At 54.7% G+C, this 57,405-nt stretch overlaps 2 protein-coding genes across 8 annotated transcripts; one reads left to right on the forward strand and one right to left on the reverse strand.

The window, feature by feature from the left end:
- Positions 1 to 2,777: 2,777 nt before the first annotated feature.
- Positions 2,778 to 3,658, reverse strand: LOC121274322 (ubiquitin carboxyl-terminal hydrolase MINDY-1-like). Its single transcript, XM_041181564.1, has one exon. It carries the CDS (start codon positions 3,288 to 3,290, stop codon positions 2,778 to 2,780), a length of 513 nt encoding a protein of 170 aa, XP_041037498.1. The 5' UTR covers positions 3,291 to 3,658.
- A 1,213-nt stretch (positions 3,659 to 4,871) lies between these two features.
- Positions 4,872 to 23,015, forward strand: them4 (thioesterase superfamily member 4). Of its 7 annotated transcripts, XM_041181625.1 has the most exons (8): positions 6,680 to 7,131; positions 9,767 to 9,795; positions 11,617 to 11,777; positions 13,584 to 13,728; positions 15,960 to 16,107; positions 16,699 to 16,809; positions 16,921 to 17,045; positions 22,737 to 23,015. In XM_041181625.1, the coding sequence occupies exons 3-8, from the start codon at positions 11,664 to 11,666 to the stop codon at positions 22,781 to 22,783; spliced, it is 690 nt and encodes a 229-aa protein (XP_041037559.1). In that variant the 5' UTR covers positions 6,680 to 7,131; positions 9,767 to 9,795; positions 11,617 to 11,663; the 3' UTR covers positions 22,784 to 23,015. The 7 variants fall into 7 exon arrangements, with proteins under 7 accessions (XP_041037558.1, XP_041037562.1, XP_041037559.1 ...); XM_041181624.1 differs by lacking the exons at positions 6,680 to 7,131; positions 9,767 to 9,795 and adding an exon at positions 4,872 to 5,044; XM_041181623.1 differs by lacking the exon at positions 9,767 to 9,795.
- The last annotated feature ends 34,390 nt before the right edge of the window (positions 23,016 to 57,405 follow it).

Raw genomic sequence — 57,405 nt, forward strand, 5'->3', positions numbered from 1 at the left:
GGGCAAGAGGCCGGAATTGGAGGAGCGCAGAGAACTCGGAGGGTTGTGTGGCTAGAGGGGGTTACAGAGATAGGGAGGTGTGGAGGGGCTGGAGGAGGTTACAGAGATAGGGAGGGGTGTAGGGGCTGGAGGAGGTTACAGAGATAGGGAGGGGGGTGTAGGGGCTGGAGGGGGTTACAAAGATAGGGAGGGGTGTAGGGACTGGAGGAGGTTACAGAGATAGGGAGGGGCGTAGGGGCTGGAGGAGGTTACAGAGATAGGTAGGGGCATAGGGGCTGGAGGAGGTTACAGAGATAGGGAGGAGTGTAGGGGCTGGAGGAGGTTACAGAGATAGGGAGGGGTGTAGGAGCTGGAGGAGGTTACAGAGATAGGGAGGGGTGTAGGGGCTGGAGGAGGTTACAGGGATAGGGATGGGTGCAGGGGCTGGAGGAGGTTACAGGGATAGGGATGGGTGCAGGGGCTGGAGGAGGTTACAGAGATAGGGAGGAGTGTAGGGGCTGGAGGAGGGTACAGAGATAGGGAGGGGTGTAGGCGCTGGAGGAGGTTACAGAGATAGGGAGGGGTGTAGGGGCTGGAGGAGGTTACAGGGATAGGGATGGGTGCAGGGGCTGGAGGAGGTTACAGAGATAGGGAGGGGTGTAGGGGCTGGAGGAGGTTACAGAGATAGGGAGGGGTGTAGGGGCTGGAGGAGGTTACAGGGATAGGGAGGGGTGTAGGGGCTGGAGGCGGTTACAGAGATAGGGAGGGGTGTAGGGGCTGGAGGAGGTTACAGATATAGGGAGGGGTGTAAGGGCTGGAGGAGGTAACAGAGATAGGGAGGGGTGTAGGGGCTGGAGGAGGTTACAGAGATAGGGAGGGGTGTAGGGGCTGGAGCAGGTTACAGGGATAGGGAGGGGTGTAGGGGGCTGGAGGAGGTTACAGAGATCAGGAGGGGTGTAGGGGATGGAGGAGACGGGGTCGGTGGTGGGGGGACATGGGGCACAGATGGATTTGAAAAGCAGGATAAGACTTTATAAATCAGTGTGAATATGTTGTGCACCAGTCACATGACCATCGTCTGCAGCAAACCCCTGGTTATACAACTTGGAATTGGCCCCTTTACAGAAAGGGCTGTGGGCAGGAGAGGAATAAAGCCCCAGCCCACCCTCAAACCACCCCCACCCACCTCCACCCCACCAAAGCCACCCCCACCCCAGGAAATAGTTTCTCTCCATCGAGCCGACCAAATCCTTCATTCATCTCAAACCCCTCGATTCGATCACCCCTTCACCTCCCAGCCTCGAGGGGAAACAAGCCGAGTGCGTGAGTGACCCGCCCTCGGCACCTACACCGAGTACGGGGCCTCACACCGGCTGCCAAACAACGGTCCCGAAAGCTCCTGCATTTATCTAGCGCCTTTCACAGCCTCAGGCCGCAAAGTGTTCCACTGCCAACGGAACACTGTCTCGATGCGCACTCCCCGTTGTGATGCAGGAAACGCGGCAGCCAATCTGTGCACAGCAAGATCCCACAAACAGCGATGTGAAAACAACCCGGGTCATCGGGAATTGGTTGAGGGATAAGTATTGGGCCCCAGCACACGGAGGGAGAACTCCCGACCCCCACCCCCTTCCAACAGGGGCCATGGGATCTTCTACATGCTCGGTTTAACTTCTCATCCTGAAAGACAGCACCTCAGACACTGTGCCACTCCCTCAGTACTGACCCTCCGACAGTGCCGCACTCCCACAGTACTGACCCTCCGACAGTGCCGCACTCCCACAGTACTGACCCTCCGACAGTGCCGCACTCCCACAGTACTGACCCTCCGACAGTGCCGCACTCCCACAGTACTGACCCTCCGACAGTGCCGCACTCCCACAGTACTGACCCTCCGACAGTGCCGCACTCCCACAGTACTGACCCTCCGACAGTGCCGCACTCCCACAGTACTGACCCTCCGACAGTGCCGCACTCCCACAGTACTGACCCTCCGACAGTGCCGCACTCCCACAGTACTGACCCTCCGACAGTGCCGCACTCCCACAGTACTGACCCTCGACAGTGCCGCACTCCCACAGTACTGACCCTCCGACAGTGCCGCACTCCCACAGTACTGACCCTCCGACAGTGCCGCACTCCCACAGTACTGACCCTCCGACAGTGCCGCACTCCCACAGTACTGACCCTCCGACAGTGCCGCACTCCCACAGTACTGACCCTCCGACAGTGCCGCACTCCCACAGTACTGACCCTCCGACAGTGCCGCCACTCCCACAGTACTGACCCTCCGACAGTGCCGCACTCCCACAGTACTGACCCTCCGACAGTGCCGCACTCCCACAGTACTGACCCTCCGACAGTGCCGCACTCCCACAGTACTGACCCTCCGACAGTGCCGCACTCCCACAGTACTGACCCTCCGACAGTGCCGCACTCCCACAGTACTGACCCTCCGACAGTGCCGCACTCCCACAGTACTGACCCTCCGACAGTGCCGCACTCCCACAGTACTGACCCTCCGACAGTGCCGCACTCCCACAGTACTGACCCTCCGACAGTGCCGCACTCCCACAGTACTGACCCTCCGACAGTGCCGCACTCCCACAGTACTGACCCTCCGACAGTGCCGCACTCCCACAGTACTGACCCTCCGACAGTGCCGCACTCCCACAGTACTGACCCTCCGACAGTGCCGCACTCCCTCAGTACTGGGACCGCGAGTGTTGGGCCGGGAATACAAGGAGGCTGAAGATGGCCGATGACTGGAGGGGCCGGCGTTAATCTTCCCTCCCCACTCAGGGTGTGACAGGAGCTGAGGGGGGAGCATCACCTACCTTCCATCGGAGGAGGAGGATGTTGACGATGGCGATGAGGGGACAGGGCCCGTTCTCGCTCTGGGTTATCAATGGCGTCTTCTCCCCTTTCCAACTGATCCACTTGACCAGGTAGAAGGTGCTGGCCGGGTCGCTCCGGGAGGCTTCCGGCCTGCATGGTGACCCCGAAGGTGGAGGAGGGGTGTCCGAATCGGCCGCCCCCTCCCCTCCGCTGGCCAGGCCCGCCCCGGGCTCTGCCGAGGCCAGCGGCTCGGGGCCTCCGCCTCCCGACCCCTGACCCTCGCCCTCCTCGCTCGTAGCGGAGGCCGGAGGGCTCTCGGGCCGCCCTGCCTCCCCCTCCGGCCCCTTCCCATCGCCCGTGGGGTGCCCGGCGGCCGCGGGGTCTGGCTTCCCGCCGATTGGCTGTCCGGAGGCGGTGGTCACGCCCCCCTCCACATCAACGCTGCCCCCATGTCGGATGTGGTCTTCCTCCATGACAGACGCCCCCCCTCGCCCTCTTGGGCCGTGGCCAAGTCTTGGAGGCCTGCCGATTCCCTCGCTTCCCCCAGCCCGCTCCTGGGGTCGGCCTCGGGGTTGTCTCGACCCACTGGCCAACTTGGGATTCCACCCCCGCCCCCTTCAGTTCCCTGGCCGGCGACGCCAAATCGGTGGTCGGCCCGGCAAAGTTTGGCGTTCGGTCTCCCAGCCGCTAGCTCCTCCTTAACCTCTTGGCTCCTTTAACCTGGCGATTCGAGTCCCCGCTCAGCCTCGCCGGGGCTAATTTCCGAGACGGGGGGCGCCGGGGGATCTGCTGCCCTCCCAAACGTTGTCACTTTATCTGCCCTTCCTCATCTCTCATTCCCCCCCCCCCCCGCCCACCTCCCTCCCTCCCAACACTTCCTTCCTCCCTCCCTCCCTTCGATCTCTAGGCTTTGCTTAACCCACTCCCCTCCCCTCCCCACCGGACCCGATCCCAGTGACGAGACCCCACCCCACCCCACCCCACAATCCGTTCGAACGCAGCTCCGCCTCCCAGACGCTTAAGTCCCGCTCTTTTCTCTGCCTGGGTCTACGACCGAGAACGTTGGCGGCGGTGAGCGGGCGTGTCGGGGGCGCTTTTATCCGCCAACCCTCCCTTCCCTCCCCCACGAAGACGAGGAGGAGGACGTGCCAAGGATGTGGGTCTCCCTCCGCCTCTTGCCCAGTTATGGCTCAAAGTATTTCATTCGCATATAGCCTACCGGCCCAAACCATCCTTTCCGCTTGACACCCAACCCCGCCCCTCCCCCACCCCCACCCCCTGACACCCAACCCCTCCCCTCCCCCACTTTATCCCTCCCCAATGGACCCCTCCCCCCTCCACTTGGAGCTGCTGACGTCAGGAGAGCCCTGATACACCCCAAAGTTCACACACGGGATGGGGGGGGGGGGGGGAAATTGGTCTGAAATCGGCCAATGACCCCCCAGGTGGGTGGACACTCGGTGGGAATGGCGGATCCTGAGGTAAACCCTGTGCCTTTCCCCCGCCCAGTTCCCGTTTAAATCAAAGAACCGAATAAATTTGCACAGCGGCCGTCAAACCGGAAATGAAAACCCCCGCCCCGGAAGACGAGGAGGGTGCGGCTGGCGCCAAGAGAACACTTCCTGCTCCTCCCTTCGTCCCCCCCCCCCCCCCCTCCCGCCGAGGAGCGCTTAGCGCCCCCACCGCCCACCGGCGGTCTGGAGGACCTCATTGCAGCTCAATGCCCCATTGGCCACTTCAACGATTCCAGAGCCATAAAAATTGGGGAGAGGGAGGGAGAGAGAGAGAGAGAGAGAGAAACAAATCAGCCTCACAAACCATGAAATGATTTGGAATTCCCAGGACGGAGAGCGGGCCATTCGGCCCCTCTGCTCCGTGCTGGTGTTTCCGCCCCACACGAGGCTCCTCCCACCCCCATCACCATATCCTTCTATTCCTGTCTCCCTCGTGAGTTTATCCAGCTTCCCCCCCTCCCCCCCCCCCACTTCAATCCATCTCTGCGATTCACCTCGACCACTCCTACGGATTTACCAGGGACTGTCTTATATTGATGACCCCCCCCCCCCCTCTAGTTGTGGTCTCTCCCTCCCCACGAGTGGAAACATCTTCTCTACGTCGACCCTATCGAAACCCCTTTCCAGAATTTTAAAGACCTCGATCAGGTCACCCCCTCGGCCTCCTCCTTTCTAGAGAGAAGAGCCCCCGGCCTGTTCAGCCTCTCCTGATGGTTATAACCTCTTCGTTCTTGTATCCTCCATCTGAATGGTTTATTCGCACCTCCTCCAGTGTCTCAATATTGTTTTTATAATACAGAGACCAGCACTGTGGAGGGGGGGGGGGGATGGGGGTGGGGGTGGTGGGGGATGGGGGGGGTGGGGTAGAATGTGGGGGGATGCAGGGAGGTGGGGGGTTGCTGGGGGAGATGGGTAGGGTGTAGGAGGGATGTGGGGGGTTGGGGGGATGGGGTTGTAGGGGGTGGGGGGGGGTGTGGGTGGGATGGGGGTGGGGGGGATGGGGTGGGGGTGGGGGGGTATGGGGCTGTGGGGGAGGTTATGGGGGTGGGGTGGGGGGGGTATGGGGCTGTGGGGGAGGTTGTGGGGGATGGGGGTGGGGTGGGGGGGTATGGGGCTGTGGGGGAGGTGGGGGATGGGGGTGGGGTGGGGGGGTATGGGGCTGTGGGGGAGGTTATGGGGGTGGGGTGGGGGGGTATGGGGCTGTGGGGGAGGTTATGGGGGTGGGGTGGGGGGGTATGGGGCTGTGGGGGAGGTTGTGGGGGATGGGGGTGGGGTGGGGGGTATGGGGCTGTGGGGGAGGTTGTGGGGGATGGGGGTGGGGTGGGGGGGTATGGGGCTGTGGGGGAGGTTGTGGGGGATGGGGGTGGGGTGGGGGGTATGGGGCTGTGGGGGAGGTTGTGGGGGATGGGGGTGGGGTGGGGGGTATGGGGCTGTGGGGGAGGTTGTGGGGGATGGGGGTGGGGTGGGGGGGTATGGGGCTGTGGGGGAGGTTATGGGGGTGGGGTGGGGGGGTATGGGGCTGTGGGGGAGGTTATGGGGGTGGGGTGGGGGGGTATGGGGCTGTGGGGGAGGTTGGGAGGGATGGGGGTGGGGGTTGCGGGGGTATGGGGGATGAGGGATGTGGGGGGGGGGTGGCGGGGATGGGACTGTAGGGGGTGGGGGGGATGGGGTTGTAGGGGGTGTGGGTGGGATGGGGGTGGGGGGGATGGGGGTGGGGTGTATGGGGCTGTGGGGGGGTTGGGGGTGGGGTGGGGGGGTATGGGGCTGTGGAGGGGGTTGGGGGGATGGAGGGGGGGTGGGGGGTGGAGTGTGGGGGCTGGTGGGGGGGTTGGGGGTGGGGTGGGGGTTGGGGGGGATGAGGGTGTGGGGGGGGATGGGTGGGGGGTGGAGTGTGTGGGCTGGTGGTGGGGGGTGGTGGGGGGTTGGGGGGGGTGGGGGGTATGGGGGGATGAGGGTGTGGGGGGGGATGAGGGTGTGGGGGGGGGATGGGTGGGGGGTGGAGTGTGGGGGCTGGAGGGCTGGTGGGGGGTTGGGGGTGGGGTAGGGGTTGGGGGGGATGGGGGTGGGGTGGGGGGGGTATGAGGGTGTGGGGGGGGGTGGGGGATGGGTGGGGGGTGGAGTGTGGGGGCTGGTGGCGGGGGGGGGGGGGCCGTGAGTTCTCCCCCGTTGTCCTGGGGCCAATAATTACCGCGTGACCCGCCTCAGCCCATTCGGCCCGTCCTCACTTTGCTGTTTGTGGGAGCTTGCTGTGCGCTCCTTGGCGGCTCCGGCCTTTCCAGCAGCGCCTGCGCTCAGTCCAGAGGTCAGACCGGGGTCAGGGGTCGGGGGGGGGGGTGGGAGGGGGGTGAACCTGTGGCATCTAAACCCCTGCCGGAAACCCCCCCCCCCCCACCAACTCTCCGCTGCTGTGTCCCCCTCTGAGTGACGCAGATGCCTGAGCAGCGGGCACTACCACACCCAGTTGAATAGCGCTGGGGCGGGGTCAAGGCTGGAAACCAAGCGGCTTCGACTGGGAGCTGAGAATTTGTCCCAGGCAGCCAGGAGCCGCTGTTCGAGAGCTCGGTGCCCGGTCCCCTGCAGAGTAGACGACAGCTCACAGAACCGTCTCCGTCTGCTGCACATTCCAAAGTCACTCGTTGGAATTTGAAAGATTCAACGACCTTGAGGCACGCGCGTGACCCTTGGGCAGCCTTCAACGCGGGACCGGCACTCCCTCTCCTTACACAAGCCTCTCCGGGAGGCCCTGCTTTAACCCGGCTCCCGGGTCTGTCCGAAACAGGCTGTAGACCCGAAGGAAAAGGTGTCAGTTTGTTTGGGTCAGGGGTTTGGATTGTGTGTGTTTCGCACATTGTGAGGCAGAAGGAGTGAGACAGAGAGAAGAGAGAGAGAGAGGGTGGGGGGAGAGATAGAGATGGCAGAGAGGGAAAGGGAGAGAACGAGAGGGGAGAGAGAGAGTGGGGGAGAGAGAGAGAGAGGGGGAGAGAGAGAGAGGGGGGGAGAGAGAGAGAGAGGGAGAGAGGAAGAGAGAGAGGGAGAGAACGAGAGGGGAGAGAGAGAGTGGAGGAGAGAGAGAGAGAGGGAGAGAGAGAACAAGAGGGGAGATAGAGAGAGAGAGAGAGAGAGGGGGAGAGAGAGAGAGGGAGGGAGAGAGAGAGACAGGGAGAATGAGAGACAGAGAGAAGGAGAACGTGAGAGGGAGAGGGAGAGAAACAGACTGGCTGAGAGGGAGAGGGAGAGAGAGGGGGGAGGGAGAGAGAGGGGGGGAGAGAGATGGAGAATGACAGAGAGAGAGGGAGAGAGACAGAGTGGCAGAGACGGAGAGAGAGGGAGATAGAGAGAGAGATAGAGAGAGGGAGAGAGACAGAGACAGGTAGAATGAGAGAGAGAGAGGGAGAGATAGAGAGGGAGAGATAGAGAGGGAGGGAGAGAGAGTGGGGAAAGAGAGGGGGAGGGAGAGAGAGGGGGAGGGAGAGAGACAGGGAGAATGACAGAGAGAGAGCGGGAGAGAGATAGAGATGGCAGAGAGGGAAAAAGAGAAAGGGAGAGAGAGAACAAGAGGGGAGAGAGAGTCAGGGGAAATGAGAGAGAGAGAGCAAGAGAAACAGAATGGCAGAGAGAGAGAGAGAGGGAGAGAGAGAGGAAACGAAAGAGAGAGGGGGTGGGGGGAGAGAGAGGGACAGGGAGAATGACAGGGAGAGAGGCAGAGATGGAGAGAGAGGGAGATAGAGAGACATAGAGAGAGAGAGAGAGACAGGTAGAATGAGAGAGAGAGTGGCAGAGAGAGAGAGAGTGGCAGAGAGAGAGAGAATGGGAGAGAGAGATAGGGAGACTGAGGGAGAGAGAGGCAGGAGAGTGATTGAGGGACAGAGAGAGAGAAAGAAAAACAGAGGCAGAGAAAGAAAGAAAAACAGAGGCAGAGAGAGTTAAAGGCACAAGGAGGAAGAAGGACAGAGAGAGAACAAAACAGAGAGAAACAGGGAGAAAGAGAGAATGAGAGGCAAAAATAGATAGAATGAGACAGAGAATGAGAAAGGGTGAGAGACAGAGAGATGGAAAAAGAGACAGTGAGACAAAGACTGAGGGAAAGAGGGATAGGTGGAGAGAGAGACAATGAGAAAGACTGATAGAAGAGACACAGAGACAGAAAGAGAGAGAGAGATAGAAACAGAGAAAACAATGGAAGAGAGAGTGACAGAGAGAATGAGGGAGAGACAGGCAGAGAGAGATGGAGAGAGACAGAGAGAGATGGAGGGAAAGAGAGAGAGTCAGAGTGGCGAGAGACAGAGAGAAAGAGATAGCGAACGGCAGGGAGGGCGAGAGAGACTCAGAGACAGACAGCGACAGAGATACTGACAGAGGGGACATGCAATGGAGAGAGAGTGACATAGAGAGATGGACAGAGAGGCAGACAGAGAGAGAGAGAGAGACAGATGGAGACAATTTACCGTTAAAGTTACATTTTGCCAACTCCAGCATGATGCCACCACCAAACACATCTTCCCTTCACCCCCCTGGCGGCATTCCATAGGGATCGTTCCCTCTGGGACACCCTGGTCCACTCCTCCATCACCCCCTACACCTCAACCCCCTCCCATGGCACCTTCCCATGCAACCGCAGAAGGTGCAACACCTGCCCCTTTACTTCCCCCCTCCTCACCATCCAAGGGTCCAAACACTCCTTTCAAGTGAAGCAGCATTTCACTTGCACTTCCCTCAATTTAGTCTACTGCATTCGCCACTCCCAATGCGGTTTCCTCTACATTGGAGAGACCAAACGCAGACTGGGTGACCGCTTTGCAGAACACCTTCGGACTGTCCACAAGCACGACCCAGACCTCCCTGTCGCTTGCCATTTTAACACTCCACCCTGCTCTCATGCCCACACGTCCGTCCTTGGCCTGCTGCATTGTTCCAGTGAAGCTCAACACAAACTGGAGGAACAGAACCTCATCTTCCAACTAGGCACTTTACAGCCTTCCAGACTGAATATTGAGTTCAACAACTTTAGATCATGAACTCTCTCCTCCATCCCCACCCCCTTTCCGATCCCCTTTTTTTCCAATAATTTATGTAGATTTTTCTTTTCCCACCTATTTCAATTATTTTTAAATGTATTTCCATCCATTGTTTTATCTCTACCTTTTAGCCTATTTCGATTCCTTCACCCCAACTGCACTAGGACTATCTGTACCTTGCTCGTTCTGCTTTCTACCCTTAATTAGCACATTCCTTAGATAATATCACCACCTTCAACACCTCTTTGTCCTTCTGTCTGTGACAGCTTTTGGTTATCTCCACCTATCACTGGCCCTCTATCCAGCTCTACTTGTCCCACCCCCCCTTAAACCAGCTTGTATTTCACCCCTTCCTATTTCTCCTTAGTTCTGTTGAAGGGTCATGAGGACTCGAAACGTTAACTGTGTCCCTCTCCGCAGATGCTGCCAGACCTGCTGAGTTTTTCCAGGTATTTCTGTTTCTGTTTTTGTTTAACATTTCTGTCAAGCAGCTCCAGTTAATTAATGAGGTAACTAGTAAGAACCGGGTTGTCTAACCAGCGGTGCTAACTCTTATTGGGAGAGTCTTGGCTCATACAAATACAGGTGGTCTGGCTAAGTGCACCATGTTAACATGCTCGAGCATAATGGCTCATTACTGCTTGAGACGGGTGTGTGATCTTGGGAATTTGGTGAGTGAGGGAATTCGGCACAGTGAGGGAGGAGGTCCTGTTCTGACCTTTTAGATGAAAGGTAATAAATTATTTCATAAATTTCAGCGGGATCATGGGGAGACTCAAATAATTCAATGGAGTGTACTCCCAGGATCAAGCATGAAAGATTACACACCAAATCCATCATGGGGTTCAAAACTCTCCGCGGGCTTGTGCCCTCCCTGTCTCTGTAACCTCCTCCAGCCCCTACAACCCCTCCCTATCTCTGTAACCTCCTCCAGCCCCTACACCCCTCCCTATCTCTGTAACCTCCTCCAGCCCCTACACCCATCCCTATCTCTGTAACCTCCTCCAGCCCCTACAACCCCTCCCTATCTCTGTAACCTCCTCCAGCCCCTACAACCCCTCCCTATCTCTGTAACCTCCTCCAGCCCCTACACCCCTCCCTATCTCTGTAACCTCCTCCAGCCCCTACACCCCTCCCTATCTCTGTAACCTCCTCCAGCCCTTCCAACCCCTCCCTATCTCTGTAACCTCCTCCAGCCCCTACACCCCTCCCTATCTCTGTAACCACCTCCAGCCCCTACACCCCTCCCTCTCTCTGTAACCTCCTCCAGTCCCTACACCCCTCCCTATCTCTGTAACCTCCTCCAGCCCCTACACCCCTATCTCTGTAACCTCCTCCAGCCCCTACACCCCTCCCTATCTCTGTAACCTCCTCCAGCCCCAACATCCCTCCCTATCTCTGTAACCTCCTCCAGCTCCTACACCCTTCCCTATCTCTGTAACCTTCTCCAGACTCTACACCCCTTCCTATCTCTGTAACCTCCTCCAGCCCCAACACCCCTATCTCTGTAACCTCCTCCAGCCCCTACACCCCTCCCTATCTCTGTAACCTCCCCCAACCCCTACACCCCTCCCTATCTCTGTAACCTCCCCCAGCCCCTACACCCCTCCCTATCTCTGTAACCTCCTCCAGCCCCTACACCCCTCCCTATCTCTGTAACCTCCTCCAGACCCTACACCCCTCTCTATCTCTGTAACCTCCTCCAGACCCTACACCCCTCCTTTTCTCTGCAACCTCCTCCAGCCCCAACACCCCTCCCTATCTCTGTAACCTCCTCCAGCCTCTACACTTCTCCTTATCTCTGTAACCTCCTCCAGCCCTTACACCCCTCCCTATCTCTGTAACCTCCTACAGACCCTACACCCCTCCCTATCTCTGTACCCTCCTCCAGCCCCTACATCCCTCCCTATCTCTGTAACCACCTCCAGCACCCCACACCCCTCCGCGCTCTCTGATCTCCTCCAATTCCAGACTCTTGCCCATCCCCTGATTCCCATCGCTCCACCATTGGCGGCCGTGCCTTCAGCTGCCTGGGTGGGGGGCCCTGAGCTCTGGAATTCCCTCCCTAAACCTCTCCGTGTCTCCCTCTCCTCCTTTAAGACACTCCTTAAAACCAGCCTCTCTGACCGAGATTTGGGTCACCCCATCCCTAATATCTCCTCACGCAGCTCGGGATCAGATTCTGTAGATAATACTCCTGTCAAGCACCTTAGGATGCTTAATTTTGTTGAAGGCGCTATACAAATGCAAGTTCTTGTTCTGGTTGTCAGTGGTTCAAGTCTGTGCCAAGGAGGGAGTTAGACAAAGGTCAGAGGTTATGATGCGGCTTGGGATCCTCAACAGGCTGTGCCGATCTGCGGTGTTCTGCTCTGATTGGACAGTGAGGGATGGAGTCACAACCACCATGCTGACCCTGGTCCGGAATCACCATGTGAGTCTCCCAGCAACAAGTACAGTGTAACCTCCTCCAGCCCTCCCTATCTCTGTAACCTCCTCCAGCCCTCCCTATCTCTGTAACCTCCTCCAGCCCTCCCTATCTCTGTAACCTCCTCCAGCCCTCCCTATCTCTGTAACCTCCTCCAACCCTCCCTATCTCTGTAACCTCCTCCAGCCCTCCCTATCTCTGTAACCTCCTCCAGCCCCTACACCCCTCCCTATCTCTGTAACCTCCTCCAGCCCCTACACCCCTCCCTATCTCTGTAACCTCCTCCAGCCCCTACACTCCTCCCTATCTCTGTAACCTCCTCCAGCCCCTACACCCCTCCCTGTCTGTGTAACCTCCTCCAGCCCCTACACCCCTCCCTATCTCTGTAACCTCCTCCAGCCCCTACACCCCTCCCTATCTCCGTAACCTCCTCCAGCCCCTACACCCCTCCCTATCTCTGTAACCTCCTCCAGCCCCTCCATATCTCTGTAACCTCCTCCAGCCTCTACACTCCTCCCTATCTCTGTAACCTCCTCCAGCTCCTACACCCCTCCCTATCTCTGTAACCTCCTCCAGTCCCTACACCCCCTCCCTATCTCTGTAACCTCCTCCAGCCCCTCCATATCTCTGTAACCGCCTCCAACCCCAACACCCCTCCCTATTTCTGTAACCTCCCCCAGCCCCTACACCCCTCCCTATCTCTGTAACCTCCTCCAGCCCCTACACCCCTCCCTATCTCTGTAACCTCCTCCAGCCCCTACACCTTTCCCTATCTCTGTAACCTCCTCCAGTTCCTACACCCCTCCCTATCTCTGTAACCTCCTCCAGCCCCTGCACCCCCTCCCTCACTGTAACCTCCTCCAACCCCAACACCCCTCCCTATCTCTGTAACCTCCTCCAGCCCCTACACCCTCCCTATCTCTGTAACCTCCTCCAGCCCCTACACCGCGGCCTATCTCTGTAACCTCCTCCAGCCCCTACACACCTCCATATTCCTACGTGGCTCTGGGCCAAATATTAAAGCCCCACTGGCCCTGGGATGTATTACAGCTCACAAGGTGCTATATAAATGCAGGATGTTGTCGGCAGGACAGACTGTCATGTTGTGGGGTGGGTGACCTTTCCCAAGGTCTGGGTCCAGAGATGTTTCATCAGAATCAGGAGTGGGAGTAGGCTATTCAGCCCATCGAGCCTAGCGGCTGTGGGATATTTTACATCCACCCCAGGTGGCAGACGGGGGCCTCAGTCTATTATTTCACTTCCGACAGTGCGGCGCTCCCTCAGTACTGACCCTCCGACAGTGCGGCACTCCCTCAGTACTGACACTCCGATGGTGCAGCACTCCCTCAGTACTGACCCTCCGACAGTGCGGCGCTCCCTCAGTACTGACACTCCGATGGTGCAGCACTCCCTCAGTACTGACCCACTCCATAAGATCGTGGCTGATCCGAATGTAGCCCTAACTCCAATTTCTCCCACCATCACCCTCAGCCCCCTCATCGATCAAAAATCTGTCTGACTCAGCCTCGGGCATCAGAGACCCGGCCTCCACCTCGCTCTCTGTGGGGGGAGGGGAGAGGATTTCACAGACCGACCATGCTCTTTTCCTCCTCACCTCCAACCTTAATGGAGACCCCCTTCCTCTTGAACTGTGCTCCCCTCCCTCCACCCCCGCCCCCACGAATGAGGGGGAAACATGCTCTCAGCACCCGCCCTGTCGAATCGGCCCCCTCCCACAGAATCTGACCCATTCCGACCAGGAGTCCTGAGAGATGGAAAGTTTCCTCACGGAGTTGGGTTTCCGTTTGGCAGGTGCCCAGTGACAGGTTCAAGGACTATGGCATTCCGAATGCCAGCTGGAACCCGGACATGATGGCGCTGTACCGCCGGTACATGGCATGGACCGAGGACGGCTCCTGGAAGAGGCTCCCCTCCTACAACCGGGCCCTCAGGCAGGGTAAGCAACGCCGCTCCGGTGTCAGCGCTCCCTCAGTACTGACCCTCCGACAATGTGGCACTCCCTCAGTACTGACCCTCCGACAGTGCAGCGCTCCCTCAGTACTGACTCTCCGACAGTGCGGTGCTCCCTCAGTACTGACCCTCCGACAATGTGGCACTCCCTCAGTACTGACCCTCCGACAGTGCGGCGCTCCCTCAGTACTGACCCTCCGACAGTGCAGCGCTCCCTCAGTACTGACTCTCCGACAGTGCGGTGCTCCCTCAGTACTGACCCTCCGACAGCGCGGCGCTCCCTCGGTACTGACCCTCTGACAGTGCAGCGCTCCCTCAGTACTGACCCTCCGACAGTGCGGCACTCCCTCAATACTGACCCTCCGACAGTGCGGCACTCCCTCAGTACTGACCCTCCGACAGTGCAGCGCTCCCTCAGTACTGACTCTCCGACAGTGCGGTGCTCCCTCAGTACTGACCCTCCGACAGCGCGGCGCTCCCTCGGTACTGACTCTCCGACAGTATGGCACTCACTCAGTACTGACCCTCCGACAGTGCAGTGCTCCCTCAGTACTGACCCTCCGACAGTGTGGCGCTCCCTCAGTACTGACCCTCTGACAGTGCGGCACTCCCTCAGTACTGACCCTCCGACAGTGCGGCACTCCCTCAGTACTGACCCTCCGACAGTGTGGCGCTCCCTCAGTACTGACTCTCCGACAGTGCGGCACTCCCTCAGTACTGACCCTCCGACAGTATGGCACTCACTCAGTACTGACCCTCCGACAGTGCAGTGCTCCCTCAGTACTGACCCTCCGACAGTGTGGCGCTCCCTCAGTACTGACCCTCCGACAGTGCGGCACTCCCTCAGTACTGACCCACCGACAGTGCGGCACTCCCTCAGTACTGACTCTCCGACAGTGCGGCACTCCCTCAGTACTGACCCTCCAACAGTGCAGCACTCTCTCAGTACTGACCCTCCAACAGTGCAGCACTCCCTCAGTACTGACCCTCCGACAGTGCAGCACTCCCTCAGTACTGACCCTCCGACAGTGCGGCACTCCCTCAGTACTGACCCTCCAACAGTGCGGTGCTCCCTCAGTACTGACCCTCCCACAGTGCGGTGCTCTCTCAGTACTGACCCTCCGACAGTGCGGCGCTCCCTCAGTACTGACCCTCCGACAGTGCAGCGCTCCCTCAGCACTGACCCTCCGACAGTGCAGCGCTCCCTCAGTACTGACCCTCCAACAGTGCAGCGCTCCCTCAGTACTGACCCTCCAACAGTGCAGCGCTCCCTCAGTACTGACCCTCCAACAGTGCAGCGCTCCCTCAGCGCTGGCACTGAGAGTATTCCCCTGTTATAGGGCTTGGGTCTCTCGAGTCGGGATTCGAACCTGGGACCTTCTGACTTAAGAGATGAGAGAGGTGCCCACTGAGCCATGGCTCTCACCTATAACAACAGTTAATAGAAACAGGCCATTCAGCCCTTCTCCTCCATGCTGGTGTTTCTGCCCTACACGAGCTTCCTCCCACGCCCCCCCCCCCATCTCTCCAATCCCCATATCCTTCTATTCCTTTCTCTCCCATGGGTTTATCCAGCTCCCCCCCCGGCTTCAATCCATCTCTGCGATTCACCTCGACCACTCCCCATGGGAGCGAGTCCCACATTCTCCCCACTCCCCGTGGGAGCGAGTCTCACATTCTCCTCGCGGGAGTGAGTCCCGCATTCTCCCCACTCCCCGTGGGAGTGAGTCCCACATTCTCCCCACTCCCCGTGGGAGCGAGTCCCACATTCTCCCCTCCCCATGGGAGCGAGTCTCACATTCTCCTCACGGGAGGGAGTCCCACATTCTCCCCACTCCCCACGGGAGCGAGTCCCACATTCTCCCCGCTCCCCATGGGAACGAGTCCCACATTCTCCCCGCAGGAATGAGTCCCTCATTCTCCCCACTCCCCGTGGGAGCGAGTCACACATTCTCCCCGCTCTCTGTGGGAGCGAGTCCCACATTCTCCCCACTCTCTGGGTAAAGACGTTTCTCCTGAATTCCCCATTGGATTTATCAGTGACTGTCTTATATTGATGGCACCCCCCTAGTTCTGGTCTCTCCCCCAACAAGTGGAAACATCTTCTCTATGTCGACCCTAGCATATTTCTCTAACCTGTCTCCTCCTGGCTCCAAACATCTTCTGGAGGTTGTGAAGGGCTCTATATAAAGGCAGGTTGTTTTGTAACTATTCCAGATCGAGATCCAGAGAGCCCCAATCGATTGTTCACCAGGAATACAGATGTGGAGGGATCCTGCTTTGAGTACGCCATGTTCCTGAACGCGTCGGAGAGAAGGATTCTGTGTATATTCCAGCCTGGACCATTATTGGAGGGACCCCCCTGGTGAGTATCGGATGGGGTGTGAGGGCTTTGACCAGCGTATTGCTGGATCCATCTGAAGCAAATCCCTCTACCTTTTCCAAACCTACCTCCCTGCCCTGAGATTTAAACCCTGCAGGATTGAATTTCCCACGTTGGTGTCTCACCTAGAAGACGGCACCTTCAACAGTGTGGCACTCACTCAGTACCGACCCTCTGAAAGTGCGGTGCTCTCTCAGTACTGGCCCTCCAACAGTGCAGCACTCCCTCAGTACTGACCCTCCGACAGTGCGACACTCCCTCAGTAACGAACCTCCGACAGTGCAGCGCTCCCTCAGTACTGACCCTCCGACAGTGCAGCACTCCCTCAGTACTGACCCTCCGACAGTGCGGTAATCCCACAATCCCGGTGAGATGTGCTGGTGGGGGTGGGGGCTGGGGGGGAGAGATACGGGGCCCCGGGGGAGCAGGGTTGGGCCGGTGGGTGGTCGGATGTGGCCGTGCCTGGTATCATCCCCCTCCCTCCATCCCCCCACCGGCCCCCGGGGACTGTGGGAGGGGGGGGGAACCGTGAGGCGGACGAGGCTTATTCTCTGGTTCTCTCTGTCTCCCCAGCCACACCCATGGTGGTGCCATCTTCACCCTGCTTGATGGGGTAGCGGGGACATGTGCATACGCTACCATGGGCCCTGTCCTTACAGCCAACGTCAATGTCAACTTCCAGAGGTAAGCTGCGGTGACTGTCCTGCAGGGGGTGGAGTGGGGGCAATATAGGGGGAGTGGCATAACGAGTGGGGTAATAATGATGGGCCCGCCTCACTCTGTCTGTCTGTCCAGCCCTGTGCCTTTAGGGTCTACAGTCCTGATCGAAGCTCGCATCGAGAGGGTAGTCGACAGAAAGATATTCATGTCCTGTCTCATCACCAGCGGCATCAGCCCCAAGGTTCATGTGGACGGCAGCAGTAAGCAGACTCAGACTGGTCGCGCTCTCTGATTGAAACCTATAAGGGGTCTTGACGGGGTGGATGTGGAGGGTGTTTCCCCTTGTGGGAGAATCTAGAATGAGGCGGGGGGGAGAGGGTCACTGTTTAAAAAAATAAGGGGGTCGCCCCCATTTAAGACAGACTTGAGGAGAGATTTTTTTTCTCTTGTGAGCCTTTGGAACTCTCTTCCTCGAAGGGTGGTGGAAGCCAAGGCTTTGAATATTTTTTAGGCTGAGTGAGATAGATTCTGGATAAGCGAGGTGGGGGTGGGGTGGGGGGTGAAAGGTTATCGGGGGGGTTAGGCAGGAATGTGGGGTTCAGGCCACAATCAGGTCAGCGGCGATCTTACTGAGCGGTGGAGCAGAAATTGAACTGGACCCAGTCATATAAATACTGTGGCTACAAGAGCTGGTCAGAGGCTGGGAATCCTGTGGTGAGTAACTCACCTCCTGACTCCCCAAAGCCTGTCCACCATCTACAAGGCACAAGTCAGGAGTGTGATGGAATACTCCCCACTTGCCTGGATGAGTGCAGCTCCCACAACACTCAAGAAGCTCGACACCATCCAGGACAAAGCAGCCCCGCTTGATCGGCACCCCAACCACAAACATTCACTCCCTCCACCACCGATGCACAGTAGCAGCAGTGTGTGTACCATCTACAAGATGCACTGCAGCAACTCACCAAGGCTCCTTAGACAGCACCTTCCAAACCCACGACCTCTACCATCTAGAAGGACAAGGGCAGCAGACACATGGGGAACACCACCACCTGCAAGTTCCCCTCCGAGCCACTCACCATCCTGACTTGGAAATATATCGGCCGCTTGGAAATATATCGGCCGTTCCTTCACTGTCGCTGGGTCCAAATCCTGGAACTCCCTCCCTAACAGCACGGTGGGTGTACCGACACCACAGGGACTGCAGCAGCTCAAGAAGGCGGCTCACCCACCACCTTCTCAAGGGGGCAATTAGGGATGGGTAATAAATGCTGGGCCCAGCCGGCGACACCCACATGCGGTAAATGGGTAAACAAGAAACAGGCACGAGGGGCCAAGTACCCGCATCTGCTCCTGACTCGTATGTCCGTAGGAATGTGAGCAGTTTCTGCTCCCTGTGTCTCGACTGCCAATGGGGGACTCAGTGTGAATCCAGGCAGAGTGCCTCCCCCCTCGGGTACCCTGAGTGGAATGGAGCAAAGCAGACTGGGAGCTGGCTGGTTATGGCAGACTGTGAGGATTTGGGCGTTCTGAATAAGGAGAGAGCCCCTGATTCCAGCACCCCCCCCCCCACCCCATAGAGTCTGGAGCCTCCCATACACGTCTGTACTGTCACTAAGGCCAGGCGAGCAGCTGCTGAAATGGGTCCCTTTTGAGCTGTCCTTGTTCGCCTGCAACAGGCTTTGTTCATTACAAAGGAGAGGCCTGTCAATTCAGTTAGTGCACTGCCTGTGATCAGGAAAGGACTGAGAGCACAGACTTGCTTGAGTTTAACACAGAAAGGGTTAACTTTGTTAACTTCAACCAATCAAAGTAAAACAAGGAAACATGCACCGACCTTCACACACACACAGTCGCAGTTAACACACACACACGCACACATTCACACACACTCACACGCACACACGCGCTCACACACACAATCACATACACACACACACTTGCACGCACACACACTCGAACACACTCGCACATTCACACACACACTCTTTCACTCACACATTCGTACGCGCACACACGCTCACATACACACACATTCACACACCCAATCACACACGCTCACACATCCACTTGAACACTCGCACATTCACACACACACTCGTACGCACACACATTCATACACGTACACACACACACACACTCACTGTCTTTCACTCACTTGTGCACACACATACATACGCGCACACACATACTCGCGCTCACACACTCTCGCATACACACACACACACTCGAACACACTTGCACATTCACACACACACTCTCACTCACACACTCGCACACACACATGCACACTCGTGCATACACAAACACTCGTGCACACACATGGATTACAGAGCAGGGAAAGATAGGTTGGCCAAATTAGTTTTCTGGGAAAAGTGAAATTGTGTCCACTCTGTAGCTTGGCGATCACCTGGCTTCATGGTGAATTTGACAGTCTCATTGCCCCCAATTTAAAGATGTGGACAATTGCGTTGGTTGTTCTTTGGGTTGGATTCGCTTAGAAGATCTCAGTCTGCCAGTAAACAGTGTTCATAGCTTTACCAGGGAGGCTGGAGAGAGAGAGGGAGGCAGGATAGACCCCACTTTGGTCTTCTCCCTCAGCTTGACCTCAGTTCTGCTGAGAATAACTGTGCTGAAAACATGCAAAGGGCTGGCTCGTCCTGTGATCTTCCCCACTGGAACTGCCCGAAGATTCAAAAATAAAAACTGTGTCTGTGTATTCCAAAAGTGACTCGGTTAACTCCTGTGTGGAAGGTATCTTAACCAAGGTCCCGTTGTCCAAATGATTAGTCTTAATGGCCCATCTCCAACAGTTGAATACCTCAGGTGATTCTTATAGACACCTTCAAGATGTGAGTCCATAAAACCATAAGACATAGGAGCAGAAATTAGGCCATTCGGCCCATCGAGTCTGCTCCGCCATTCAATCATGGCTGATAAGTTTCTCAACCCCATTCTCCCGCCTTCTCCCCGTAACCTTTGATCCCCTTACCAATCAAGAACCTATCTATCTCGGTCTTAAATACACCCAATGACCTGGCCTCCACAGCCTTCTGTGGCAATGAATTCCATAGATTCACCACTCTCTGGCTAAAGAAGTTTCTCCTCATCTCTGTTCTAAAAGGTCTTCCCTTTACTCTGTGGCTGTGCCCTTGGGTCCTAGTCTCTCCTACTAATGGAGACATCTTCCCCCTCCACACTCCCCTGAATCAGTGCCTTTGATGGGTTTTGACTCCACTCTAGTGAATTGAATAGTGATGTATAGTAATTGGATAGTGTATAGTAACGCAATTTTGGGTTAGCCATCTTGGGCTATGACTTTAAGACACTTTAGTCTGTGTTATTAAAAGGTCTGTTTTTAAAAGTTCAATTCAGGTTTCCGGCCGCTGGATAAAAAAAATCATTATTTGGCATAAAGCACACCCTTATGACACCACCTATCTCCGTAATGCAGATGACTTTACACCTGTCTCAGCTCATCCACTGCCGAAACCCTCGTCCACGCCTTGGTTACCGCCAGACTCGGCGGTTCCAACATGTTCCTGGCTGCTTTCCCACAATCTCCCCTCTGTAAACTTCAGCTCACCCAAAACTCCGCTGCCCCCATGTTTTGGTGCAGAATTCATCGATGTCGGTCAGGCTTTCTATGTGCAGAAGCACAGGCACCAAAGTGCCCTCGTTTGTGCTTGGGGGTCAACAGTGGGTATCAGGGGAACGTTCTACTTGGCCTGGGTTGGTATTCCCTTCCAAATCCTTCCAGGATCGCCAGCACCTCCAGTGTCCCTTAATTAATTAATTCTCCAAGAGTTGGTCACCCTGCCAGGAAGAGCTAGATTTCAAAATCCTCTCCCACTTTTTCACATCCTTCCGTGATCCTCAGCCCACTCCCTATCTCTGTAACCTCCTCCACTCCCTACACCCTCCCTATCTCTGTAACCTCCTCCACTCCCTACACCCTCCCTATCTCTGTAACCTCCTCCACTCCCTACACCCTCCCTATCTCTGTAACCTCCTCCACTCCCTACACCCTCCCTATCTCTGTAACCTCCTCCAGCCCGTACACCCCTCCCTATCTCTGTAACCTCCTCCACTCCCTACACCCTCCCTATCTCTGTAACCTCCTCCACTCCCTACACCCTCCCTATCTCTGTAACCTCCTCCACTCCCTACACCCTCCCTATCTCTGTAACCTCCTCCACTCCCTATCTCTGTAACCTCCTCCACTCCCTACACCCCTCCCTATCTCTGTAACCTCCTCCACTCCCTACACCCTCCCTATCTCTGTAACCTCCTCCACTCCCTACACCCTCCCTATCTCTGTAACCTCCTCCACTCCCTACACCCCTCCCTATCTCTGTAACCTCCTCCACTCCCTACAACGCTCCCTATCTCTGTAACCTCCTCCACTCCCTACACCCCTCCCTATCTCTGTAACCTCCTCCACTCCCTACACCCCTCCCTATCTCTGTAACCTCCTCCACTCCCTACACCCCTCCCTATCTCTGTAACCTCCTCCACTCCCTACACCCTCCCTATCTCTGTAACCTCCTCCACTCCCTACACCCCTCCCTATCTCTGTAACCTTCTCCACTCCCTACACCCCTCCCTATCTCTGTAACCTCCTCCACTCCCTACACCCCTCCCTATCTCTGTAACCTCCTCCACTCCCTACACCCCTCCCTATCTCTGTAACCTCCTCCACTCCCTACACCCCTCCCTATCTCTGTAACCTCCTCCACTCCCTACACCCTCCCTATCTCTGTAACCTCCTCCACTCCCTACACCCCTCCCTATCTCTGTAACCTCCTCCACTCCCTACACCCCTCCCTATCTCTGTAACCTCCTCCAGCCCCTACACCCCTCCCTATCTCTGTAACCTCCTCCAGCCCCTACACCCCTCCCTATCTCTGTAACCTCCTCCACTCCCTAAACCCCTCCCTATCTCTGTAACCTCCTCCACTCCCTACACCCTCCCTATCTCTGTAACCACCTCCACTCCCTACACCCCTCCCTATCTCTGTAACCTCCTCCACTCCCTACACCCTCCCTATCTCTGTAACCTCCTCCACTCCCTATACCCTCCCTACCTCTGTAACCTCCTCCAGCCCCTACACCCCTCCCTATCTCTGGAACCTCCTCCAGCCCCTACACCCCTCCCTATCTCTGTAACCTCCTCCAGCCCCTACACCCCTCCCTATCTCTGTAACCTCCTCCAGCCCCTACACCCCTCCCTATCTCTGTAACCTCCTCCAGACCCTACACCCCTCCCTATCTCTGTAACCTCCTCCAGCCCCTACACCCCTCCCTATCTCTGTAACCTCCTCCAGCCCCTACACCCCTCCCTATCTCTGTAACCTCCTCCAGCCCCTACACCCCCCCCATCTCTAACCTCCTCCAGCCCCTACACCCCTCCCTATCTCTGTAACCTCCTCCAGCCCCTACACCCCTCCCTATCTCTGTAACCTCCTCCAGCCCCTAAACCCCTCCCTATCTCTGTAACCTCCTCCAGCCCCTACACCCCTCCCTATCTCTGTAACCTCCTCCATCCCCTACACCCCTCCGAGATCTCTGTGCCCCTCCACTTCCGGCCTCTTGCCCATCCCCCCGATTCCCATCGCTCCACCATTGGCGGCCGTGCCTTCAGCTGCCTGGGGGGGCCCTGAGCTCTGGAATTCCCTCCCTCAACCTCTCCGCCCCTCTCTCTCCTCCTTTAAGACGCTCCTTAAAACCGGCCTCTCTGACTGAGCTTTGGGTCACCCCATCCCTAATATCTCCTCACGCGGCTCGGGGTCAGATTCCGTCTGATAACACTGTTGTGAATGGCCTTGGGATGTTTTACTCCATTAGAGGCGCTATGTAGATTCAGCCTGTCACTAAAAACTTCACCCCCCACCCTCCCCGTGGAATTGGAAGTTGCTCCGATTTTAATCTTGTTTTTTATTTACACCCAGTGCTGTTCATCAAATGCCTTGGTTCAGGCCCAGCGAATGGGAAATGAGGAGCCTCTCCCTTGAAGATGGGTGAAGCCTCCCTCACCTGAAGACCTCTGGAGCAGGAGGGAAACATTTGCTGCTTGTGGGGAGGATTCACCTTTCTGGGTTTGAGGGACTTCAGTCCGTGTGGGAGAGACTGGGAGGAGCTGGGATTGTTCTCCTCAGAGCGGAGAAGGTTAAGGGGGAGATTGAATCGAGGCGTTCGGAATCAGGAAGGGGGGGTTTGGACAGAGTAAATGAGGAGAAACTGTTTCCACTGGGCGGGAGGGTCGGTAACCAGAGGGGGGACACAGATTGAAGAGAATCGGGGAAAGAACCAGAGGGGCAGATGAGGAGAGTTTGTTTTTATTTACACAGCGAGTTGTTGTGATCTGGAAGGCGCTGCCTGAAAGGGCGGTGGAAGCAGATTCAATAGGAACTTTCAAAAAGGGGGGGGAAAATCGGATAAATACTTGAAATTTGCAGGGCGATTGGGGGAGGAGCTGGGGGCGGGGGTAGTGGGATTAATTGGATAGCTTGGAGCCAGATGGGCCGAATGGCCGCCTGGCCGGCTGCAAGAGCCTCTCCACCTCTGGCCTGGGAGGGTTCAGAAGTTACTGCCCGTGAACCGGTCACCGAAGGCCCTCCCTCCCTCCCTCCCTCTCTGACCTGGGGAGGGAGAGGTGACCTGAGCTGGTGGCAGTGGGGCGTGGGGCTGGGAGCCGACATGCCCCCCACCTCTCCCCCTCAGACACCATTTCAGCCCATCCGGCACGGTCACTTGTCCAGGGGAGGCCAGAATCGTCCCGAGCGAGGGGCTGCTTGAGGGCCGGAGGTGGTGGAGGTGGGGGTGGGGTGGGGGGAGGTGGAGGTGGTGTGGGGGGAGGTGGAGGTGGGGTGGGGGGGTGGGAGTGGGGGTGGAGGTGGGGGGAGGGGTGGGGGTGGAGGTGGGGGGAGGGGTGGGGGTGGGGGTGGGGGAGGGGTGGAGGTGGGGTGGGGGGAGTGGGGGTGGAGGTGGGGGGAGGGGTGGGGGTGGAGGTGGGGGGAGGGGTGGGGGTGGGGGTGGGGGAGGGGTGGGGGTGGGGGGGGTGGGAGTGGGGGTGGAGGTGGGGTGGGGGGGGTGGAGGTGGGGGGAGGGGTGGGGGTGGGGGTGGGGGTGGAGGTGGGGTGGGGGGGGTGGGAGTGGGGGTGGGGTGGGGGGGGTGGGAGTGGGGGTGGAGGTGGGGTGGGGGGGGTGGAGGTGGGGGGAGGGGTGGGGGTGGGGGGTGGGGGTGGGGGAGGGGTGGAGGTGGGGTGGGGGGGGTGGGAGTGGAGGTGGGGTGGGAGGGGTGGGGGTGGGGGTGGGGGTGGGGAGGGGTGGAGGTGGGGTGGGGGGGTGGGATGTGGCGGGGGGGGGGAGGGGTGGAGGGGGGGGTGGGGGAGGCAGGGGTTTTGGGGACAGAACAATACAGGGGCCCAGTCGTTTGATCTGGACTCTTGTGACTCGCTCCAGGAACGCGAACCCACCTTAATCAAGTGTCCCCTGAAGGGCCGGGGCCTCGGGGACAGGGAAGGTTGAGGCGGGTCGGGTATACGTGGGGAGAAAGGGGAGGCCTTCGGGTGCCAACTAGGCCTGAAACGGGGGGGGAGGGGGAGGGAGAGGGAGGGGGGGGTCAAAGGTGAGAGAGAGAGAGAGATGGAGAGATTGCGGCCTTGTCACGCGATGGTTGACGTTGCAACCCCTGTCCCGCGGGCACGAGCCCCCTGAAGCATTAAAGAGATTTTTCCCCTCCATCGTCACCGGACTGGACACCATTTCTTTATTTTTGCACTTTGCCCCTTCTCAGGAGTCGACACAGGGTTGGAGGAGGGGGGGTTGAGTCGGGGGGAGGTGGAGAACACGCCCGCTGGCCGGTCGGACAGAGGGCCCCAACCCCTCCACAGTCGTGGGGAGGGGGGAGCGGTGGTGGGGAGCGGTGGTGGGGAGGAGGTAGCGGGAGGGAAGAGCGAGGGGCTGCCAGACTCGAGGGCAGATCCTGACGTGGTGGAGCTGCAGTTCCTCGCAGTCCTGGGGAGGCGGCACCAGGGGGGCGACAGAGGCCGCAGCTTCGCGGCCCAACACCACGAAAATGGGGAATCTCCCCGGGGATAATCCATCGGGAAGGATTGGAGGCCTGGGGGTGGGGGTGGGGGTGGTGGAGGGGGTGGGGGTGGTGGAGGGGGAGGGGGAGGGGGGAACATCGAGGGGGACAGCCCCTGGCACCTTGGGGCGTGGGACTGGCGAGGCGGGTGCGGAGCCTCGAACTGCGGAACCCGGGATCACCATCGAGCTGGACAGTAGGATGGTCTCGAGGGGCTGAATGGCCCCATCCCATCGCCCAGAGAGACAGAGAGAGAGAGAGAGGGAAACACCCCCTTCCCCTGGTGTCCTTCACCAACCTCAGGACGTCCCAAAGCCCTTCACAGCCAATGAGGGACTTTCAAATCGTGCTCACTTTGTAGCGTAGGGAACGCTGCAGCCGATTGGTGCACAGCAAGATCCCACAAACAGCAATTTGATAAGGACCCAAATCATCTGTTTCCTTCAGTGACATTGGTTGAGGAATACCTATTGGGCCACAGGACACCGGAGGGAACTCATTAATGACCCACTGACAGTGCAGCGCTCCCTCAGTACTGACCCTCCGACAGTGCGGTGCGCCCTCAGTACTGACCCGCCGACAGTGCGGCACTGCCTCAGTACTGACCCTCCGACAGTGCGGCGCTCCCTCAGTACGGACTCTCCGACAGTGCGGCGCTCCCTCAGTACTGACCCTCCGACAGTGCGGCACTCCCTCAGTACTGACCCTCCGACAGTGCGGCACTCCCTCAGTACTGATCCTCCGACAGTGTGGCACTCCCTCAGTATTGACCCTCCGACAGTGTGGCACTCCCTCAGTACTGACCCTCCAACAGTGTGGCGCGCCCTCAGTACTGACCCTCCGACAGTGCGGCACTGCCTCAGTACTGACCCTCTGACAGTGCGGAGCTCCCTCAGCACTGACCCTCCGACAGTGCGGCGCTCCCTCAGTACTGACCCTCCGACACTGCGGCGCTCCCTCAGCACTGACCCTCCGACAGTGCGGTGCTGCCTCAGTACTGACCCTCTGACAGTGCGTCGCTCCCTCAGTACTGACCGACCGACAGTGCGGCGCTCCCTCAGTACTGACCCTCCGACAGTGCGGCGCGCCCTCAGTACTGACCCTCCGACAGTGCGGCACTCCCTCAGTACTGACTCTCCAACAGTGCGGCACTCCCTCAGTACTGACCCTCTGACAATGCGGCTCTCCCTCAGTACTGACACTCTGACAGTGCGGCGCGCCCTCAGTACTGACCCTCTGACAGTGCGGCGCGCCCTCAGTACTGACCCGCCGACAGTGCGGTGCTCCCTCAGTACTGACCCTCCAACAGTGTGGCGCGCCCTCAGTACTGACCCTCCGACAGTGCAGCACTGCCTCAGTACTGACCCTCCGACAGTGCGGCGCTCCCTCAGTACGGACTCTCCGACAGTGCGGCGCTCCCTCAGTACTGACCCTCCGACAGTGCGGCGCTCCCTCAGTACTGATCCTCCGACAGTGTGGCGCTCCCTCAGTATTGACCCTCCGACAGTGCGGCGCTCCCTCAGGACTGACCCTCCGACAGTGCGGCGCTCCCTCAGTACTGACCCTCCCACAGTGCAGCGCTCCCTCAGTAATCCTGCAATCCTGGCGAGATGTGCAGGCAGGTACAGCACGGGGATAGATACAGAGTAAAGCTTCCTCTCCGCTGTCCGCATCAAACACTCCCAGGACAGGTACAGCACGGGGTTAGATACAGAGTTAAGCTCCCTCTACACTGTTCCCATCAAACACTCAGAGGACAGGTACAGCACGGGGTTAGATACAGAGTAAAGCTCCCTCTACACTGTCCCCATCAAACACACCCAGGACAGATACAGCACGGGGTTAGATACAGAGTAATGCTCCCTCTACACTGTCCCGGTGAAACACTCCCAGGACAGGTACAGCACGGGGTTAGATACAGAGTAAAGCTCCCTCTACACTGTCCCCATCAAACACTCACAGGGCTGGTGCAGCACGGGGTTAGATAAAGAGTTATGCTCACTCTACATTGTCCCCATGAAACACTCACAGGACAGGTACAGCACGGGGTTAGATACAGAGTAAAGCTCCCTCTACACTGTCCCCGTCAAACATTCCCAGGACAGGAACATCATGGGGTAAGGTACAGAGAAAAGCTCCCTCTACACTGTCCCCGTCAAACACTCACAGGACAGGAACATCATGGGGTAAGGAACAGAGAAAAGCTCCCTCTACACTGTCCCCATCAAACAATCCCAGGACAGGTAGAGCACAGGGTTAGATACAGAGTAAAGGTCCCTTTACACTGTCCCCATCAAACACTCCCAGGACAGGTACAGCACGGGGTTAGATACAGAGTAAAGGCCCTCTACACTGTCCCCATCAAACATTCACAGGACAGGTACAGCATGGGGTTAGATACAGAGTAAAGCTACCTCTACACTGTCCCCATCAAACACTCCCAGGACAGGTACAGCACGGGGTTAGATACAGAGTAAATCTCCCTCTACACTGTCCCCATCAAACACTCCCAGGACAGGTACAGCATGGGGTTAGATACAGAGTAAAGCTAACTCGATACTTTCCCCATCAAACACTCACACGGCTGGTACAGCACGGGGTTAGATACAGAGTAAACTCCCTCTACACTGTCCCCATCAAACACTCACAGGGCTGGTACGGCACGGGGTTAGATACAGAGTAAAGCTCCCTCTACACCGTCCCCATCAAACACTCCCAGGACAGGTACAGCACGGGGTTAGATACAGTTTAAAGCTCCCTCTACACTGTCCCCATCAAACACTCACAGGGCTGGTACGGCACGGGGTTAGATACAGAGTAAAACTCCCTCTACACTGTCCCCATCAAACACTCCCAGGACAGGTACAGCACGGGGTTAGATACAGAGTAAAACTCCCTCTACACTGTCCCCATCAAACACTCCCAGGGCTGGTGTAGCACCGGGTTAGATACAGAGTAAAGGTCCCTCTACACTGTCCCCGTCAAACACTCCCAGGACAGGTACAGCACGGGCTTCGATACAGAGTAAAGCTCCCCCAACTCTGTCCCCATGAAACACTCCCAGGGCAGGTACAGCACGGGGTTAGATACAGAGTAAAACTCCCTCTACACTGTCCCCATGAAACACTCCCAGGACAGGTACAGCACGGGGTTAGATACAGAGTAAAGCTCCCTCTACACTGTCCCCGTCAAACACTCCCAGGACAGGTACAGCACGGGGTTAGATACAGAGTAAAGCTCCCTCTACACTGTCCCCATCAAACACTCACAGGACAGGTACAGCATGGGGTTAGATACAGAGTAAAGCTAACTCGATACTTTCCCCATCAAACACTCACACGGCTGGTACAGCACGGGGTTAGATACAGAGTAAAACTCCCTCTACACTGTCCCCATCAAACACTCCCAGGACAGGTACAGCACGGGGTTAGATACAGAGTAAAACTCCCTCTACACTGTCCCCATCAAACACTCCCAGGGCTGGTGTAGCACCGGGTTAGATACAGAGTAAAGGTCCCTCTACACTGTCCCCGTCAAACACTCCCAGGACAGGTACAGCACAGGCTTCGATACAGAGTAAAGCTCCCCCAACTCTGTCCCCATGAAACACTCCCAGGGCAGGTACAGCACGGGGTTAGATACAGAGTAAAACTCCCTCTACACTGTCCCCATGAAACACTCCCAGGACAGGTACAGCACGGGGTTAGATACAGAGTAAAACTCCCTCTACACTGTCCCCATCAAACACTCACAGGGCTGGTACAGCACGGGGTTAGATACAGAGTAAACTCCCTCTACGCTGTCACCATCAAACACTCCCAGGACGGGCACAGCACGGGGTTAGATACAGAGTAAAGCTCCCTCTATACTTTCCCCATCAAACACTCACAGGGCTGGTATAGCACGGGGTAAGATACATAGTAAAGCACCGTCTACACTGTCCCCATCAAACACTCACAGGAAAGGTACAGCACGGGGTTAGGTAGAGTGAAAAGCTACCTCTACACTGTCCCCATCAAACACTCCCAGGACAGGTACAGCACGGGGTTAGATACATAGTAAAGGTCCCTCTACACTGTCCCCATCAAACATTCCCAGGACAGGTACAGCACTGGGTTAGATACAGAGTAAAGGTCCCTCTACACCGTCCCCATCAAACACTCCCAGGGCAAGTACAGCACGGGGTTAGATACAGAGAAAAGCTCCCTCTACACTGTCCCCATCAAACACTCACAGGGCTGGTACAGCAAGGGGTTAGATACAGAGTAAAGCTCCCTCTACACTGTCCCTATCAAACACTCCCAGGACAGGTACAGCACGGAGTTAGTTACAGAGTAAAGCTCCCTCTACACTGTCCCCGTCAAACACTCCCAGGACAGGTACAGCACGGGGTTAGATACAGAGTAAAGCTCCCTCTACACTGTCCCCATCAAACACTCCCAGGACAGGTACAGCACGGGGTTAGATACAGAGTAATGCTCCCTCTACAATGTCCCGGTGAAACACTCCCACGACAGGTACAGCACGGCGTTAGATACAGAGTAAAGCTCCCTCTACACTGTCCCCATCAAACACTCCCAGGACAGGTACAGCACGGGGTTAGATACAGAGTAAAGCTCCCTCTACACTGTGCCAAACAAACACTCCACGGACAGGTACAGCACGGGGCTAGATACAGAGTAAAGCGCCCTCTACACTGTCCCCATCAAACACTTCCAGGACAGGTACAGCACGGGGTTAGATACAGAGTAAAGCTAACTCTATACTTTCCCCATCAAACACTCCCAGGGGGGGTACAGCACGGGGTTAGATACAGAGTAAAGCTCCCTCTACACTGTCCCCATCAAACACTCCCAGGACAGGTACAGCACGGGGTTAGATACAGAGAAAAGCTCCCTCTACACTGTCCCCATCAAACACTCCCAGGACAGGTACAGCACGGGGTTAGATACAGAGTAAAGCTCCCTCTACACTGTCCCCATCAAACACTCCCAGGACAGGTACAGCACGGGGTTAGATACAGAGTAAAGCTCCCTCTACACTGTCCCCAACAAACACTCCCAGGACAGGTACAGCACGGGGTTAGATACAGAGTAAAGCTCCCTCTACACTGTCCCCATCAAACACTTCCAGGACAGGTACAGCATGGGGTTAGATACAGAGTAAAGCTAACTCTATACTTTCCCCATCAAACACTCACAGGGCTGGTACAGCACGGGGTTAGATACAGAGTAAAGATCCCTCTACACTGTCCCCGTCAAACACTCACAGGGCTGGTACAGCACGGGGTTAGATACAGAGTAAAGCTCCCTCTACGTTGACCCCATCAAACACTCACAGGGCTGGTACAGCACCGGGTTAGATACAGAGTAAAGGCCCTCTACACTGTCCCCATCAAACACTCACAGGACAGGTACAGCATGGGGTTAGATACAGAGTAAACTCCCTCTACACTGTCCCCATCAAATACTCCCAGGACAGGTACATCACGGGGTTAGATACAGAGTAAAGCTCTCTCTACACTGTCCCCATCAAATACTCCCAGGACAGGTACAGCACAGTGTTAGATATAGATTAAAGCTAACTCTACACTGTCCCCATCAAATACTCCCAGGACAGGTACAGCACAGTGTTAGATATAGATTAAAGCTAACTCTACACTGTCCCCATCAAACACTCCCAGGACAGGTACAGCATGGGGTTAGATACAGAGTAAACTCCTTCTACACTGTTCCCATCAAACACTCCCAGGACAGGTACAGAACAGGGTTAGATACAGAGTAAAGCTCCCTCTACACCGTCCCCATCAAACACTTCCAGGACAGGTACAGCACGGGGTTAGATACAGAGTAAAGCTCCCTCTACACTGTCCCCATCAAACACTCCCAGGACAGGTACAGCACGGGGTTAGATACAGAGTAAAGCTCCCTCTACACTGTCCCCATCAAACACTCACATTGCTGGTACAGCACCGGGTTAGATACAGAGTAAAGCTCCCTCTACACTGTCCCCATCAAACACTGCCAGGACAGGTACATCACGGGGTTAGATACAGAGTAAAGTTCCCTCTACACTGTCCCCATCAAACACTCCCAGGACAGGTACAGCACGGGGCTAGATACAGAGTAAAGCACCCGCGACACTGGCCCATCAAACACTCACAGGACAGGTACAGCACGGGGCTAGATACAGAGTAAAGCACCCGCGACACTGGCCCATCAAACACTCACAGGACAGGTACAGCACGGGGTTAGATACAGAGTAAAGCTACCTCTACACTGTCCCCATCAAACATTCCCAGGACAGGTACAGCACTGGGTTAGATACAGAGTAAAGGCCCTCTACACTGTCCCCATCAAACATTCACAGGACAGGTACAGCATGGGGTTAGATACAGAGTAAAGCTACCTCTACACTGTCCCCGTCAAACACTCACAGGACAGGAACAGCATGGGGTAAGGTACAGAGAAAAGCTCCCTCTACACTGTCCCCATCAAACAATCCCAGGACAGGTAGAGCGCAGGGTTAGATACAGAGTTAAGTTCCCTTTACACTGTCCCCATCAAACACTCCCAGGACAGGTACAGCACGGGGTTAGATACAGAGTAAATCTCCCTCTACACTGTCCCCATCAAACACTCCCAGGACAGGTACAGCATGGGGTTAGATACAGAGTAAAGCTCCCTCTACACTGTCCCCATCAAACACTCACAGGACAGGTACAGCACGGGGTTAGATACAGAGTAAAGCTCCCTCTACACTGTCCCCATCAAACACTCACAGGGCGGGTACAGCACGGGGTTAGATACAGAGAAAAGCTCCCTCTACACTGTCCCCATCAAACACTCCCAGGACAGGTACAGCACGGGGTTAGATACAGAGTAAATCTCCCTCTACACTGTCCCCATCAAACACTCCCAGGACAGGTACAGCATGGGGTTAGATACAGAGTAAAGCTAACTCGATACTTTCCCCATCAAACACTCACACGGCTGGTACAGCACGGGGTTAGATACAGAGTAAAGCTCCCTCTACACTGTCCCCATCAAACACTCACAGGGCTGGTACGGCACGGGGTTAGATACAGAGTAAAGCTCCCTCTACACCTGTCCCCATCAAACACTCCCAGGACAGGTACAGCACGGGGTTAGATACAGTTTAAAGCTCCCTCTACACTGTCCCCATCAAACACTCCCAGGACAGGTACAGCACGGGGTTAGATACAGAGTAAAGCTCCCTCTACACTGTCCCCATCAAACACTCACAGGACAGGTACAGCATGGGGTTAGATACAGAGTAAAGCTAACTCGATACTTTCCCCATCAAACACTCACACGGCTGGTACAGCACGGGGTTAGATACAGAGTAAAACTCCCTCTACACTGTCCCCATCAAACACTCCCAGGACAGGTACAGCACGGGGTTAGATACAGAGTAAAACTCCCTCTACACTGTCCCCATCAAACACTCCCAGGGCTGGTGTAGCACCGGGTTAGATACAGAGTAAAGGTCCCTCTACACTGTCCCCGTCAAACACTCCCAGGACAGGTACAGCACGGGCTTCGATACAGAGTAAAGCTCCCCCAACTCTGTCCCCATGAAACACTCCCAGGGCAGGTACAGCACGGGGTTAGATACAGAGTAAAACTCCCTCTACACTGTCCCCATGAAACACTCCCAGGACAGGTACAGCACGGGGTTAGATACAGAGTAAAACTCCCTCTACACTGTCCCCAACAAACACTCCCAGGACAGGTACAGCATGGGGTTAGATGCAGAGTAAAGCTCCCTCTACACTGTCCCCGTCAAACACTCCCAGGACAGGTACATCACGGGGTTAGATACAGAGTAAAGCTCCCGCTACGTTGTCCCCATCAAACACTCACAGGACAGGTACAGCACGGGGTTAGATACAGAGTAAAGCTCCCTCTACACTGTCCCCATCAAACACTCCCAGGACAGTTACAGCACGGGGTTAGATACAGAGTAAAGGTCCCTCTACACTGTCCCCATCAAACACTCCCAGGACAGGTACAGCACGGGGTTAGATACAGAGTAAATCTCCCTCGACACTGTCCCCATCAAACACTCCCAGGACAGGTACAGCACGGGGTTAGATATACATTAAAGCTATCCCTACCCTGTTCCCATCAAACACTCCCAGGACTGGTATAGCACGGGGTTAGATACAGAGTAAAGCTCCCTCTACACTGTTCCCATCAAACACTCACAGGACAGGTACATCACGGGGTTAGATACAGAGTAAAGGTCCCTCTACACTGTGCCAAACAAACACTCCACGGACAGGGACAGCACGGCGTTAGATACAGAGTAAAGCTCCCTCCTCACTGTCCCCATCAAACATTCCCAAGACAGGTACAGCACAGGGTTAGATACAGAGTAAAGGTCCCTCTACACGGTCCCCATCAAACACTCCCAGGACAGGTACAGCACGGGGTTAGATACAGAGTAAAGCGCCCTCTACACTGTCCCCATCAAACACTTCCAGGACAGGTACAGCATGGGGTTAGATACAGAGTAAAGCTAACTCTATACTTTCCCCATCAAACACTCACAGGGCTGGTACAGCACGGGGTTAGATACAGAGTAAACTCCCTCTACACTGTCCCCATCAAATACTCCCAGGACAGGTACAGCACGGGGTTAGATACAGAGTAAAGGCCCTCTACACTGTCCCCATCAAACACTCACAGGACAGGTACAGCATGGGGTTAGATACAGAGTAAACTCCCTCTACACTGTCCCCATCAAATACTCCCAGGACAGGTACAGCACAGTGTTAGATATAGATTAAAGCTAACTCTACACTGTCCCCATCAAACACTCCCAGGACAGGTACAGCACGGAGTTAGATACAGAGTAAAGCTCCCTCTACACTGTCCCCATCAAACACTCCCAGGACAGGTACAGAACAGGGTTAGATACAGAGTAAAGCTCCCTCTACACTGTCCCCATCAAACACTCCCAGGACAGGTACAGCACGGAGTTAGATACAGAGTAAAGCTCCCTCTACACTGTCCCCATCAAACACTCCCAGGACAGGTACAGCACGGGGTTAGATACAGAGTAAAGCTCCCTCTACACCGTCCCCATCAAACACTCCCAGGGCTGGTGCAGCACGGGGTTAGATACAGAGTAAAGCTCCCTCTACACTGTCCCCATCAAACACTCCCAGGACAGGTACAGGACGGAGTTAGATACAGAGTAAATCTCCCTCTACATTGTCCTCATGAAACACTCACAGGGCTGGTACAGCACCGGGTTAGATACAGAGAAAAGCACCCTCTACACTGTCCCCATCAAACACTAACAGGACAGGTACAGCACGGGGTTAGATACAGAGTAAAGCTCCCTCCACACTGTCCCCATCAAACACTCCCAGGACAGGTACAGCACGGGGTTAGATACAGAGTAAAGCTTCCTCTACACTGTCCACATCCAACACTCCCAGGACAGGTACAGCACGGGGTTAGATACAGAGCAAAATCCCTCTACTCTGTCCCCATCAAACACTGCCAGGACAGTTACAGCACGGGGTTAGATACAGAGTAAAGCTCCCGCTACGTTGTCCCCATCAATCACTCCCAGGACAGGTACAGCACGGGGTTAGATACAGAGTAAAGCTCCCGCTACGTTGTCCCCATCAATCACTCCCAGGACAGGTACAGCACAGGGTTAGATACAGAGTAAAGCTCCCTCTACACTGTCCCCATCAAACACTCCCAGGACAGTTACAGCACGGGGTTAGATACAGAGTAAAGGTCCCTCTACACTGTCCCCATCAAACACTCCCAGGACAGGTACAGCACGGGGTTAGATACAGAGTAAATCTCCCTCGACACTGTCCCCATCAAACACTGCCAGGACAGGTACAGCACGGGGTTAGATATACATTAAAGCTATCCCTACCCTGTTCCCATCAAACACTCCCAGGACTGGTATAGCACGGGGTTAGATACAGAGTAAAGCTCCCTCTACACTGTTCCCATCAAACACTCACAGGACAGGTACATCACGGGGTTAGATACAGAGTAAAGGTCCCTCTACACTGTGCCAAACAAACACTCCACGGACAGGGACAGCACGGCGTTAGATACAGAGTAAAGCTCCCTCCTCACTGTCCCCATCAAACATTCCCAAGACAGGTACAGCACGGGGTTAGATACAGAGTAAAGCTCCCTCTACACTGTCCCCATCAAACACTTCCAGGACAGGTACAGCATGGGGTTAGATACAGAGTAAAGCTAACTCTATACTTTCCCCATCAAACACTCACAGGGCTGGTACAGCACGGGGTTAGATACAGAGTAAAGCTCCCTCTACACTGTCCCCATCAAACACACCCAGGACAGGTACAGCACGGGGTTAGATTCAGAGTAAACTCCCTCTACACTGTCCCCATCAAACACTCCCAGGGCAGGTACAGCACGGGGTTAGATACAGAGTAAAGCTCCCTCTACACTGTCCCCATCAAACACTCCCAGGACAGGTACAGCACGGGGTTAGATACAGAGTAAAGCTCCCTCTACACTGTCCCCATCAAACACTCCCAGGACAGGTACAGCACGTGGTTAGATACAGAGTAAAGTTCCCTCTACACTGTCCCCATCAAACACTCCCAGGACAGGTACAGCACGGGGTTAGATACAGAGTAAACTCCCTCTACACTGTCCCCATCAAACACTCCCAGGACAGGTACAGCACGGGGTTAGATACAGAGTAAAGCTCCCTCTACACTGTCCCCATCAAACACTCCCAGGACAGGTACAGCACGGGGTTAGATACAGAGTAAAGCTCCCTCTACACTGTCCCCATCAAACACTCCCAGGACAGGTACAGCACGTGGTTAGATACAGAGTAAAGCTCCCTCTACACTGTCTCCATCAAACACTCCCAGGACAGGTACAGCACGGGGTTAGATACAGAGTAAACTCCCTCTACACTGTCCCCATCAAATACTCCCAGGACAGGTACAGCACGGGGTTAGATACAGAGTAAAGGCCCTCTACACTGTCCCCATCAAACACTCACAGGACAGGTACAGCATGGGGTTAGATACAGAGTAAACTCCCTCTACACTGTCCCCATCAAATACTCCCAGGACAGGTACAGCACAGTGTTAGATATAGATTAAAGCTAACTCTACACTGTCCCCATCAAACACTCCCAGGACAGGTACAGCATGGGGTTAGATACAGAGTAAACTCCTTCTACACTGTTCCCATCAAACACTCCCAGGACAGGTACAGAACAGGGTTAGATACAGAGTAAAGCTCCCTCTACACTGTCCCCATCAAACACTCCCAGGACAGGTACAGCACGGGGTTAGATACAGAGTAAAGCTCCCTCTACACTGTCCCCATCAAACACTCCCAGGACAGGTACAGCACGGGGTTAGATACAGAGTAAAGCTCCCTCTACACTGTCCCCATCAAACACTCCCAGGACAGGTACAGCACGGGGTTAGATACAGAGTAAAGCTCCCTCTACACTGTCCCCATCAAACACTCCCAGGACAGGTACAGCACGGGGTTAGATACAGAGTAAAGCTCCCTCTACACTGTCCCCATCAAACACTCCCAGGACAGGTACAGCACGGGGTTAGATACAGAGTAAAGCTCCCTCTACACTGTCCCCATCAAACACTCCCAGGACAGGTACAGCACGGGGTTAGATACAGAGTAAAGCTCCCTCTACACTGTCCCCATCAAACACTCCCAGGACAGGTACAGCACGGGGTTAGATACAGAGTAAAGCTCCCTCTACACTGTCCCCATCAAACACTCCCAGGACAGGTACAGCACGGGGTTAGATACAGAGTAAAGCTCCCTCTACACTGTCCCCATCAAACACTCCCAGGACAGGTACAGCACGGGGTTAGATACAGAGTAAAGCTCCCTCTACACTGTCCCCATCAAACACTCCCAGGACAGGTACAGCACGGGGTTAGATACAGAGTAAAGCTCCCTCTACACTGTCCCCATCAAACACTCCCAGGACAGGTACAGCACGGGGTTAGATACAGAGTAAAGCTCCCTCTACACTGTCCCCATCAAACACTCCCAGGACAGGTACAGCACGGGGTTAGATACAGAGTAAAGCTCCCTCTACACTGTCCCCATCAAACACTCCCAGGACAGGTACAGCACGGGGTTAGATACAGAGTAAAGCTCCCTCTACACTGTCCCCATCAAACACTCCCAGGACAGGTACAGCACGGGGTTAGATACAGAGTAAAGCTCCCTCTACACTGTCCCCATCAAACACTCCCAGGACAGGTACAGCACGGGGTTAGATACAGAGTAAAGCTCCCTCTACACTGTCCCCATCAAACACTCCCAGGACAGGTACAGCACGGGGTTAGATACAGAGTAAAGCTCCCTCTACACTGTCCCCATCAAACACTCCCAGGACAGGTACAGCACGGGGTTAGATACAGAGTAAAGCTCCCTCTACACTGTCCCCATCAAACACTCCCAGGACAGGTACAGCACGGGGTTAGATACAGAGTAAAGCTCCCTCTACACTGTCCCCATCAAACACTCCCAGGACAGGTACAGCACGGGGTTAGATACAGAGTAAAGCTCCCTCTACACTGTCCCCATCAAACACTCCCAGGACAGGTACAGCACGGGGTTAGATACAGAGTAAAGCTCCCTCTACACTGTCCCCATCAAACACTCCCAGGACAGGTACAGCACGGGGTTAGATACAGAGTAAAGCTCCCTCTACACTGTCCCCATCAAACACTCCCAGGACAGGTACAGCACGGGGTTAGATACAGAGTAAAGCTCCCTCTACACTGTCCCCATCAAACACTCCCAGGACAGGTACAGCACGGGGTTAGATACAGAGTAAAGCTCCCTCTACACTGTCCCCATCAAACACTCCCAGGACAGGTACAGCACGGGGTTAGATACAGAGTAAAGCTCCCTCTACACTGTCCCCATCAAACACTCCCAGGACAGGTACAGCACGGGGTTAGATACAGAGTAAAGCTCCCTCTACACTGTCCCCATCAAACACTCCCAGGACAGGTACAGCACGGGGTTAGATACAGAGTAAAGCTCCCTCTACACTGTCCCCATCAAACACTCCCAGGACAGGTACAGCACGGGGTTAGATACAGAGTAAAGCTCCCTCTACACTGTCCCCATCAAACACTCCCAGGACAGGTACAGCACGGGGTTAGATACAGAGTAAAGCTCCCTCTACACTGTCCCCATCAAACACTCCCAGGACAGGTACAGCACGGGGTTAGATACAGAGTAAAGCTCCCTCTACACTGTCCCCATCAAACACTCCCAGGACAGGTACAGCACGGGGTTAGATACAGAGTAAAGCTCCCTCTACACTGTCCCCATCAAACACTCCCAGGACAGGTACAGCACGGGGTTAGATACAGAGTAAAGCTCCCTCTACACTGTCCCCATCAAACACTCCCAGGACAGGTACAGCACGGGGTTAGATACAGAGTAAAGCTCCCTCTACACTGTCCCCATCAAACACTCCCAGGACAGGTACAGCACGGGGTTAGATACAGAGTAAAGCTCCCTCTACACTGTCCCCATCAAACACTCCCAGGACAGGTACAGCACGGGGTTAGATACAGAGTAAAGCTCCCTCTACACTGTCCCCATCAAACACTCCCAGGACAGGTACAGCACGGGGTTAGATACAGAGTAAAGCTCCCTCTACACTGTCCCCATCAAACACTCCCAGGACAGGTACAGCACGGGGTTAGATACAGAGTAAAGCTCCCTCTACACTGTCCCCATCAAACACTCCCAGGACAGGTACAGCACGGGGTTAGATACAGAGTAAAGCTCCCTCTACACTGTCCCCATCAAACACTCCCAGGACAGGTACAGCACGGGGTTAGATACAGAGTAAAGCTCCCTCTACACTGTCCCCATCAAACACTCCCAGGACAGGTACAGCACGGGGTTAGATACAGAGTAAAGCTCCCTCTACACTGTCCCCATCAAACACTCCCAGGACAGGTACAGCACGGGGTTAGATACAGAGTAAAGCTCCCTCTACACTGTCCCCATCAAACACTCCCAGGACAGGTACAGCACGGGGTTAGATACAGAGTAAAGCTCCCTCTACACTGTCCCCATCAAACACTCCCAGGACAGGTACAGCACGGGGTTAGATACAGAGTAAAGCTCCCTCTACACTGTCCCCATCAAACACTCCCAGGACAGGTACAGCACGGGGTTAGATACAGAGTAAAGCTCCCTCTACACTGTCCCCATCAAACACTCCCAGGACAGGTACAGCACGGGGTTAGATACAGAGTAAAGCTCCCTCTACACTGTCCCCATCAAACACTCCCAGGACAGGTACAGCACGGGGTTAGATACAGAGTAAAGCTCCCTCTACACTGTCCCCATCAAACACTCCCAGGACAGGTACAGCACGGGGTTAGATACAGAGTAAAGCTCCCTCTACACTGTCCCCATCAAACACTCCCAGGACAGGTACAGCACGGGGTTAGATACAGAGTAAAGCTCCCTCTACACTGTCCCCATCAAACACTCCCAGGACAGGTACAGCACGGGGTTAGATACAGAGTAAAGCTCCCTCTACACTGTCCCCATCAAACACTCCCAGGACAGGTACAGCACGGGGTTAGATACAGAGTAAAGCTCCCTCTACACTGTCCCCATCAAACACTCCCAGGACAGGTACAGCACGGGGTTAGATACAGAGTAAAGCTCCCTCTACACTGTCCCCATCAAACACTCCCAGGACAGGTACAGCACGGGGTTAGATACAGAGTAAAGCTCCCTCTACACTGTCCCCATCAAACACTCCCAGGACAGGTACAGCACGGGGTTAGATACAGAGTAAAGCTCCCTCTACACTGTCCCCATCAAACACTCCCAGGACAGGTACAGCACGGGGTTAGATACAGAGTAAAGCTCCCTCTACACTGTCCCCATCAAACACTCCCAGGACAGGTACAGCACGGGGTTAGATACAGAGTAAAGCTCCCTCTACACTGTCCCCATCAAACACTCCCAGGACAGGTACAGCACGGGGTTAGATACAGAGTAAAGCTCCCTCTACACTGTCCCCATCAAACACTCCCAGGACAGGTACAGCACGGGGTTAGATACAGAGTAAAGCTCCCTCTACACTGTCCCCATCAAACACTCCCAGGACAGGTACAGCACGGGGTTAGATACAGAGTAAAGCTCCCTCTACACTGTCCCCATCAAACACTCCCAGGACAGGTACAGCACGGGGTTAGATACAGAGTAAAGCTCCCTCTACACTGTCCCCATCAAACACTCCCAGGACAGGTACAGCACGGGGTTAGATACAGAGTAAAGCTCCCTCTACACTGTCCCCATCAAACACTCCCAGGACAGGTACAGCACGGGGTTAGATACAGAGTAAAGCTCCCTCTACACTGTCCCCATCAAACACTCCCAGGACAGGTACAGCACGGGGTTAGATACAGAGTAAAGCTCCCTCTACACTGTCCCCATCAAACACTCCCAGGACAGGTACAGCACGGGGTTAGATACAGAGTAAAGCTCCCTCTACACTGTCCCCATCAAACACTCCCAGGACAGGTACAGCACGGGGTTAGATACAGAGTAAAGCTCCCTCTACACTGTCCCCATCAAACACTCCCAGGACAGGTACAGCACGGGGTTAGATACAGAGTAAAGCTCCCTCTACACTGTCCCCATCAAACACTCCCAGGACAGGTACAGCACGGGGTTAGATACAGAGTAAAGCTCCCTCTACACTGTCCCCATCAAACACTCCCAGGACAGGTACAGCACGGGGTTAGATACAGAGTAAAGCTCCCTCTACACTGTCCCCATCAAACACTCCCAGGACAGGTACAGCACGGGGTTAGATACAGAGTAAAGCTCCCTCTACACTGTCCCCATCAAACACTCCCAGGACAGGTACAGCACGGGGTTAGATACAGAGTAAAGCTCCCTCTACACTGTCCCCATCAAACACTCCCAGGACAGGTACAGCACGGGGTTAGATACAGAGTAAAGCTCCCTCTACACTGTCCCCATCAAACACTCCCAGGACAGGTACAGCACGGGGTTAGATACAGAGTAAAGCTCCCTCTACACTGTCCCCATCAAACACTCCCAGGACAGGTACAGCACGGGGTTAGATACAGAGTAAAGCTCCCTCTACACTGTCCCCATCAAACACTCCCAGGACAGGTACAGCACGGGGTTAGATACAGAGTAAAGCTCCCTCTACACTGTCCCCATCAAACACTCCCAGGACAGGTACAGCACGGGGTTAGATACAGAGTAAAGCTCCCTCTACACTGTCCCCATCAAACACTCCCAGGACAGGTACAGCACGGGGTTAGATACAGAGTAAAGCTCCCTCTACACTGTCCCCATCAAACACTCCCAGGACAGGTACAGCACGGGGTTAGATACAGAGTAAAGCTCCCTCTACACTGTCCCCATCAAACACTCCCAGGACAGGTACAGCACGGGGTTAGATACAGAGTAAAGCTCCCTCTACACTGTCCCCATCAAACACTCCCAGGACAGGTACAGCACGGGGTTAGATACAGAGTAAAGCTCCCTCTACACTGTCCCCATCAAACACTCCCAGGACAGGTACAGCACGGGGTTAGATACAGAGTAAAGCTCCCTCTACACTGTCCCCATCAAACACTCCCAGGACAGGTACAGCACGGGGTTAGATACAGAGTAAAGCTCCCTCTACACTGTCCCCATCAAACACTCCCAGGACAGGTACAGCACGGGGTTAGATACAGAGTAAAGCTCCCTCTACACTGTCCCCATCAAACACTCCCAGGACAGGTACAGCACGGGGTTAGATACAGAGTAAAGCTCCCTCTACACTGTCCCCATCAAACACTCCCAGGACAGGTACAGCACGGGGTTAGATACAGAGTAAAGCTCCCTCTACACTGTCCCCATCAAACACTCCCAGGACAGGTACAGCACGGGGTTAGATACAGAGTAAAGCTCCCTCTACACTGTCCCCATCAAACACTCCCAGGACAGGTACAGCACGGGGTTAGATACAGAGTAAAGCTCCCTCTACACTGTCCCCATCAAACACTCCCAGGACAGGTACAGCACGGGGTTAGATACAGAGTAAAGCTCCCTCTACACTGTCCCCATCAAACACTCCCAGGACAGGTACAGCACGGGGTTAGATACAGAGTAAAGCTCCCTCTACACTGTCCCCATCAAACACTCCCAGGACAGGTACAGCACGGGGTTAGATACAGAGTAAAGCTCCCTCTACACTGTCCCCATCAAACACTCCCAGGACAGGTACAGCACGGGGTTAGATACAGAGTAAAGCTCCCTCTACACTGTCCCCATCAAACACTCCCAGGACAGGTACAGCACGGGGTTAGATACAGAGTAAAGCTCCCTCTACACTGTCCCCATCAAACACTCCCAGGACAGGTACAGCACGGGGTTAGATACAGAGTAAAGCTCCCTCTACACTGTCCCCATCAAACACTCCCAGGACAGGTACAGCACGGGGTTAGATACAGAGTAAAGCTCCCTCTACACTGTCCCCATCAAACACTCCCAGGACAGGTACAGCACGGGGTTAGATACAGAGTAAAGCTCCCTCTACACTGTCCCCATCAAACACTCCCAGGACAGGTACAGCACGGGGTTAGATACAGAGTAAAGCTCCCTCTACACTGTCCCCATCAAACACTCCCAGGACAGGTACAGCACGGGGTTAGATACAGAGTAAAGCTCCCTCTACACTGTCCCCATCAAACACTCCCAGGACAGGTACAGCACGGGGTTAGATACAGAGTAAAGCTCCCTCTACACTGTCCCCATCAAACACTCCCAGGACAGGTACAGCACGGGGTTAGATACAGAGTAAAGCTCCCTCTACACTGTCCCCATCAAACACTCCCAGGACAGGTACAGCACGGGGTTAGATACAGAGTAAAGCTCCCTCTACACTGTCCCCATCAAACACTCCCAGGACAGGTACAGCACGGGGTTAGATACAGAGTAAAGCTCCCTCTACACTGTCCCCATCAAACACTCCCAGGACAGGTACAGCACGGGGTTAGATACAGAGTAAAGCTCCCTCTACACTGTCCCCATCAAACACTCCCAGGACAGGTACAGCACGGGGTTAGATACAGAGTAAAGCTCCCTCTACACTGTCCCCATCAAACACTCCCAGGACAGGTACAGCACGGGGTTAGATACAGAGTAAAGCTCCCTCTACACTGTCCCCATCAAACACTCCCAGGACAGGTACAGCACGGGGTTAGATACAGAGTAAAGCTCCCTCTACACTGTCCCCATCAAACACTCCCAGGACAGGTACAGCACGGGGTTAGATACAGAGTAAAGCTCCCTCTACACTGTCCCCATCAAACACTCCCAGGACAGGTACAGCACGGGGTTAGATACAGAGTAAAGCTCCCTCTACACTGTCCCCATCAAACACTCCCAGGACAGGTACAGCACGGGGTTAGATACAGAGTAAAGCTCCCTCTACACTGTCCCCATCAAACACTCCCAGGACAGGTACAGCACGGGGTTAGATACAGAGTAAAGCTCCCTCTACACTGTCCCCATCAAACACTCCCAGGACAGGTACAGCACGGGGTTAGATACAGAGTAAAGCTCCCTCTACACTGTCCCCATCAAACACTCCCAGGACAGGTACAGCACGGGGTTAGATACAGAGTAAAGCTCCCTCTACACTGTCCCCATCAAACACTCCCAGGACAGGTACAGCACGGGGTTAGATACAGAGTAAAGCTCCCTCTACACTGTCCCCATCAAACACTCCCAGGACAGGTACAGCACGGGGTTAGATACAGAGTAAAGCTCCCTCTACACTGTCCCCATCAAACACTCCCAGGACAGGTACAGCACGGGGTTAGATACAGAGTAAAGCTCCCTCTACACTGTCCCCATCAAACACTCCCAGGACAGGTACAGCACGGGGTTAGATACAGAGTAAAGCTCCCTCTACACTGTCCCCATCAAACACTCCCAGGACAGGTACAGCACGGGGTTAGATACAGAGTAAAGCTCCCTCTACACTGTCCCCATCAAACACTCCCAGGACAGGTACAGCACGGGGTTAGATACAGAGTAAAGCTCCCTCTACACTGTCCCCATCAAACACTCCCAGGACAGGTACAGCACGGGGTTAGATACAGAGTAAAGCTCCCTCTACACTGTCCCCATCAAACACTCCCAGGACAGGTACAGCACGGGGTTAGATACAGAGTAAAGCTCCCTCTACACTGTCCCCATCAAACACTCCCAGGACAGGTACAGCACGGGGTTAGATACAGAGTAAAGCTCCCTCTACACTGTCCCCATCAAACACTCCCAGGACAGGTACAGCACGGGGTTAGATACAGAGTAAAGCTCCCTCTACACTGTCCCCATCAAACACTCCCAGGACAGGTACAGCACGGGGTTAGATACAGAGTAAAGCTCCCTCTACACTGTCCCCATCAAACACTCCCAGGACAGGTACAGCACGGGGTTAGATACAGAGTAAAGCTCCCTCTACACTGTCCCCATCAAACACTCCCAGGACAGGTACAGCACGGGGTTAGATACAGAGTAAAGCTCCCTCTACACTGTCCCCATCAAACACTCCCAGGACAGGTACAGCACGGGGTTAGATACAGAGTAAAGCTCCCTCTACACTGTCCCCATCAAACACTCCCAGGACAGGTACAGCACGGGGTTAGATACAGAGTAAAGCTCCCTCTACACTGTCCCCATCAAACACTCCCAGGACAGGTACAGCACGGGGTTAGATACAGAGTAAAGCTCCCTCTACACTGTCCCCATCAAACACTCCCAGGACAGGTACAGCACGGGGTTAGATACAGAGTAAAGCTCCCTCTACACTGTCCCCATCAAACACTCCCAGGACAGGTACAGCACGGGGTTAGATACAGAGTAAAGCTCCCTCTACACTGTCCCCATCAAACACTCCCAGGACAGGTACAGCACGGGGTTAGATACAGAGTAAAGCTCCCTCTACACTGTCCCCATCAAACACTCCCAGGACAGGTACAGCACGGGGTTAGATACAGAGTAAAGCTCCCTCTACACTGTCCCCATCAAACACTCCCAGGACAGGTACAGCACGGGGTTAGATACAGAGTAAAGCTCCCTCTACACTGTCCCCATCAAACACTCCCAGGACAGGTACAGCACGGGGTTAGATACAGAGTAAAGCTCCCTCTACACTGTCCCCATCAAACACTCCCAGGACAGGTACAGCACGGGGTTAGATACAGAGTAAAGCTCCCTCTACACTGTCCCCATCAAACACTCCCAGGACAGGTACAGCACGGGGTTAGATACAGAGTAAAGCTCCCTCTACACTGTCCCCATCAAACACTCCCAGGACAGGTACAGCACGGGGTTAGATACAGAGTAAAGCTCCCTCTACACTGTCCCCATCAAACACTCCCAGGACAGGTACAGCACGGGGTTAGATACAGAGTAAAGCTCCCTCTACACTGTCCCCATCAAACACTCCCAGGACAGGTACAGCACGGGGTTAGATACAGAGTAAAGCTCCCTCTACACTGTCCCCATCAAACACTCCCAGGACAGGTACAGCACGGGGTTAGATACAGAGTAAAGCTCCCTCTACACTGTCCCCATCAAACACTCCCAGGACAGGTACAGCACGGGGTTAGATACAGAGTAAAGCTCCCTCTACACTGTCCCCATCAAACACTCCCAGGACAGGTACAGCACGGGGTTAGATACAGAGTAAAGCTCCCTCTACACTGTCCCCATCAAACACTCCCAGGACAGGTACAGCACGGGGTTAGATACAGAGTAAAGCTCCCTCTACACTGTCCCCATCAAACACTCCCAGGACAGGTACAGCACGGGGTTAGATACAGAGTAAAGCTCCCTCTACACTGTCCCCATCAAACACTCCCAGGACAGGTACAGCACGGGGTTAGATACAGAGTAAAGCTCCCTCTACACTGTCCCCATCAAACACTCCCAGGACAGGTACAGCACGGGGTTAGATACAGAGTAAAGCTCCCTCTACACTGTCCCCATCAAACACTCCCAGGACAGGTACAGCACGGGGTTAGATACAGAGTAAAGCTCCCTCTACACTGTCCCCATCAAACACTCCCAGGACAGGTACAGCACGGGGTTAGATACAGAGTAAAGCTCCCTCTACACTGTCCCCATCAAACACTCCCAGGACAGGTACAGCACGGGGTTAGATACAGAGTAAAGCTCCCTCTACACTGTCCCCATCAAACACTCCCAGGACAGGTACAGCACGGGGTTAGATACAGAGTAAAGCTCCCTCTACACTGTCCCCATCAAACACTCCCAGGACAGGTACAGCACGGGGTTAGATACAGAGTAAAGCTCCCTCTACACTGTCCCCATCAAACACTCCCAGGACAGGTACAGCACGGGGTTAGATACAGAGTAAAGCTCCCTCTACACTGTCCCCATCAAACACTCCCAGGACAGGTACAGCACGGGGTTAGATACAGAGTAAAGCTCCCTCTACACTGTCCCCATCAAACACTCCCAGGACAGGTACAGCACGGGGTTAGATACAGAGTAAAGCTCCCTCTACACTGTCCCCATCAAACACTCCCAGGACAGGTACAGCACGGGGTTAGATACAGAGTAAAGCTCCCTCTACACTGTCCCCATCAAACACTCCCAGGACAGGTACAGCACGGGGTTAGATACAGAGTAAAGCTCCCTCTACACTGTCCCCATCAAACACTCCCAGGACAGGTACAGCACGGGGTTAGATACAGAGTAAAGCTCCCTCTACACTGTCCCCATCAAACACTCCCAGGACAGGTACAGCACGGGGTTAGATACAGAGTAAAGCTCCCTCTACACTGTCCCCATCAAACACTCCCAGGACAGGTACAGCACGGGGTTAGATACAGAGTAAAGCTCCCTCTACACTGTCCCCATCAAACACTCCCAGGACAGGTACAGCACGGGGTTAGATACAGAGTAAAGCTCCCTCTACACTGTCCCCATCAAACACTCCCAGGACAGGTACAGCACGGGGTTAGATACAGAGTAAAGCTCCCTCTACACTGTCCCCATCAAACACTCCCAGGACAGGTACAGCACGGGGTTAGATACAGAGTAAAGCTCCCTCTACACTGTCCCCATCAAACACTCCCAGGACAGGTACAGCACGGGGTTAGATACAGAGTAAAGCTCCCTCTACACTGTCCCCATCAAACACTCCCAGGACAGGTACAGCACGGGGTTAGATACAGAGTAAAGCTCCCTCTACACTGTCCCCATCAAACACTCCCAGGACAGGTACAGCACGGGGTTAGATACAGAGTAAAGCTCCCTCTACACTGTCCCCATCAAACACTCCCAGGACAGGTACAGCACGGGGTTAGATACAGAGTAAAGCTCCCTCTACACTGTCCCCATCAAACACTCCCAGGACAGGTACAGCACGGGGTTAGATACAGAGTAAAGCTCCCTCTACACTGTCCCCATCAAACACTCCCAGGACAGGTACAGCACGGGGTTAGATACAGAGTAAAGCTCCCTCTACACTGTCCCCATCAAACACTCCCAGGACAGGTACAGCACGGGGTTAGATACAGAGTAAAGCTCCCTCTACACTGTCCCCATCAAACACTCCCAGGACAGGTACAGCACGGGGTTAGATACAGAGTAAAGCTCCCTCTACACTGTCCCCATCAAACACTCCCAGGACAGGTACAGCACGGGGTTAGATACAGAGTAAAGCTCCCTCTACACTGTCCCCATCAAACACTCCCAGGACAGGTACAGCACGGGGTTAGATACAGAGTAAAGCTCCCTCTACACTGTCCCCATCAAACACTCCCAGGACAGGTACAGCACGGGGTTAGATACAGAGTAAAGCTCCCTCTACACTGTCCCCATCAAACACTCCCAGGACAGGTACAGCACGGGGTTAGATACAGAGTAAAGCTCCCTCTACACTGTCCCCATCAAACACTCCCAGGACAGGTACAGCACGGGGTTAGATACAGAGTAAAGCTCCCTCTACACTGTCCCCATCAAACACTCCCAGGACAGGTACAGCACGGGGTTAGATACAGAGTAAAGCTCCCTCTACACTGTCCCCATCAAACACTCCCAGGACAGGTACAGCACGGGGTTAGATACAGAGTAAAGCTCCCTCTACACTGTCCCCATCAAACACTCCCAGGACAGGTACAGCACGGGGTTAGATACAGAGTAAAGCTCCCTCTACACTGTCCCCATCAAACACTCCCAGGACAGGTACAGCACGGGGTTAGATACAGAGTAAAGCTCCCTCTACACTGTCCCCATCAAACACTCCCAGGACAGGTACAGCACGGGGTTAGATACAGAGTAAAGCTCCCTCTACACTGTCCCCATCAAACACTCCCAGGACAGGTACAGCACGGGGTTAGATACAGAGTAAAGCTCCCTCTACACTGTCCCCATCAAACACTCCCAGGACAGGTACAGCACGGGGTTAGATACAGAGTAAAGCTCCCTCTACACTGTCCCCATCAAACACTCCCAGGACAGGTACAGCACGGGGTTAGATACAGAGTAAAGCTCCCTCTACACTGTCCCCATCAAACACTCCCAGGACAGGTACAGCACGGGGTTAGATACAGAGTAAAGCTCCCTCTACACTGTCCCCATCAAACACTCCCAGGACAGGTACAGCACGGGGTTAGATACAGAGTAAAGCTCCCTCTACACTGTCCCCATCAAACACTCCCAGGACAGGTACAGCACGGGGTTAGATACAGAGTAAAGCTCCCTCTACACTGTCCCCATCAAACACTCCCAGGACAGGTACAGCACGGGGTTAGATACAGAGTAAAGCTCCCTCTACACTGTCCCCATCAAACACTCCCAGGACAGGTACAGCACGGGGTTAGATACAGAGTAAAGCTCCCTCTACACTGTCCCCATCAAACACTCCCAGGACAGGTACAGCACGGGGTTAGATACAGAGTAAAGCTCCCTCTACACTGTCCCCATCAAACACTCCCAGGACAGGTACAGCACGGGGTTAGATACAGAGTAAAGCTCCCTCTACACTGTCCCCATCAAACACTCCCAGGACAGGTACAGCACGGGGTTAGATACAGAGTAAAGCTCCCTCTACACTGTCCCCATCAAACACTCCCAGGACAGGTACAGCACGGGGTTAGATACAGAGTAAAGCTCCCTCTACACTGTCCCCATCAAACACTCCCAGGACAGGTACAGCACGGGGTTAGATACAGAGTAAAGCTCCCTCTACACTGTCCCCATCAAACACTCCCAGGACAGGTACAGCACGGGGTTAGATACAGAGTAAAGCTCCCTCTACACTGTCCCCATCAAACACTCCCAGGACAGGTACAGCACGGGGTTAGATACAGAGTAAAGCTCCCTCTACACTGTCCCCATCAAACACTCCCAGGACAGGTACAGCACGGGGTTAGATACAGAGTAAAGCTCCCTCTACACTGTCCCCATCAAACACTCCCAGGACAGGTACAGCACGGGGTTAGATACAGAGTAAAGCTCCCTCTACACTGTCCCCATCAAACACTCCCAGGACAGGTACAGCACGGGGTTAGATACAGAGTAAAGCTCCCTCTACACTGTCCCCATCAAACACTCCCAGGACAGGTACAGCACGGGGTTAGATACAGAGTAAAGCTCCCTCTACACTGTCCCCATCAAACACTCCCAGGACAGGTACAGCACGGGGTTAGATACAGAGTAAAGCTCCCTCTACACTGTCCCCATCAAACACTCCCAGGACAGGTACAGCACGGGGTTAGATACAGAGTAAAGCTCCCTCTACACTGTCCCCATCAAACACTCCCAGGACAGGTACAGCACGGGGTTAGATACAGAGTAAAGCTCCCTCTACACTGTCCCCATCAAACACTCCCAGGACAGGTACAGCACGGGGTTAGATACAGAGTAAAGCTCCCTCTACACTGTCCCCATCAAACACTCCCAGGACAGGTACAGCACGGGGTTAGATACAGAGTAAAGCTCCCTCTACACTGTCCCCATCAAACACTCCCAGGACAGGTACAGCACGGGGTTAGATACAGAGTAAAGCTCCCTCTACACTGTCCCCATCAAACACTCCCAGGACAGGTACAGCACGGGGTTAGATACAGAGTAAAGCTCCCTCTACACTGTCCCCATCAAACACTCCCAGGACAGGTACAGCACGGGGTTAGATACAGAGTAAAGCTCCCTCTACACTGTCCCCATCAAACACTCCCAGGACAGGTACAGCACGGGGTTAGATACAGAGTAAAGCTCCCTCTACACTGTCCCCATCAAACACTCCCAGGACAGGTACAGCACGGGGTTAGATACAGAGTAAAGCTCCCTCTACACTGTCCCCATCAAACACTCCCAGGACAGGTACAGCACGGGGTTAGATACAGAGTAAAGCTCCCTCTACACTGTCCCCATCAAACACTCCCAGGACAGGTACAGCACGGGGTTAGATACAGAGTAAAGCTCCCTCTACACTGTCCCCATCAAACACTCCCAGGACAGGTACAGCACGGGGTTAGATACAGAGTAAAGCTCCCTCTACACTGTCCCCATCAAACACTCCCAGGACAGGTACAGCACGGGGTTAGATACAGAGTAAAGCTCCCTCTACACTGTCCCCATCAAACACTCCCAGGACAGGTACAGCACGGGGTTAGATACAGAGTAAAGCTCCCTCTACACTGTCCCCATCAAACACTCCCAGGACAGGTACAGCACGGGGTTAGATACAGAGTAAAGCTCCCTCTACACTGTCCCCATCAAACACTCCCAGGACAGGTACAGCACGGGGTTAGATACAGAGTAAAGCTCCCTCTACACTGTCCCCATCAAACACTCCCAGGACAGGTACAGCACGGGGTTAGATACAGAGTAAAGCTCCCTCTACACTGTCCCCATCAAACACTCCCAGGACAGGTACAGCACGGGGTTAGATACAGAGTAAAGCTCCCTCTACACTGTCCCCATCAAACACTCCCAGGACAGGTACAGCACGGGGTTAGATACAGAGTAAAGCTCCCTCTACACTGTCCCCATCAAACACTCCCAGGACAGGTACAGCACGGGGTTAGATACAGAGTAAAGCTCCCTCTACACTGTCCCCATCAAACACTCCCAGGACAGGTACAGCACGGGGTTAGATACAGAGTAAAGCTCCCTCTACACTGTCCCCATCAAACACTCCCAGGACAGGTACAGCACGGGGTTAGATACAGAGTAAAGCTCCCTCTACACTGTCCCCATCAAACACTCCCAGGACAGGTACAGCACGGGGTTAGATACAGAGTAAAGCTCCCTCTACACTGTCCCCATCAAACACTCCCAGGACAGGTACAGCACGGGGTTAGATACAGAGTAAAGCTCCCTCTACACTGTCCCCATCAAACACTCCCAGGACAGGTACAGCACGGGGTTAGATACAGAGTAAAGCTCCCTCTACACTGTCCCCATCAAACACTCCCAGGACAGGTACAGCACGGGGTTAGATACAGAGTAAAGCTCCCTCTACACTGTCCCCATCAAACACTCCCAGGACAGGTACAGCACGGGGTTAGATACAGAGTAAAGCTCCCTCTACACTGTCCCCATCAAACACTCCCAGGACAGGTACAGCACGGGGTTAGATACAGAGTAAAGCTCCCTCTACACTGTCCCCATCAAACACTCCCAGGACAGGTACAGCACGGGGTTAGATACAGAGTAAAGCTCCCTCTACACTGTCCCCATCAAACACTCCCAGGACAGGTACAGCACGGGGTTAGATACAGAGTAAAGCTCCCTCTACACTGTCCCCATCAAACACTCCCAGGACAGGTACAGCACGGGGTTAGATACAGAGTAAAGCTCCCTCTACACTGTCCCCATCAAACACTCCCAGGACAGGTACAGCACGGGGTTAGATACAGAGTAAAGCTCCCTCTACACTGTCCCCATCAAACACTCCCAGGACAGGTACAGCACGGGGTTAGATACAGAGTAAAGCTCCCTCTACACTGTCCCCATCAAACACTCCCAGGACAGGTACAGCACGGGGTTAGATACAGAGTAAAGCTCCCTCTACACTGTCCCCATCAAACACTCCCAGGACAGGTACAGCACGGGGTTAGATACAGAGTAAAGCTCCCTCTACACTGTCCCCATCAAACACTCCCAGGACAGGTACAGCACGGGGTTAGATACAGAGTAAAGCTCCCTCTACACTGTCCCCATCAAACACTCCCAGGACAGGTACAGCACGGGGTTAGATACAGAGTAAAGCTCCCTCTACACTGTCCCCATCAAACACTCCCAGGACAGGTACAGCACGGGGTTAGATACAGAGTAAAGCTCCCTCTACACTGTCCCCATCAAACACTCCCAGGACAGGTACAGCACGGGGTTAGATACAGAGTAAAGCTCCCTCTACACTGTCCCCATCAAACACTCCCAGGACAGGTACAGCACGGGGTTAGATACAGAGTAAAGCTCCCTCTACACTGTCCCCATCAAACACTCCCAGGACAGGTACAGCACGGGGTTAGATACAGAGTAAAGCTCCCTCTACACTGTCCCCATCAAACACTCCCAGGACAGGTACAGCACGGGGTTAGATACAGAGTAAAGCTCCCTCTACACTGTCCCCATCAAACACTCCCAGGACAGGTACAGCACGGGGTTAGATACAGAGTAAAGCTCCCTCTACACTGTCCCCATCAAACACTCCCAGGACAGGTACAGCACGGGGTTAGATACAGAGTAAAGCTCCCTCTACACTGTCCCCATCAAACACTCCCAGGACAGGTACAGCACGGGGTTAGATACAGAGTAAAGCTCCCTCTACACTGTCCCCATCAAACACTCCCAGGACAGGTACAGCACGGGGTTAGATACAGAGTAAAGCTCCCTCTACACTGTCCCCATCAAACACTCCCAGGACAGGTACAGCACGGGGTTAGATACAGAGTAAAGCTCCCTCTACACTGTCCCCATCAAACACTCCCAGGACAGGTACAGCACGGGGTTAGATACAGAGTAAAGCTCCCTCTACACTGTCCCCATCAAACACTCCCAGGACAGGTACAGCACGGGGTTAGATACAGAGTAAAGCTCCCTCTACACTGTCCCATCAAACACTCCCAGGACAGGTACAGCACGGGGTTAGATACAGAGTAAAGCTCCCTCTACACTGTCCCCATCAAACACTCCCAGGACAGGTACAGCACGGGGTTAGATACAGAGTAAAGCTCCCTCTACACTGTCCCCATCAAACACTCCCAGGACAGGTACAGCACGGGGTTAGATACAGAGTAAAGCTCCCTCTACACTGTCCCCATCAAACACTCCCAGGACAGGTACAGCACGGGGTTAGATACAGAGTAAAGCTCCCTCTACACTGTCCCCATCAAACACTCCCAGGACAGGTACAGCACGGGGTTAGATACAGAGTAAAGCTCCCTCTACACTGTCCCCATCAAACACTCCCAGGACAGGTACAGCACGGGGTTAGATACAGAGTAAAGCTCCCTCTACACTGTCCCCATCAAACACTCCCAGGACAGGTACAGCACGGGGTTAGATACAGAGTAAAGCTCCCTCTACACTGTCCCCATCAAACACTCCCAGGACAGGTACAGCACGGGGTTAGATACAGAGTAAATCTCCCTCTACACTGTCCCCATCAAACACTCCCAGGACAGGTACAGCACGGGGTTAGATACAGAGTAAAGCTCCCTCTACACTGTCCCCATCAAACACTCCCAGGACAGGTACAGCACGGGGTTAGATACAGAGTAAAGCTCCCTCTACACTGTCCCCATCAAACACTCCCAGGACAGGTACAGCACGGGGTTAGATACAGAGTAAAGCTCCTCTACACTGTCCCCATCAAACACTCCCAGGACAGGTACAGCACGGGGTTAGATACAGAGTAAAGCTCCCTCTACACTGTCCCCATCAAACACTCCCAGGACAGGTACAGCACGGGGTTAGATACAGAGTAAAGCTCCCTCTACACTGTCCCCATCAAACACTCCCAGGACAGGTACAGCACGGGGTTAGATACAGAGTAAAGCTCCCTCTACACTGTCCCCATCAAACACTCCCAGGACAGGTACAGCACGGGGTTAGATACAGAGTAAAGCTCCCTCTACACTGTCCCCATCAAACACTCCCAGGACAGGTACAGCACGGGGTTAGATACAGAGTAAAGCTCCCTCTACACTGTCCCCATCAAACACTCCCAGGACAGGTACAGCACGGGGTTAGATACAGAGTAAAGCTCCCTCTACACTGTCCCCATCAAACACTCCCAGGACAGGTACAGCACGGGGTTAGATACAGAGTAAAGCTCCCTCTACACTGTCCCCATCAAACACTCCCAGGACAGGTACAGCACGGGGTTAGATACAGAGTAAAGCTCCCTCTACACTGTCCCCATCAAACACTCCCAGGACAGGTACAGCACGGGGTTAGATACAGAGTAAAGCTCCCTCTACACTGTCCCCATCAAACACTCCCAGGACAGGTACAGCACGGGGTTAGATACAGAGTAAAGCTCCCTCTACACTGTCCCCATCAAACACTCCCAGGACAGGTACAGCACGGGGTTAGATACAGAGTAAAGCTCCCTCTACACTGTCCCCATCAAACACTCCCAGGACAGGTACAGCACGGGGTTAGATACAGAGTAAAGCTCCCTCTACACTGTCCCCATCAAACACTCCCAGGACAGGTACAGCACGGGGTTAGATACAGAGTAAAGCTCCCTCTACACTGTCCCCATCAAACACTCCCAGGACAGGTACAGCACGGGGTTAGATACAGAGTAAAGCTCCCTCTACACTGTCCCCATCAAACACTCCCAGGACAGGTACAGCACGGGGTTAGATACAGAGTAAAGCTCCCTCTACACTGTCCCCATCAAACACTCCCAGGACAGGTACAGCACGGGGTTAGATACAGAGTAAAGCTCCCTCTACACTGTCCCCATCAAACACTCCCAGGACAGGTACAGCACGGGGTTAGATACAGAGTAAAGCTCCCTCTACACTGTCCCCATCAAACACTCCCAGGACAGGTACAGCACGGGGTTAGATACAGAGTAAAGCTCCCTCTACACTGTCCCCATCAAACACTCCCAGGACAGGTACAGCACGGGGTTAGATACAGAGTAAAGCTCCCTCTACACTGTCCCCATCAAACACTCCCAGGACAGGTACAGCACGGGGTTAGATACAGAGTAAAGCTCCCTCTACACTGTCCCCATCAAACACTCCCAGGACAGGTACAGCACGGGGTTAGATACAGAGTAAAGCTCCCTCTACACTGTCCCCATCAAACACTCCCAGGACAGGTACAGCACGGGGTTAGATACAGAGTAAAGCTCCCTCTACACTGTCCCCATCAAACACTCCCAGGACAGGTACAGCACGGGGTTAGATACAGAGTAAAGCTCCCTCTACACTGTCCCCATCAAACACTCCCAGGACAGGTACAGCACGGGGTTAGATACAGAGTAAAGCTCCCTCTACACTGTCCCCATCAAACACTCCCAGGACAGGTACAGCACGGGGTTAGATACAGAGTAAAGCTCCCTCTACACTGTCCCATCAAACACTCCCAGGACAGGTACAGCACGGGGTTAGATACAGAGTAAAGCTCCCTCTACACTGTCCCCATCAAACACTCCCAGGACAGGTACAGCACGGGGTTAGATACAGAGTAAAGCTCCCTCTACACTGTCCCCATCAAACACTCCCAGGACAGGTACAGCACGGGGTTAGATACAGAGTAAAGCTCCCTCTACACTGTCCCCATCAAACACTCCCAGGACAGGTACAGCACGGGGTTAGATACAGAGTAAAGCTCCCTCTACACTGTCCCCATCAAACACTCCCAGGACAGGTACAGCACGGGGTTAGATACAGAGTAAAGCTCCTCTACACTGTCCCCATCAAACACTCCAGGACAGGTACAGCACGGGGTTAGATACAGAGTAAAGCTTCCTCTACACTGTCCCCATCAAACACTCCCAGGACAGGTACAGCACGGGGTTAGATACAGAGTAAAGCTCCCTCTACACTGTCCCCATCAAACACTCCCAGGACAGGTACAGCACGGGGTTAGATACAGAGTAAAGCTCCCTCTACACTGTCCCATCAACACTCCAGGACAGGTACAGCACGGGGTTAGATACAGAGTAAAGCTCCCTCTACACTGTCCCCATCAAACACTCCCAGGACAGGTACAGCACGGGGTTAGATACAGAGTAAAGCTCCCTCTACACTGTCCCCATCAAACACTCCCAGGACAGGTACAGCACGGGGTTAGATACAGAGTAAAGCTCCCTCTACACTGTCCCATCAAACACTCCCAGGACAGGTACAGCACGGGGTTAGATACAGAGTAAAGCTCCCTCTACACTGTCCCCATCAAACACTCCCAGGACAGGTACAGCACGGGGTTAGATACAGAGTAAAGCTCCCTCTACACTCCCCATCAAACACTCCCAGGACAGGTACAGCACGGGGTTAGATACAGAGTAAAGCTCCCTCTACACTGTCCCCATCAAACACTCACAGGACAGGTACAGCACGGGGTTAGATACAGAGTAAAGCTCCCTCTACACTGTCCCCATCAAAACTCCCAGGACAGGTACAGCACGGGGTTAGATACAGAGTAAAGCTCCCTACACTGTCCCCATCAAACACTCCCAGGACAGGTACAGCACGGGGTTAGATACAGAGTAAAGCTCCCTCTACACTGTCCCATCAAACACTCCCAGGACAGGTACAGCACGGGGTTAGATACAGAGTAAAGCTCCCTCTACACTGTCCCCATCAAACACTCCCAGGACAGGTACAGCACGGGGTTAGATACAGAGTAAAGCTCCCTCTACACTGTCCCCATCAAACACTCCCAGGACAGGTACAGCACGGGGTTAGATACAGAGTAAAGCTCCCTCTACACTGTCCCCATCAAACACTCCCAGGACAGGTACAGCACGGGGTTAGATACAGAGTAAAGCTCCCTCTACACTGTCCCATCAAACACTCCCAGGACAGGTACAGCACGGGGTTAGATACAGAGTAAAGCTCCTCTACACTGTCCCCATCAAACACTCCCAGGACAGGTACAGCACGGGGTTAGATACAGAGTAAAGCTCCCTCTACACTGTCCCATCAAACACTCCCAGGATAGGTATAGCACAGGGGTAGGTACAGAGTAAATGCCCTCTACACTGTCCCCATCAAACACTCCCAGGACAGGTACAGCACGGGGTTAGATACAGAGTAAAGCTCCCTCTACACTGTCCCCATCAAACACTCCCAGGACAGGTACAGCACGGGTTAGATACAGAGTAAAGCTCCCTCTACACTGTCCCATCAAACACTCCCAGGACAGGTACAGCACGGGGTTAGATACAGAGTAAAGCTC

This window comes from Carcharodon carcharias (assembly GCF_017639515.1).
Source record: "Carcharodon carcharias isolate sCarCar2 chromosome 36 unlocalized genomic scaffold, sCarCar2.pri SUPER_36_unloc_1, whole genome shotgun sequence".
In the NCBI taxonomy this organism is placed as follows: domain Eukaryota; kingdom Metazoa; phylum Chordata; class Chondrichthyes; order Lamniformes; family Lamnidae; genus Carcharodon; species Carcharodon carcharias.

What these genes read in the sequence shown, in the direction of transcription:
- LOC121274322 (XM_041181564.1), bottom strand. Translation starts at nt 3,290, where the DNA reads ATGGAGGAAGACCACATCCGACATGGGGGCAGCGTTGATGTGGAGGGG.
- them4 (XM_041181624.1), top strand. Translation starts at nt 11,664, where the DNA reads ATGATGCGGCTTGGGATCCTCAACAGGCTGTGCCGATCTGCGGTGTTC. An exon ending in CCCTGGTCCGGAATCACCAT is followed by an intron (nt 11,778 to 13,583) that starts GTGAGTCTCCCA and finishes TCCGTTTGGCAG; the next exon opens with GTGCCCAGTGACAGGTTCAA. An exon ending in GGTTCATGTGGACGGCAGCA is followed by an intron (nt 17,046 to 22,736) that starts GTAAGCAGACTC and finishes ATTTACACCCAG; the next exon opens with TGCTGTTCATCAAATGCCTT.